Source organism: Choloepus didactylus (assembly GCF_015220235.1).
Source record: "Choloepus didactylus isolate mChoDid1 chromosome 25 unlocalized genomic scaffold, mChoDid1.pri SUPER_25_unloc2, whole genome shotgun sequence".
Classification (NCBI taxonomy): Eukaryota; Metazoa; Chordata; class Mammalia; order Pilosa; family Megalonychidae; genus Choloepus; species Choloepus didactylus.
Genome location: NW_023637607.1, coordinates 2,882,795 through 2,954,883, shown reverse-complemented (window position 1 = coordinate 2,954,883; position 72,089 = coordinate 2,882,795). Strand labels below are relative to the sequence as shown.

The window sequence follows — 72,089 nt, the reverse complement described above, 5'->3', positions numbered from 1 at the left end:
ATTTTTTTCCCATTGAATTGGCTGCCTCTTCACCTTTTTGACAAATTCCTTTGAAGTACAGAAACTTCTAAGCTTGAGGAGTTCCCATTTATCTATTTTTTTCTTTTGTTGCTTGGGCTTTGGGTGTAAAGTCTAGGAAGTGGCGACCTAATACAATGTCTTGAAGATGTTTCCCTATGTTATCTTCTAGGAGTTTTATGGTACTGTATTTTATATTGAGATCTTTGATCCACTTTGAGTTAATTTTTGTGTAGGGTGTGATGTAGGGGTCCTCTTTCATTCCTTTGGATATGTATATCCAGCTCTCCCAGCCCCGTTTGTTGAAAAGACTGTTATGTCCCAGTTCAGTGACTTTGGGAACCTTATCAAAGATCAGTAGGCCATAGATCTGGGGGCCTATCTCCAAATTTTCAATTTGATTCCATTGATCAATGTGTCTATCTTTGTGCCAGTATCATGCTGTTTTGACTACTGTGGCTTTATAATAAGCTTCAAAGTCAGGCAGTGTAAGTCCTCTCACTTTGTTTTTCTTTTTTAGAGTGTCTTTAGAAATTTGAGGCATCTTCCCTTTACAAATAAATTTGATAACTAGATTTTCAATGTCTGTAAAGTAGATTGCTGGAATTTTGATTAGGATTGCATTGAATCTGTAGAGGAGTTTGGGTAGAATTGACATCTTAAGAACATTTAGCCTTCCTATCCATGAACATGGAATACTTTTCCATCTTTTAAAGTCCTCTTCTATTTCTTTAATAGAGTTATGTAGTTTTTTTGTATAGGTCTTTACATCTTTGGTGAAGTTTATTCCTAGGTAGTTGATTTTTTTTAGTTGCTATTGAAATTGGTATCTTTTTCTTGAGTGTATCTTCAATTTGTTCATTCCTAGCATATAGAAACATTACTGACTTTTGTGCATTAATCTTGTATCCTGTTACTTTGCTAAATTTGTTTATTAGCTCTAGTAGCTGTATCATCGATTTCTCAGGGATTTCCAGATATAAGACCATATCATCTGCAAACAATGACAGTTTTACTTCTTCCTTTCTAATTTGGATGCCTTTTATTCCTTTGTCTTGCCAGATTGCCCTGGCTAGCACTTTTAGCACAATGTTGAATAACAGTGGTGTCAGCAGGCATCCTTGTGCTGTTCCTGATCCAAGAGGGAAGGATTTCTGTCTCTCACCATTGAGTACAATGCTGGCTGTGGGTTTTACATATATGGTCTTTATCATATTGAGGAAGTTTCCTTCCATTCCTACCTTTTGAAATGTTTTATCAAAAAGAGATGTTGGATTTTTTTGAATGCTTTTTCAGCATCTATTGAGACGATCATTTGATATTTCTCTTTTAATTTGTTAATGTGTTGTAATACATTGACTGATTTTCTTATGTTGAACCATCCTTGCATACCTGGAATGAACACCACCTGGTCATGGTGTGTGCTTTTCTTTTTTAATGTGTCTTTGGATTCGATTTGCAAGTATTTTGTTGAGAATTTTCACATCTATATTCATTAGGGAGATAGGCCTGTAGTTTTCCTTTTTTGTAACATCTTTGCCAGGTTTTGGTATTATATTGATGTTAGCTTCATAAAATGAGTTAGGTAGTGTTCCATTTTCTTTGATATTTTGAAAGAATTTAAGTAAGATTGATGTCAGTTCTTTTTGGAAAGTTTGGTAGAATTCCCCTGTGCAGCCATCTGGCTCTGGGCACTTATTTGTAGGAAGCTTTTTGAAGACTGATAGAATCTCTTTGCTTGTGATTGCTTGGTTAAGGTCTTCTGTTTCTTCTCTGGTCAGTCTAGGTTGTTCATATATTTCCAGGAAAATATCCATTTTCTCTACATCATCCAGTTTGTTGGCATACAGTTTTTCATAGTATCCTCTTATACTTTTTTAGATTTCTTCAGAATCTTCAGTAATGTCACCTTTTTCTCATTCATTATTTTGTTTATATGGGTCTTCTCTCTTTTTGATTTTGTCAGTCTAGCTAGGAGCTTGTCAATCTTGTTGATTGTCTCAAAGAACCAACTTTTGGTGTTATTTATCCTCTCTATTGTTTTTTTGTTCTCTATGTCATTTATTTTGGCTTTAATCCTTGTTATTTCTTTTCTTCTACTTGGTTTAGGATTGGTTTGCTGTTCATTTTCTAGCTTCTTCAGTTGATCCATTAGTTCTTTGATTTTGGCTCTTTCTTCCTTTTTAATATATGTGTTTAGTGCTATAAATTTCCCTCTCAGTACTGCTTTTGCTACATCCCATAGGTTTTGGTATGTTGTGTTCTCATTTTCATTCATCTCTATATATTTAGCAATTTCTCTTGTTATTTCTTCTTTAACCCACTGACTGTTTAGTAGCATGTTGTTTAACATCCAGGTATTTGTGAATTTTCTAAGCCTCTGATAGTTATTGACTTCTAATTTTATTCCATTGTGGTCAGAGACTGTGCTTTGGATAATTTCATTTTTTTTTTTAATTCATTGAAGCTTGTTTTATGTCCCAGCATATGATCTATTCAGGAGAAAGTTCTGTGAGTACTGGAGAAGAATGTGTATCCTGGTGATTTGGGATGTAATGCTCTATATAAGTCTGTTAAATCCAATTCATTTATCAGATTGTTTAGGTTTCAATTTCCTTATTGGTCTTCTGTCTGGTTGATCTATCTATAGGAGAGAGTGACATGTTGAAGTCTCCCACAATTATTGTGGAAACATCCATTGCTTCCTTTAGTTTTGCCAGTGTTTCTCTCATGTATTTTGTGGCACCATATCCTCTAATACTTTCTTTGTGGTTACCACGGGGCTTAAATTTAACATCCTAAATCTGTAACAATCCTGTTTTCTTTGATACCAACTTAACTTCATTAGGACACATAAACTATGTTCCTGTAATCCTCTTTTCCTCCACCTTTATATAGTCCTTGTCAAAGATTACATATTTTACATTGAGTCCAAAACCACTGATTTATCATTACGCTTTATGTATTTTAAATCCTGTAGGAAGTACATAGTGGTGTTACAAATAAAAAATACAGTAGTATTGGTATTTATATTTACTATGTGATCTTTACTGGAAATCTTTATTTCTTCATGTGGTTTCAGTCAATTGTTTAGTGTCCCTTCTTTTCAACCTGCACAATTCCCTTTAGCATTTCTTATAGGACTGATCTCCTGGTGATGAATTCCCTCAGCTTTGGATTATCTGGGAATGTTTTCATCTGCCCCCTCATTTTTAACCTCCATGTGTTTGTGAATTTTCTAAGTCTCTGATGGTTATTGACTTCTATTTGCATTCCATTGTGGTCAGACAATGTGCTTTGAATAATTTCAATTTTTTAAAATTTATTGAGGCTTGTTTTATGTCCCAGTGTATTATCTATTCTGGAGAAAGTTCCATGATCACTAGAGAAGAATTGTATCCTGGTCATTTGGGTTGTAATGTTCTATATATGTCTGTTAAATCAAATTCATTTACCTGATTGTTTAGGTTTTCAATTTCCTCACTGGTCTTCTGTCTGGTTGATCTATCTATAGGAGAGAGTAATGTGTTGAAGTCTCCCACAATTATCATGAAAACATCAATTTCTTCCTGTAGTTTTGCTAGTGTTTGTCTCATGTATTTTGTGGCACCATGGTTGGGTGCATAAACATTTATGATTATTATTTCTTCATGTTGAAATGTCCCTTTGATTAGTATGTAGTGTCCTTCATTGTCTCTCATAACATGCTTGCCTTTAAAGTCTATTTTATATGAGATTAATTTTGCTACTCCTGCTTTCTTTTGGCTGTAGCTTGCATGGAATATTTTTTTTCCATCTTTTCACTTTCAATTTCTTTGTGTCCCTGTGTCTAACATGAGTCTCTTGTATGCAACATACTGATGTTTTTTTTTTTTTTTTTTAAATCCATTCTGCCAATCTATGTCTTTTAAATGGAGAGTTTAATCCATTTACATTCAATGTTATTACTGTGATGGCTTTTCTTGAATCAGCCATCTTATCCTTTGGTTTATGCTTGTCAGATACATTTTTCCCTGTCTCTCTTTGTTTATTTTAATACATCCATACTGAATCTCTTTAGTCCTGAACCTTTCTCCATATATTTCTCTCCTTTCTTTGTTTGTTTGTTGGAAGGGCTCTCTTTAGTATTTCAAGTAGGGCAGGTCTCTTGTTAGCAAATTCTTTCAGCATTTATTTTTCTGTGAAAAAATTAAGCTCTCCTTCAAATTTGAAGGAAAGCTTTGCTGGATATAGAATTCTTGGTTGACAATTATTCTCTCTCAGAATTTTAAATATGTCATGCCACTGCCTTCTCACCTCCATGGTCGCTGCTGAGTAGTCACTACTTAGTCTTATGCTGTTTCCTTTGTATGTGGTGAATTGCTTTTCTCTTGCTGCTTTCAGAACTTGCTCCTTCTCTTCAGTATTTGACACTGTGATCAGAAAATGTCTCAGAGTGGGTTTATTTGGTTTTATTCTATTTGGAGTTTGCTGGGCACTTAAGATTTGTGTATTTATGGTGTTTAAAAATTTGGGAAGTTTTCCCAACAATTTCTTTGAATACTCTTCCTAGACCTTTACCCTTCTCTTCCCCTTTTGGAACACCAGCGAGTCTTATTTTTGGATGTTTTATATTATCTATCATATCCCTGAGGTCCATTTCAATGTTTTTAATTTTTTTCCTATTCTTTCTTTGGTTGTTTCATTTTCCATTCTGTCATCCTTCTCTTTTTACTAATTTGCTGTTCAGTTTCCTCTAGTCTTGTACTATGAGTATCCAGAATCTTTTTATTTTGGTCAACTGTTTCTTTTATTTCCAGAAGATTGTCTATTATTTTTATTTACTCTTGCAATTTCTTCTTTATGCTCTTCTAGTGTCTTATTCATGTCCTTTATGTCCTGTGCCATGCTCTTCTTCAATTCCTTTATATCCTGTGCTATGATCTCATTGTTATTCTTTAGTTCTTTGATTAATTGTTCCAAATACTGTGTCTCCTCTGATCTTTTGATTTGGATGTTTGGGCTTGGGTTATCCATATCATCTGGTTTCTTCATATGCTTTAAAATTTTCTGTTGTTTTTGGTCTCTTGGCATTTCCTTAACTTGATAGGGTTCTTTTAGGATTTACAGACTGATTCAAACCCTTATCTCTAATTTGTCAGATCTACAGCTTCATGGAGTACACTTTAACCAGTAGATGGCATCTGTGAGCCACCTATTCCCCTCAAGCCAGTTCTCCCCAACTTTGTCTTTGTGGTGAGTGGGGGTGTGAGTCTTGTGGGGTCCAATTGGTGCACCAAGCTTGTGTGTGTAGTTGCTGTTGCCAGCCCTGCACATGGAGTTTGTGTCTGAGTGGTTAGGGAAGTGGTGCAGCTTTAATAATAAAATCTCCCAGGTGTTCCTGGAGATTTAAAGCTGTTGCAATAGTCTAATCTTTCAGATCAGTCTTGCCACAGTTTGTCTCTGCCACTGATGCACAAGTCCTTGGTATTGGTGTATGTTCCCTAGGACTTGTGAGTGGGTCCCTCTTCCAAGCCATTCACTCCTAGGTCCTCTGCTAAGGATGACTGTGCTATATTATAGGTGAGCACCATCTCCCAGGGGAAGTTCTGGGCTTTAGGGCTGTGTAGGGACATTCCCAGTCTGTTGAAAAGATGGCAGAATAGGGCATGTTAATTTCCCCCTTTTCACACAGCTCTGCCTTCTCAGCTCCAGGAAAATTTGCTGAGGGTGGGGAAAGGCTATTGCCCATGCCCAATATTGTGGTGTGTGCATGTGTTTTTGGAAACACTTCCTGTCATACTGGGTTGTTTGGGGCAGCTCTGGGCTTGGTGCCCAGCAGGAGCATTCCCAGTCCACCAGAAGATGGCTGTAAGGGGATGCCCCCTTTTCTTGGGAAGTTGTGGTGTTTAGTGAATTTTTTCCACTTCTGGACTTATTGCCTTGTGTCTCAGAGCTCTCTTAGCTGTGCTCTTGTCTGGGCCCAAATTGCAAGTCTTTGAGGCTTTCTATAATGGGCTTCCTAGAGTAATTGTTTTAGAAAAAGAGAAAAAGATAAAAAGAAAAAAGAAAAAAGGGCCCTCCTTGCATATATAATGGGCTATTTAAATGCTAAGAGACAAGTAGATTAGGGCCATTAAAGAAAAGTAAAGGAAGCAGAGAGACTGGCTCTTCAGAGAAGGAAACTCACCTATTGGATTTGCCTATGAACCTGACTCTGTTTGAGCCCTGTCCTTCTCCATTCTATGTTCACCAGAACTCCAAAAAGTCTCTGTTTTTATTTTTGGGTGGTTTTTCTTTTGCTGTTTTTGCTAGCCTTATCTCCTCTCTGCCATGCTGATTGCTCCTGGATCCTCTGGTGTCTGGTCTCAGTCTATGTATGTTTGGAGTTTGAATCAGCAGAGGTTTCAATAACAGCCACAAATTCAGTTCTAACCCTTCATTCCCAGCACTGACAGCCCCTCCTCCCATGGGACTGAGCCTAGCAGGGAGGGGCACAGGTCACCTGGCCCTGAGAACTTACAGATTTCACTGATCTCAGCTGTTCCATGCATTCATGAGTGTTGTATGAAGTATGCCCAAAGACATATTGCTCTCTGGTATATGTTCCATGCAGTTCATGGCTTTCTACCTACTGCTCTGGAGGAGTAACTAAAACCTACACCTCAGCACTCTGCCATCTTCTCTCCCTCTCTTCTGAAGGTCCACTTTGCAGGATAGAGAATTCCTGACTGGCAATTTTTCTCTTTCAGTATCTTAAATATATTGTACAACTGACTTCTTGCCTCCATGATGTCTGATAAGAAATCAGTACTTAGTTTTATTAGGCTTTCCTTGTATGTGGTGAATTGCTTTTTTCTTGCTATTTTCAGAATTTTATACTTCTTTTTATCATTTGACAGTCTAATTACTATGTGTCTTAGACTGGGTCTATTGGGATCTATTCTGGAGTACACTGTGCTTCTTGTATTTATATATTTATGCCATTTATAATAGTTGAGGCATTTTTAGCCATTATTTCTTCAAATATTCTTTCTGGCCCTTTTCATTGCTTTTCTCCTTCTGGGACACCCATGATGTGCATGTTTGTGTGGTTTGTATTGTCAACTAATTCCCTGAGATTCTGCTCAAAATTTTCCATTTTCCTCCATTTCTTCTTTTGTCTGTTCAAATTTAGTTGATCTGTCTTCCAGCTCACTGATTCTTTCTTCTCTTAAAATCTGCTATTGTGTGTCTCCAGTATATTTTAAATTTCATTTACAGTGTATTTTATTTCCATAATATCTGTTATTATGTATGCTTTCAAATTCTTGTTTATGCTCTTCTAGTGTCTTCTTAATATTCTTGATCTCTTTATACACATTTCCCTACATTTCTTTGAATTGATACAGAAGATTTGTTTGCACATCTTTGATTAGTTGTTCCAGATTCTGTGACTTCTCCAGTTTTTGATTTGTTCCTTTGACTGGGCCATTTCTTCTTGAGTTTTATTATGCCTTGTGATTTTTTTGCTGATATCTAGTCATCCATGTTGATGGGTCAATTTTGAAGGTTGATTTCCCTCTCTTGTCTAGAATTTAGTTGGTGCCTGGGTTTGTATTAGGGCACTGGTTTGACAGTCAGGTCATCAGTATTTCTTAGTCAAAACAGGACTGGGTACCCATGCAGGGGCTGCATACCAGCTCCATTGAGCCTGGGATAAAATCTGGAGAGACTGGAAAACCCTGTAAATTTCTCTTGCACTTTGGCATGCCCAGCAGGTGGTGCTCTTCAGTGACTTAATCATCTTCAGAAGTTTTTATTTCCTGAAACCCCACAGCATCTGACTGTGTGGGGCTGAAATTTCAGAGATCCTGTGCTCTCACTTTGCTGGTCCAAATCTGGCTTAGTGGGGATCTCTGTCCCCCACTGTTCTTGTGACCAAGGGTACCCACAGCCTCCCCAGTCTACAGCCATCCCCCAGGCAAGGATCAGGCTTCCCACCACTTTCTTCCTCATGGGTGGGGGATGGGCACCAGGTATTACAGTCTCTGGCCATGTGTTCTCACAGTCTTCATCCCTCACTGACCTGGGCCTTGAAATGTCATCCACTGTCTGCTGGGTCCCCAAACAGTTGATTTAGGCATTTTCTCCCTGACTACTTGTTGCTTTGGGGAAAGAGTCTTTATTTCCCTCCCAGTTCCTCAATTTCAGAAATTCCACCTTGTCCTTTTATATTCCACCCTACCAGTTGTTTAAGTCCTCCCTGTGAGCTTGGGTCTCCATATTTGGATATAGGTGGACATCTGTCTCACTGATGTGAGATGTTTTATAGTCTCTGTTCCCAGTGGAAGGTAGGAGAGATCCTAACTTCTGCCTCTGGTCACTTCCAAAGTTGCATGGGACCAAGTAAGAGGGAGGGGTGAAGACCATCCATTCCAGGACCTGATATATTTCTCTTTCTTCAGTTCAGCATTTGTGGGTCATTCGCCAGTCTTTATTTTCCTCCAGAGATCTTAACAAGTAAGAATTGTTCCTTTTTTCACTGAATCTCTGGGAGAGGTTCAGTAGCTGTTTATGTTGCCTTGATGAGGTCACTCCAGTTCTTTTAAAGCCCTCATCTGATTGGATGAGATTTCTCTCATTGTTGAAAACAATCTCCTCAGGTGATTGAAGTATAAGTACCCATAGATACAATCAATTTATTGATGATTTGTGGCATGAAATAGTCTCATAGTAACATCAACACAGTGCTTGCTTTACCAAAAAACTGGACACCATAACCTGGCCAAGTTGACACATGAAGTTAACCCTCACAGTGCACCCCTTGTGAATTTCACAACCACACACAACTCAAACCACACCTAATCTCTAAATAAAAACAATAAGTCATATTTTCACCTAACAATTCTCAGAAGTCCTGTGTACATTTGGAAATGCACTAACTCTCCCCAGGATAGAGTGTAAGTCTTTGGATAATAGTCACTCTTAAACTTGATATCCTATAACTTATACATTAATACATGAAGTTAATACAAATTATGTTATATGATAAGGAGATAAGATATGTAAGAAAACAAAAATAATGCTTCATGTATATATACAAACATACTTCTAATAAAACAAGGAAGAAATATTAATAACCATGACAGTCCTCATTTCTGGAGCTGGTCACATGATCATAGCTCATATTTATAACTACCTTCCTCCACTATCCATTTCATATTCCCTTTGCCCTTAGCAAGAAATTCAACTCCCATGGTTCTTTGCCTGGTGGGTTGACACAAAGCATCATTCCTTTAGTTTCTGGGCCTTTGAGAGTATTGCCTGGATTGGGACATTTCATGTTTCTACTGATTTAAGTCACAGGGTATGGTAGTACTAACATATGTTCTAGGAGATGTCCCATAATCCAGGAAAATTCTTTAGCTCCATTGTGTAGCTTCAGTGCTATTTACTCATGATATGATCAACATCCCAGGCAGTATAGTAATTCCCTTCTTTGCTTGCCTGTCAATTCAGAGGCATGAAGGGCCCAAATTGGCTAGGTGGAAATCCTATCTTTCAGTTCAATGGAATCATTATTGTGTCTCTGTGGAAGCATTCTGCCTTTTGGAACTAAGGTCTTAGTCAAGCAGAGCTTAAGGTTGCAGAGACAGGAAGCAATTTTTTTTTCTAGCAGATAACTAAGGATGATAATGAGTGGTGTTATTCCATTCCCACACATTGATTCCTGGACCCAGGAATCCTGGTTACAGAAGGAAGAACACCATAGACTGGATGCTGATTAAGAGAACATGCAGCCTCTTGGAGAACATTGCCACAGCCCTGCAAGTTATTGCTACCTAATTGGCACCATAATTGAGTCCTCAAAAGGCCATTCTGGAAGAATGGTGCAACCCATCTGGAGGACAGTGTGGTAGTTCCACAGGAGGCTAAGTATAAGGTTGCCGTATGATATAGCAACCCCATTATTAGGTATATACTTGGATTAATGGAAAGCAGGGACACAAATGGACATTTGTATACCAGTGTTTATGGTGTCAGTATTCATGATTCAAAATGGATGGAGGTGGCCTTGGGGTACATTGACTGATGAACAGAAGGATGAACTCTGGTGTATGCAGACAATGGAATATTGAGTGAATGAAAGAAGGAATGAAGTAATGAGGTTTGCAACTAGATGAATGAAAATTGAGAACCATGGAGTTGAGTGAAATAAGCCAGAAATGAAAAGACTAATATAATACCTCACCAATATGGACTAAATACAATGTGCAAACTCTGAGAGTTGAATTTGAGACAATAGGTTATCAGGAGAAGGCTTACAGTAAGTATTCCTAGATTGTAAACTCTTACAGCAGTCACATGTATTCATAGGTTGTAATGGTTATCTCTAAATTCTGATATACTGAGCTGTTTGTGTATAGCCTGGTCAGTCTCTGGAACTTCCAGTGTCTGTGTGACACCTGAACCAGAAAGCCAGAGTTTGGCAGTTAATAAAGTCAGTATTACTCCATTCAGCATATGTTGAAGCTGAAAAAGTGATCAGACTTCAATTACAAATATGAACAAAATGGACTTGATTAGAACTAAAGTAAACCAGACTAATGGAAAAGGATGATATAGATGGTGTTCTCAAACCTCAACTTCTGTGTGAGACCAAAAGAAGAGATGTTTATTTGGTGAAAAATACATATTTTCTGTAGCATCCTATATAATTTAAATTGTATGGTCAGTTTATTCAAATAGCATAATTACATGGAAACTTGAATAAGAAGTGAGATCTAGTTGGTTTGTAAAGGTTAGTGTGATGTCCTGATACACCCCAGAGTAATTTGAGCATAGAATAAAAAATATTTAAAAAGCATCCTTGAGGGACTGGGGAAAATGTGGAAATATTAAACTTCCCAACCTGGGGAAATCCTGATATTCTCACAAGCATTGGGGACTACCAATTTAATAGGCCAAGCTCTTAATCTTGGAGTTTGCCTTTCTCTTAAAATGTATTCCTGCAAAGGAGAAATGAAGCCTGCTAATAATTATCCCTGAGTCACCCCAAAAGAACCAAATTTTTTGCTCAGCTTTGGCCTCTTTCTCTAAGCCAACTCTGCATTTAAACTCACTGCCCTCCCCCCTACATGGGGCATAAGTCCCAGTGGCATAAGTCTCCCTGGAAACATGGGTCATGACTCCCAAGGATGAGTCTGGCTCTAACATCATAGATTGAGAAAACCTTCTTGAACCAAAAGGGGGAAGAGAAATGAAAGAAAATAAAGTTTCAGTGACTGACAGATTTCAAATAGAGTCAAGAGGTAGTTCTGGAGGTTATTTTTATGCATTATATAGATATCCCTTTTTAGTTTTTAGTGTATTGGAATAGCTAGAAGGAAATACCTGAAACTGTTGAACTGCAACCCAATTACCTTGGTTCTTGAAGGTGATTGTATAACTATATAGCTCTTAAGGTGTGACTGTGTAATTGCAAAAACTTGCAACTGACACTCCCTTTATCTAGTGTGTGGACAGATGAGTAAGAAAACAAAGACAATAAATAAATAAATAAATAAATAAATAAATAAATAAATAAATAAGGGGTATAAGGGGTATGGGTTGTTTTGGGTGTTCCCTTTTGTATTTTTATTCATGTTTTTCTGTTTGTTGGAGTAATGAAAATTTTCAAAAATAGATTTTGGTGATGAATGCATAACTATATGATGATACTGTGAACAATTACTGTACACTTTGGGAGACTCTGGTATGTGAACATATCTTAATAAAATTGCATTTTTAAAATGGGTCAGTCTACCATTCTATCAATCCAGCTGCTTCAGGATAATGGAGAACATGGTAAGACCAGTGAATTCCATGAGCATGTGCCCATTCCCACACTTCATTTGCTAAAAAGTGGGTTCCTTGATCAGAAGTAATTCTATATGGAATACCATGACAGAGGATAAGGCATTCTGTAAATTCATGGATGGTAGTTTTAGCAGAAGCATTGCATGCAGGAAAGCCAACCCATATCCAGATATGTGTCTATTCCAGTTGGAACAAAATACTGTCCCTTCCATGATGAAGTGGTACAATGTAATCAACCTGCCACTAGTTAGCAGGCTGATCACCTTGGGCAATTGTGTTATATCAGGGACTATGTGTTGATCTCTACTGCTGGCATATTTTGCATTCAGCAGTGGCTGTTGCCAGGTCAGCCTTCATGAATGGAAGTCCATGTTTCTGAGCCCATGCATAACCTCCATCTCTACCACTGTGGCTGCTTTGTTCATGAATCCATTTGGAAAAGACAGGAGTGGCTGTGGAAAGAGGCTGACTGATATCCACAGAATTGTCTTCCTATCCATTTGATTAAAATCCTCCTTTTCTGAAATCATTCCTGGTGAACATTCACATGGGACACTAATCTCTTCATGTTTTTTGCCCATTCAGAAAAGCCTAGAAAGAAAACTCTACCCACATACCTCCTCCCCATTCCCCTCTGTGACCAATTTTCTAATCATGCTCCTTTCAAGTCCCTAACCATCTAGCCAAGCCATTGGCAACAGCCCATGAATCAGTATACAAATGCACCACTGGTCATTTCTCCTTCCAAGCAAAATGAACAATCAGATGCACTGCCTGAAGTTCTGCCTACTGGGAGGATTTTCCTTCACCTCTGTCCTTCAGGGATATCCCAGAAGGGGCTGTAATGCTACAGCTGTCCAATTTCAGGTGGTATATCTATATTGTGCAGAACTATCTGTAAACCAAGCCCAAGTTTTCTCTTTATTAGTTAACTAATTGTAAGGAACTCCCCAAAAGGCTATATCTGTGGGTTGAGAAAGAGAAGGAGATGTGGCAGGAGTAGAGGCCATGACATTTGGGCCACTTCTTCATGCAATTTGTGTCTGTCTTAAAGTTCTGTTTGAGCCTTATCTTGTATATACCACTTCCATTTTATGATGGAGTTCTGTTGTGCATGCCCAACTCTATGCCTTGGAGGGTCAGACAAATACCCAATTGATGATAGGCAATTCATTATAGGCAATTCATGTCTCACAGAAACTTGGTGGCCATGGTTAAGGGTTCAGTTTTACTATAGCCCAATAAGAGGCCAAATCTATTTATCAAAAGGAGAGTAGTTATTTGCAAAGGATGGTAACAATTTGTTACAAAATCCTAAGGGTTTGGATGAATTGTGATTCTTCAGTAGAGGCCTGCCAAAAGCTCTTAATGGTAATTCTCTTTGCAACTAACACTTCCAGCACAACTGGATCTGCTGGATCATATGGCCCAAGTGTGGAGCTGCTTGCACTGTAGCCTGGACATTTGCAGAGTCTCCTCTTGTTCCAGTCCCTACCCAAAACTTGCAGCTTAGCTTTCCAAATCACTTGGCAAATGGACCAGAATAGCACATCCAAATGAGGAATATGTTGTCTCCAAAATCCAGTGGTCAATTAGGAATTGTGCCCCTTTCTATGGATGTAGGAGGGGCAGATGCAACAGTTTATCCTTCACCTTAGAAGTGATAGCTCAACTTGCTCCATGTCACTGGGAACCTAGAAATTTCTCTTAGGTGGAAGGCCCCTGAATATTTTTGGATTTATCTCCCACCATCTGACATACAAATGTCTTATGGATAAGTCTAAAGTAGTTGCTACTTCTTGCTCACTAGATGCAATCAACATGATATCATCAACATGATGGACCAGTGTGGTATCCTGTGGGAGGGAGAGAAAGTCAGGTTCCCTGCAGACTAAATCATGACACAGGGCTGAAGATTTGATATACTCCTGAGGTAGGACATTGAAAAGTGTATTACTGGAATTGCCAGGTTAGAGCAAACTTTTTCTGTGGTCTTAACTACAGCAATTGAGAAAAAAGCATTTGCCAGATCTATAGCTGCATACCAGGTACCAAGGGATGTTCAGTTTTTCAAGCAATGATACCATATTTGGAACAGCACCTGCAATTGGAGTCATCACCTGGTTAAGTTCATGATAATCTGTCATCCTCTAAGATCCATCTCGTCTGCATAGCTAAATAGGAGAGTTGACTGGGAATGTGCATGAATCACCACCCCTGCTTCCTTCTTGTCCTTGATCCTTAATTTGCATCTCACTACTAGCTAGTGAAGATGAACACTTATTCATGTGTTTTTTTAGCCATTTGTATTTCTCTTCAGAGAAATGTCTTTTCATATCTTTTGCCCATTTTATAATTGGGTTGTTTGTCCTATTATCGTTGAGTTGTAGGATTTTTTTTATATATGCAAGATATCAGTCTTTAACCAGATACATGGTTTCCAAATATTTTTTCCCATTGAGTTCACCACCTCTTCACCTTTTTGTCAAATTCCTTTGAGATACAGAAGCTTTTAATTTTGAGGAGTTCCCATTTATCTACTTTTTTTTTCATTTCTTGTGCTTTGGGTGTAAGGTCTAAGAAGCATCCTCCTCATACAAGGTCTTGAAGATGCTTCCCTACAGTATCTTCTAGGAGTTTTATGGTCTCATAAATAGAGATTTTTGATCAACTTTGGGCTAATTTTTATGTAGAGTGTGAGGTAGGGGTCCTCTTTCATTCTTTTGGATATGGATATCCAGTTCTCCCAGCCCCATTTATTGAAGAGAATGTTATGTCCCAGTTCAGTGGGTTTGGGGGCCTTATCAATGATCAGTCAACTGTAGATCTGGGGGTCTATCTTCAAATTCTCAATTTGATTCCCTTGATCAATATGTCTATCTTTGTGCCAATGCCATGATGCTTCGGCTACTGTGGATTTATAGTAAGCTTCAAAGTCAGGAATTGTAAGTCCTCCCACTTCATTTTTTTTTTAGAATGTTTTTACCAATTTGAGCCATGTTTCCCTTCCAAATAAATTTGATAACTAGCTTTTCCAAGTCTGCAAAGTAGGTTGTTGGAACTTTGATTGGAATTGCATTGAATCTGTAGGTGAGTTTGGGTAGAATTGACATCTTAATGACATTTAGCCTTCCTATCTATGAAAACAGCATATTTTTCCATCTTTTTAGGTCCCCTTGTATTTCTTTAAGTAAAGTTATGTGATTTTTCTATGTATAGGTCTTTTACATCCTTGGTTAAGTTTATTCATAGGTACTTGATTTGTTTATTTGCTATTGAGAACGGAAACTTTTTCTTGAGTGTCTCCTAAATTAGGTCATTTCTAGTGTATAGGAATATTACTGACCTATGTGCATTAATCTTGTAACCTGCTACTTTGCTAAATTCATTAGCTCAAGTTGCTGTGTCATCAATTTCTCAGGGTTTCCAAATATTAGATCCCATCATCTGCAAATAATAATAGTTTTACTTCTTCCTTTCCAATTTGGACACATTTTATTCCTTTGTCTTGCCAGATTGCTCTGGCTAGATCTTCTAGTACAATTTTGAATAACAGTGGTGATAGTGGACATCCTTCTGCCATTCCTGATCTTAGAGGGAAGGCTTTCAGTCTCTCACCATTGAGTACTATGCTGGCCATGAGTTTTTCATATATGCCCTTTGTCATATTGAGAAAGTTTCCTTTGATGCCTACCTTTTGAAATGTTTTTATTATAAAAAGATTTCAAAAGGTAGGCATCAAAGGAAACTTTCTCAATTTTTTTTTTGGTTTATTTGGTTCTGTCTCATTTTGATTTTGTCAGTCTAGCTAAGTGCTTGTCAATCTTATTGATCTTCTCAAAGAACCAATTTTTAGCTTTATTATTTATTTATTTATTTTTGTTCTCTAGGTCATTTATTTCTGCTTAATCCTTGTTATTTCTTTTCTTCTACTTGGTTTAAGATTAGTTAGCTGATCATTTTCTAACTTCCATTAGAAGTTGTTCCATTAGTACTTTGATTTTAGCTCTTTCTTCCTTTTTAATGCATGCATTCAGAGGTATAGATTTCCTCTCTATACCACCTTCACTTTATCCCATAAATTTTGTTACATTGTGCCCTCATTTTCATTCATCTCTAGATATTTAGCAATTTCTCTTGCTATTTCTTCTTTAACCCACTTGTTGTTTAGGAGTGTGTTTTTTACCCTAGATATTTGTGAATATTCTTAATCTTTGATGGTCATTGACTTCTAGTTGTATTCCATTGTGATCTGAGAATGTGCTTTGAATAATTTCAGTCTTTAAGTTTATTGAGGCTTGTTTCATCATCCAGTATATGATCTATTCTGGAGAAAGCTATGTTAGCACTAGAGAAGAATGTTTATCCTGGTGATTTCGGATGTAATGCTCTATATATGTCTGTTAAGTCAACTTCATTTATCTCATTGTTTAGGTTTTCAGTTTCCTTATTGGTCCTCTGACTGGTTGTCCTTTCTAAACAAGATAGTGATGTATTGAAGTCTCCCACAATTTTTGTGGAAACATTTATTGCTTCCTTCACTTTTCCCAGTGTTTGTTTCATGAACTTTGTGGCACCTTGATTGGGTACATAGACATTTATGATTGTTATTTCTTCTTGTTTAATTGTCCCTTTTATTAGTATATAGTGTCTTTCTTTGTCTCTTATGACTTCCTGGCATTTCAAGTCTATTTTCCCTGAGATTAATATAGCTACCCTGCTTTCATTTGGCTGTAGCTTGCATGGAATATTTTTTTCCATCCTTTCACTTTCAATTTCTTTGTGTCTCTGGGTTTAAGATGAATATCTTATAAGCAAATATTGATGTTCCTATTTCTTAATCCATTCTGCTAATCTATATCTTTTTCCCCATGTTATTCAATTTTATTGAGATATATTCACATAACATGCAATCATTAAAAGTGTACAATCAATTGTTCACATTACCATCATATAGTTGTTTATTCAGCACCCTGATCTAGTTTTTGAATATTTTCCTTGTACCAGAAAAAGTGAAAATAAGAATAAAAAAATAAAAGTAAAAAAAGACTACCCAAATCATCCCCCAACTCCTGCCCTATTTTCCCTTTAGCTTTTTGTCCCCATTTCTCTAGCCATTCATCTATACACTGGATAAAGGGGAGTGTGAGCCACAAGGCTTTCATAATCAAATTGTCACACCTTGTAAGCTACATTGTTATACATGTGTCTTCAAGAGTCAAGTCTACTGGGTTGCAGTTTGATAGTTTCGGTGTTTACTTCTAGCTATCCCAATGCATTAAAACCAAAAAAGGGTTATCTATATAGTGCAGAAGAGTGCCCACCCTACTGACCTCTTAACTCCATTTGTAATCTCTCAGCCACTGAAACTTTATTTCATTTCATTTCACATCCTCCTTTTGGTCAAGATGGTCTCAATCCCATGAAACAGGGTCAAGATTCAACCCCGGGAGTCATGTACCACATTTCCAGGGAGATTTTCACCCCTGGGTATCAGATCCCATGAAGGGGGGAGGGAAGAGATTTCACCCACCAAATTGGCTTAGCTAGAGGGAGAGGGCCATATCTGAGCAACAAAGTGGTATTCAGGGGGAGACTTTTAGGCACAAGAGTTTCTAGCCCCTCATTTCCAATAACAAGCTTCATAAGGACAAATCCCATGATAGAGGGCTTGATACATCAAACTGCTAGTCCTCAATGTTTGTGAGAACATCAGCAACCAGCCAGATGAGGAAGCCTAACACCTCTGCATTTTCCCACAGCTCCTCAGGGGGGCTTTGCATATTTTTTTCATTTATTTAATTAAATTTATCAAAAAATTTTATAAAAGACAATAATAAAGCAACATTTCAAACAAAACCAAAACAAAGGAATAAGAAAAAACAAATAACCTAAAATTACTACATTACTTCCAACATGTTGTTATTCTACCCAAAGAAAATAAGCAGACTATAACCCAGCAATGGAATAAAAAAACAAATAACCTGAAATAACTATATTCCTGTGAACTTGTTCCTCCAATAACTCCAGAAATTAACAAACCATTGTCATTCCTGAGCATTCCAAGAACATTAAGTTTACGCACAATAACTTATCTGTTCTTGTTAGATTATCATTCCCCCTTCACTATTTGCTGTCTATTGCTAAGTCCCCTACATTCTACAATATAAACCATTTATTTTACATTTTACAGTGGTCACATTAGTGGTAATAAACAATAATTCTCTTTTTGTGCCTGGATTATTTTGTTCAGCATTATGTCTTCAAAGTTCATCCAAGTTGTCATAGTTTTATGACCTCATTCCTTCTTACAGCTGTGTAGTATTCCATCACGTGTATATACCACATTTTGTTTATCTGCTCATCTGTTGAAGGACATTTGGGTTGTTTTAATCTTTTCAGAATTGTGAATATTGCTGCTATGAAGGCTGGCATGCACATATCTATTCATGTCACTGCTTTCAGATCTTCTGGGTATATACTGAGAAGTGAAATTGCTGGATCAGAGGGAAACTTCATATCTAGTTTTCTGAGAAACCACCAGACTGCCTTCCAGAGAGGCTGTACCACTTTACAGTCCCACCAACAATGAATAAGAGTTCCAATTTCTCCACTTTCTCTCCAGCATTTTTAGTTTCCTGTTTGTTTAATGACAGACAATCTAATTGGTATGAGATGATATCTCATTGTGGTCTTGATTTGCATCTCCCTAATAGGTAGTGAAACTAAACATCTCATGTGTTTTTTGGCCATTTGTATTTCCTCTTCAGAGAGCTGTCTTTTCATATCTTTTTCCCAATTTATAATGGGCTGTCTGTACTATTGTCATTGAGTTGTAGGATTTCTTTACATATGCAAGATACCAGTCTTGAACCAGATACATGGTTTCCAAATACTTTTTTCCCATTGAGTTGACTACATCTTAACATTTTCAACAAATTCTTTTGAGGTACAGAAACTTTTTTTTAATTCATTTTATTGAGATATATTTGCATACAATGCAGTCATACAAAACAAATCATACATTCAATTGTTCACAGTACCATTACATAGTTGTAGATTCATCACCAAAATCAATCCCTGACACCTGGTACAGATGCTTTTAAGTTTGAGGGGTTCCAATTTATCTATTTTTTTTCTTTTATTACTTGTGCTTTGGATGTAAGGCCTAGGAAGTGACCTCCTAATACAAGCTCCTGAAGACGTTTCCCTACATTATCTTCTAGGAGATTTATGGTACTGTCTCGTATGTTGTGGTCTTTAATACATTTTGAGTTAAATTTTTTGTGTAGGGTGTGAGATAGGGGAACTCTTTCATTTTTTGTATATGGATATCATGCTCTCTAAGCACCATTTGTTGAAAATACTGTTATGTCCCAGTTCAGTGGTTTTGGGGGCTTTATCAAAGATCAGTCAACTGTAGATCTAGGGGTCTATCTGTGAATCTTCAATTTGATTTCATTGATCAATATGTCTATCTTTGTGCCAGTACCATGTTGTTTTGACTACTGTGGCTTTATAATAAGCTTCAAAGTCAGGCAGTGTAAGTCCTCCTGCTTCATTTTTCTTTTTTAGAGTGCTTTTAGCAATTTGAGGCATCTTCCTCTTCCAAATAAATTTGATAACTTGCTTTTCCAAGTCTACAAAGTAAGTTGCTGCACTTTTGATAGGGATTGTATTGAATCTGTGGATGAGTTTGGGTGGAATTGACATCTTAATGACATTTAGCCTTCTTATTCATGAACAATGAATATTTTTCCTTTTTTTTATGTCCATTTCTATTTCTTTTAGTAAAGTTATTTAGTTTTCTATGCATAGGTCTTTTACATCTTTGGTTAAGTTTATCCCTAGGTACTTGATTTTTTAAGTTGCTATTGAGAATGGTAACTTTTTTTTGAGTGTCTCTTCATTTTTGTCATTTCTAGTGTGTAGGAACATTACTGACTTATGTGTGTTAATTTTGTATCCTGCTACTTTGCTAAATTTATTTATTAGTTCAAGTAGCTGTGTCATTGATTTCTCAGAGTTTTTCAGATATAAGGCCATATCATCTGCAAATAATGATAGTTTTACTTCTTCCTTTCCAGTGTGGATGTCTTTTCTTTCTTTCTCTTGCCAGATTGCTCTGGCTGGCACTTCTAGCACAATGTTGAATAAAAGTGGTGACAGTGGGCATCCTTGTCTTCTTCCTGATCTTAGGGGGAAGGCTTTCATTCTCTCACCATTGAGTACTATGCTGACTATAGGTTTTTCATATATGCCCTTTATCATATTGAGGAAGTTTCCTTCAATTCCTACCATTTGAAGTCTTTTTATCAAAAAAAGAATGCTGGATTTTGTCAAATGCTTTTTCAGCATCTATTGAGATGGCCATTTGATTTTTCTCTTTTGATTTGTTAATGTGTTGTATTACATTGATTGACTTTCTTGTGTTGAACCACACTTGCTCACCTGGACTGAACCCTACTTGGTCATGGTGTATGATTTTAATGTGTCTTTGGATTCAATTTGCAAGTAGTTCATCGAGAATTGTTGCATCTATATTCATTTGGGAGATTTGTCTGTAGTTTTTTTTCTTGTAGCATCTCCACCTGGTTTTGGTATTAGATTGATGTTAGCTTCATGAAATGTGTTAGGTAGTGCTCCATTTTCTTCAATGTTTTGAAAGAGTTCAAGTACAATTGGTGTCAGTTCTTTTTGTAAAGTTTGGAAGAATTCCCCTGTGAAGCCATCTGGCCCTGGGCATTTATTTGTGGGAAGCTTTTAGATAACTGCTTGGGTCTCTCTGTTTGTGATTGCTTGGTTAAGTCTTCTATTTCTTCTCTGGTCAGTCTGGGTTGTTCAGGTGCATTCAGGAAATTGTCCATTTCCTCTATATTATCCAGTTTGTTGGCATACAGTTGTTCATAGTATCATCTTATATTGTTTTAATTTCTTCAGGATCCACTGTAGTGTCACCTCTCTCATTCATTATTTTTTTGGGTGTGTCTTCTCTCTTTTTGGTTCTGTCAATCTAGCTAGGGGCTTGTCAATCTTGCTGATCTTCTCAAAGAACCAACTTTTGGTGTTATTTAATCTATCTATCTATTGCTTTTTCTTAGCAAGAGAATCTAAATTTTAATGTCTCTCATGAGTTATGCACTGCATTACAACATAAAATTCTATAAGGCCTATGAAAAGGCACTTTGGCTTTTATCCTTTATTCAGTTAGTTCTTTGTTTTCAAATCTTTCTTGTTTTTCTATGGGATCCATGTTACTACCTCCAGTAGTTGCCTTGGGTCTCATATTATTTGATCATAGTCTTCACTGAATAGTTTTGTTGAAATGATACAAAATGTTATTTTAATTTTTGTTGCTGTTTGCTTCTTGGAATTGGATCATTTTGGGATATGGTTTCTTAACATCAGTTCCACCAATGGTTCTGATGTTTTTGGGGTCATTTCAATCCAAGAGTCCATTACCATAGATTATATAAAAATAATTATTGAGCACTGATCACATGCAAAGCATTATTCTGAGCACTTAGCATGTATTCACTCATTTAGTCCTCTTATCATCCTTATTGTGTAAGTATGATTATTATCTCTCATTTTATAGTTGAGAAACAGAAAAATGGAAAATTTAAGTAATTACATAACACAGGTTACTGGGGGAGCCAGAGTTCAAATCTATAGAGAAGGGAAAATAGTTTTAAAGGCCATTATTGGGATAATTGACAAAATTTGAATATAGACAGTAGATTTAGTAGTATTGTTTTGATAATTTTAACATGGTTATGCCTATGTAAGAAAATGAACTTGTTCTTACACACTGAAGTAATTAAGAGTAAAGGAGTAGACTATCTATAACTTATGCTCAAATGATTCCCCAAAAATATATATGCATAACAAGAGAGACAATGATAAATCATACTGGCAATATGTGAGTAAACAGTGACTCTGGCTTAAGGGAATATGGGAGTTCCTTGTATTTTTCTTTCTTTTTTTCTGTTTGAAATTATAATAAAAGAAAAAGCTAACCAAAAATTAAGAGAGAAAACAGGAAATGAAAAATCTAAGATTTTTTTTTAAGTGAAATGAAGGATTGTTTCTTGTGCTTTGATTTTTTTCTTTCTTTTTAGGAGTTGGGGGAAGGAACTTGAAACAAAAGAAAAGTCTTGTCAAAAATAGGTTGGCTCTCTCAGATTTCAAAAATTTAGCCATTGCTAGCTCCCCAACTCTCCAACCATCCAAAAAACAGGCACAGTATTTCTTCCCCCTTTTTTAATGGGTTGGTGTAAGGGGGGATAAAAACATTAGTGCCTCCAAGAGATAAAAAAAATAAAGATCATCCTACTTTTAGTGATAATGAAAGTTAAATAGGGTTGGTTATATCAATACCTTGCCTAAGATCCTTCAGTGGCAAACTGTTTTTTTATTAAGATTTATTCACATACCATACAATCATCCAAAGTATACAATCCATTGATCACATTAACATCACATAGTTGTTCATTCATCACCCAATGTATTTTTCAAACATTCTCCTTGTACGAGAAAAAGTGAAAGCAAGAATTAAAAAAACAAGAGTAAAAACAGAGCACCCAAATTGTCAGCCACATTTTTCCTTTAGTATTTTTTTGGGGGGGCCCTGTTTTTTTACTCATCCATGCATACACTGAACAAAGTAGCATGTGATTCACACGGCTTTCCCAATCACATTGTCACCCCTCATAAGCTACATTGTTGTACAATTGTCTTCAAGATTCGGGAGTTCCAGGTTGCAGTTTGATAGTTTCATGTATTTACTGCTAGCTATTCCAATTCATTAAAACTGAAAAAAGGTTATCTATATTGCACATAAGAGTGCCCACGAGAGTGATCTCTCAGCTCTTTTTGGAATCTCTCAGCCACTGAAACATATTTCATTTCATTTCACATCCCCCTTTTGGTCAAGAAGATGTTCTCCATACCACAATGCTGGGTCTAGACTCCTCCTCAGGAGCCATATTCCATGTTGCCAGGGAGATTTATACCCCTAGGTGTCAGATTCCATGTAGGGGAGAGGGCAGTGATTTCACTCCCCAAGATACAGACCTCCACCCACCATAGAAACAAAGTTGGGGAGAACTGGCTTGAGGGCAATGGTGGCTTGCAGATGCAACATGCTTGTTTGTTAGAGAAAGTGTATGCCACCAAGCTGTAGACCTGACAAATTAGACATAAGTGTTTGAATATTTTAAATAAAATATTGTTTAGCCATACAATGGAATATTATTCAGTCATAGAAAGAAAAGTATTTATTCATTCTAAAACATGTATGAACCTTGAAGCCATTATGCTAAGTAAAAGAAACCTGTAACATAAGTCCACATATTCTATGATTCCATTCATATGAAATGTTTAGAACAGGAAAATATATGGAAAAAGAAATAGACTGGTGGTTGTTTAGGGTTGTGGGAACTGGTTTTGATAACTAAATGATACAGGATTTCTTTTAAGGTAATAAAAATTTTCTTAAATTGTCTGTGGTGATGGTTGCACACATTGATGAATATTTTGAAAACTCATAAGTGGGTGAATTATATGGTATGTGAATTATATCTTAATAAAGCTGTTAGAATAAATATTTGTGGTGATGGAAATTAACATCAGGAACTGATAATGGGAAACAAGATGGTTCAATCACTTAGGAAATCTCTTTGGAATAACCCCAAGCCAAATAGGCACTCCCCTATTCCCCCAAACTAGCACATTTAAGTATCTACCCAGGAGAAACCATTGCTCCTTTCCACCATGTTCCAGTCTGTACATTTAACCCTGAAACAAAGCATAAAAATCATGTGAAATAGAAAAAAGACCACAAGGCACCAAATTAGGGGACTAGATGGTGAATAAAATGATGCTAGCCAGATTTCTTTACATTTACTGTATGCAATTCATTGTGCCAAGTGATTTTCCAATAGTAATTACACTCTATATCAGTGTCAAGGTGTAATACTTAGCACATCCACATCATCATCACCTATGGGATTGTTCAGAATTCACACCTATGGGCACCCTCAACACTCTTAAACAAGTCTCTGAGGATGGGACCATGGAGCTTATGGTTTAACAAGCTCTCTGGTTCTAATGCAATTTCAGTTTGAGAAGCACTGTGCTAGATGGCTAGTCTAATCTACTCATTCCCTTTACCAGGGATTAGAATAAGAAGGGGTGTAGGTCACAATTATTGTCTATGTGATGTGAAAGGATGAATTCTGAATGGTCCCTTGGAAAAGTTACCTTTACATTTAAAAAACCCAAGGCAGACGTAGATTTCTGGAACTAAGCATCATGTGAGGATACAGCATCTGCAATTGATGAAGCATCTGGTGACCTTGCAGGAACCAGCTCTTGAATTAGGTCATCTCATGGAGGAGTGGATGGAGCTGCAGTGTTCTTTGCTGTACACCCTATAACTCAAATTTATTAAAGATAACTTGTTTTAGAGTAAGCAGGTAGAAAATTTATTAGGTACACATGTGAGAGGAACATGTGGGAACTCTCACAAAGACAGAGATGAGAAAGGTGAGAAGCCAAAGATAGCCGTTTTAATTTATTTAAGGTAATATCAGCGACAGAATTTTTCATTTTTATAGCTGGAGACAACCTCATTGATTGAGTTAAAATACATCATAATTTTATCAATCCTGAACAAAATATCTATATTAATTTTATGGATGAAAAAGCCAAGTATTGTGGGTGTTGTTGGTGCTTTACAGAGAGAATATTTATTAGCTACTACCTCCATCCCCAGCTGCTGTCATATTTGACTGAAAATAATCCATGGTTGCTCACTTCACTGGAGAATTATCTCCACCAAACAGAGCATGATATTGCTTCATCTGGCAGGAAAAATCCTTGACTCCACCCCTATGACCCACCATACGCAGTCACTTGTGACATTAATTTAAATGGTGAGCCTACAGATCTTCAGACAGGAATTACTCTGGGAACAATATACATGGCACTATTGATGGAGTATTTCTAGCTATAATGATACCTTTCTTAGCACCTTACCCTGGTTCATCTTCCTTCTCTCATTAATGCTCTTCAGTGAGTTTTACCATCAAAATCACTATAGCAACTGTCCCTTATTCAAGCACTGCTTCTATGGAGCCTGACTGTGATGGTATGGAGCTGTGTATCCCAGAAATAAATGTAATCTCAATCCATTCCTGTGAGTGTGAAATCATTGCAAATATTACCTTTTGATGAGTTTACTTCAGTTATGGTGTGGACCAACTGAATTAGTGTGGGTCTTAATCCTATCACTGAAGGTCTTATAAGGAAGACCAGGAGAAAGAAGATGGAGGGAGCAGCTAGAAGTTGGAAGTTAATGGAACCAAGAAAAACCAGGAGAGGCCACCACAGACATTTCCATGTGACAGAATAGCCAAGGATCAAGGATCACCAGCAGAAAGCCCCAGAATTCCAAATAATTATTGGAGAAAGCATTATCTTGATGCCTTGATTTTGGACTTCTAGTCTCAAAACCATGAGCCAGTAATTCCCCATTGTTTAAGCCAACTCATTACATAGTATTTGTTTTAGCAGCTGGGAAACTGAAACACTGACCAAATGAATCAAGCTCAGAGACTTCATACAAATTTTCAGAAATCACAAATTTCAGAAGAGGAAAGTCAATTTTCAAATCTAAGTTGAATTGATGTTAGTCATTATGGTTTCTAAGCATTTTAGCACAAAAACTTGGTGAGGAAGAGTCAGACATTGTGGCTTACCCAATATTCTTTTTATTTTCACTTATTCTAGAAGCCCAAATCCAAGTCAGATGGACAAAAATGAAAATGGTGTTTTTGAGATGAGATTCCTCAAAGCCCCTTTAATATCTTTGTTCCTCAAGCTGTAGACAAATGGGTTCATCATTGAAGGGACCACAGTGTACATCACTGAAGCTACTGCAGTTTTCTTGTAAGAGTGAGTAACTGCAGAACTAATGTATACCCCAAAAGCTGTTCCAAAAAATAAGGAAACAATTGAAAGGTGAGATCCACAGGTTGAAAAAGCTTTATACTTTCCTCTAGCTGATGGCATTCTCAGAATTGAGGAGACAATTTGAATGTAAGAGAAAATGATCCCAAAGAGGGATACACCACCCAATATGCTAGTCACTAAATATTCCAGGATAGTATTGATGAGGGTATTAGAACAGGCAAGCTTGATGATCTGAACAAGTTCACAGAAGAAGTGGTGGATTTCCAGGTCTGTGCAGAATGACAGCTGCAAAACCATCAGACTGTGGAGCAGGGCATCCATAATGCTAATGAACAAGGAGAGTAGGATCAGCAGGCCACAGAAGCAGGAGTTCATGATTACTGTGTACCTCAGTGGATGACAGATAGCCACATAGCGATCATAAGCCATTGCAGCAAGGAGAAAATTTTCCATACCAGCAAAAATCAGAACAAACCCAGCCTGGGTGAGGCAACCTTTGTAACCAATAGATTTGCTTTGTGTTTGGATGTTCCCCAGCATCTTGGGGACTGTAGTGGTGCTAAAACAGATATCAATGAAGGACAGGTTGAAAAGGAAGAAGTACATTGGGTTGTGGAGGTGGGAGTCACAGCTGATGACAAGAATGATGAGCATATTTCCCAATATGGTGACAAGGTACATGGTCAAAAACAATCCCAGAAGGAGGAGCTGCTGTTTTGGATCCTCTGAGAGACCCAAGAGGAAGAATTCTGCTACACCTGTTAGGTTTTCTGATTTCATGTTGTTGATGAGTCTGATGGAAATACTAGAAGGGATAGAAGAGAGAACAAATGTACTAGGATTCATTATTTTTAGAGAAACTCTCAAATATACATTGTGAAATGAAGTGATTGTTACAAATCTTTCCCTCTGTCCCTCTCTTTCCTCTCCCCTTTCTACCTCTACCTCACTCTCTCCCTTTCTTCTTTCTCTATTCTCTCCCCTCCTGTACCCATCCCCAAATATTATTTTTCAATATCTACTCTTTTTCCATATTGTGCCAACTAATAGGAATAAAGTAGGAAAAAATATATGGCATTTCCTTGAAAATTTCTCCAAGGCTTCAATTTAGCAGGACCCCAAATCATAAAGTATTTAAATCTGTTTTAGAGCAGTGGGTGTCAAACTTTTCCTTGCATCAGAATCAGCTGGAGGGATTTTTAAAACACAGATTGCTGGACTCCACCCTCAAGATATCTGATTCAGAAAATTGGGCACTAGGGCATAAAAATTGGCCTCATCTGGGTCCACACTATACTAAAATATAGATGTTTTGGGTTGTGAGTAATCAACTCTTATATAGGTTGAATCAGATTCATCTCACTTCCTGAGGAGTTGATGGCCTGGCTCCTTAGTGTTCTCCAGAGTGGGCTGCCCAGGAGTTCAAGCCCATGGCTCCACTAAGCCTCTTCATTTTCAGTGAAACAACAAATCTACCCTTTTTACTCTCCATTTCCATTTTAATATCCCATCAAATGGGTTCTTATCCCTTGCAATAATTTTTCTAATTAATAGTAGTATTAGCAGAAATCACAATAATAAATGTAATAATTATTATAAACTGCTACCACTACCACCACTAATACTTATAGAACTTCAATTATTGTCAGGAACAGTTCTCAGAACTTTACCTATAGTAACTAATTTTATTCTCTCAATAGACCTATGAGTTAGCTGCTTTTATCATCCTGTATTTTACCTATGACTTTACCTGAAGATAAAAATGAAGTGAAGTTTTGTATACAAAGTACATGGCACTCTGGTAAGAGGTGGTGAAAGGACTTGAACTCAGGCTCCCAGACCTTGAAGCTGACCTCATACCACCATATGGTGTGATATCTGAATCATATATGATTACAAATCCTAAAGGATCACATTCCTTCAATTCCTTTTGAAAACTTCCATTTGAATGAGTTAAATTTTTTCTCTGGTGTTGAAGTCTTAAAAACTCCCTGAATGCATAGGTATTATCTAGCTGATAATAGCATCAAAGAAAATTTCACACTCAGAAACTTAAGTAAAGTCTAGGATATTTCACCTGAAACCATGAGATACTATGGCTGTTGTGAATACACAATTACCATGATAATTTGTTGATAATGAAAACTGATTTTTAAAATTCCTTACTTTCCACAACTCCATCCAAGTACTATATGAAATAAACTGCCATCACAATTTTATGTGAAAAGCAATGTAAAGTGATGCCATACCATTTCTAATTTTAATATGTGTTATAATTAATCTCCATTAATAGGTTATTACTTCTGGAATTATCTTCCCTATTTTTTACTCCTGTAATTGGTAGTCACAGAGTTCTGTCCCTTGATTTGTTTCCACCTTTTAATGGAAACCTATGGAAATAATTAATTCCTCACTACACAGTAGACTGATATTTCCTTATTCTTTTTTTGTTTGTTTTGATATCTGTACCAGTTGTGTAATTAGCAGATAATGTTAGGAAAATAAATGTTAAAATAAATTATGGTGGATCAGATAGATCCTCTTTCCTTCTTTTTCTTTTTGGGAACTCAAACAGCCTGGGTCATTCAGCATTGGGTACAGGAATCCTATTTCCTGTGTACCCCTATTTCCTGTGTTAAGATGAGATCCCCAATAAGATGGCCACTGTATACCTCTGAAACATGCAAGAGTTTTTTTGGCAAAGTTCTGGGTGCATTAATGTATTTTGCCATCATTCTTATGAACAAATGATTTAGGAAAAGTCCTAAAAGTATCTTAAGTGTAAACAACTCACTAGGATCCTTATGTTTAGTGTTGAGTGGCACTAGATAAAGTTTTGCTTATGAGAAAAATTAGACCCTAAATACAGATTTGTGACAACAAGCAATCATAATAGTGTGAGTCATTGGCTAGAAATTGGGTCTCAGACACACCTGAGTTTTATTCAGCCTCCAGTTGCTTTGTGAACAAGGATATTATATAAGTTTTAAGAAAATTTCATCGCCTCATTTGCTCATGAAAACCATAATAAAGCCTTATAAGGATGTTGAAAGAATGGAAATAAATAGGCAAAATCACAAAGTTTGGTGCTCAACATAGGAGAACCTCTCAACATTTCCTGTTGTGATTTGTTTCTGCCATGGACATGACCTGACTATCTGCCATGGATCATTATATAGAGGAAGTAATGGGTAGAGCAAGATGAAATGGGAAAAGAGAGAGTAAGCACATCCCTACCATGATAAATACAGATTTCAGCAAAGAATGGATGTGCTGAAACTACCATTCTGACCTTAGGAGTTAGAGAAGCAGAGGAAAAGAGCAACCCAAATGAACATTAATGATATCAGTGCTCACTTGGCATGGACATATGGTGAAATGTATCTCAAATAAAATCAATAAATTAGATGTAGATAACACGATGCATGTAATGAACATTCAAAAGAGAAAGGTTATTTGTCTAACATGGTATCTATAGTATGAGATATTTTAAACATTTTTAAATTGCACAGATATTTAAATTTTCATTTCTATTATTTAACATTTCAAGTATACTAAAAATACAGAGAAAAAATAAATCTGGTTGCCCACCAGTCAGCATCATCGAATTAAAATATATTCCAATACTTGCATCAAATATTTTATAACAACAAAATAATACATGTTTATTTGAAACTCTCCCATTTATTTTTCTACATTCTCAAGCTTTGTTCAGTACCCCAGAGAAATTACTACACTGAACTCAAGTTGCATTATTTCCCTGTATTTTCAGTACACTTATGATTCTATCTATATTCAATGTTTTTGCATTATGATTTAAAATTTTATGCACTGTAATGTCATATTACAATTGGTTTTTAAAATAATACACTTAACATCAGTCTTGGTACATTTACTTTACATTTATTAACTTAACTAACTTACTATATCCTACTGCCTTTTTACATCACAATATATTTATCCCTTCTCCAACTGATAAGCATTTACACTGTGGCACACACAAACCCATATACATGAAAAATAGTATAAAATGATGCTTAAAGACCAACCCAATTACAGGGTGTGTTTTTCTATCGGAATGGAAAAAAAGGAAAGGAGAGGAAAATGTTATCTTTATAGATACTATTTTGTTACATTACACAGAAAATTCTAATGCCAATATGTCTTTATTCTCAAAACATAGACATATAAGTATTTATCCTACTTCTCTGTACTATTTTCTCTTGTGGAATATTTCATAGGTTAATAAAATAAAAGAGATAGTCTGGGGTTTTTGTCAGCTGGTTCTGTATGGTTCTATAGCTCCTCCCCAGTGTTTTCATAGGCAGGTAACAGGGCCAAGACAAAAGGCAACCCTATAGAGGGATATCAAGAAACAGAATGCTAAGGAGATGGTGACAATGCACCCCTACCACCAGAAAAAGTTATTAAAGAAAATTTTAGAGCATTATAAAACATTCATCAAATTGAGTAAGGGCAGAATTATGTTGATAATGGAAACATCCTTGAAACCTGAGGGCCAGAATCAGATCAGCATAATGAGACTGTTCAAGTATGGGTACAAATGTACAATAAATCATGTCAAAAATATGGTGGGCAATTAGGCAGGTGCTTCATAGATTACTTAGTTGTATTCTTCTTCTCCATGTACTCACCAGAAAGCTATCTCTAGATGGGATGGTAGACCAAGATATCACCTATTTGCAAAATATAAACTAGGAGACTTCATGTACCTGGATGCCAAAACTAAGGGATGACATTCAGTTCTGCCCTGGATGTTGAAGGATAAAAATGGAATCTCCACACTTATGCAACACAGAAAGATACAGTAAAGCTCTGGCTTCTGTGCAGAAATGATGGTCCCTGGGATGAAACTCAGGTGTTCTGCCTACTGACCTGGACAGGAATGTTGAATTGGGTGGTCACAGGCAGATTATTTGCATTCACTGTGGCCTTTGGGGATTCAATTTCCAAAGCTCCTCATTATTCAAACTATTTTGCTGTCATTTTGATCTCATGGCAGGAAAATCCTTAAGGAGCAAGTATCAGAAAAGGAAGAACATTGCATTGACTAATTCCTTCACTCTAAGGGATCAGGAGTATTCCATACTCCATTCTCCACCTCATTCTGCTCATATCCTATTTAGTTAACTTACATAAATGGGCACACCTTCTTTCAGCAACTTAATGCCAATACTTTGTCTTCCAGTACATTCAAAGGCATCCATATCCTAAGAATATCATTGTTCTAGTTTGCTAATGCTGCCAGGATGCAAAAGACCAGAAATGGATTGGCTTTTATAAAATGGGGTTTACTTGGTTACACAGTTACAGTCTTAAGCCCATAAAATGTCCAAGCTAATACGTCAGCAATCAGGTAACTTAACTGAAGGATGAGCAATGGTGTCTGGAAAACCTCTGTTAGCTGGGAAGGCATGTGGCTGGTGTCTGTTCCAAAGTTCTGGTTTCAAAATGGCTTTCTCCCAGATGTTCCTCTCTAGGCTGCAGTTGCTCAAAAATCTCACTCTTAGTTGCTCTTAGCTATGTAGACTCTTAGCTTCTCCAGAGCAAGAGTCTACTTTCAGCAGCCATCTTCAAACTGTCTCTCATCTGCAGCTACTCTCTCAGCTTCTGCGCATTCTTCAAAGTGTCTCTCTTGGCTGTAGCAAGCTTGCTCCTTCTGTCTGAGCTTATATGGTGTTCCAGCAAACTAATCAAGGCCCATGCTGAATGGGCAGGGCCACACCTCCATGGAAATTATCCAATGAAAGATCTCACCCTCAACTGAGTGAACACATCTCCATAGAAACATCCAATCAAAAGTCTCCAACCTGATCAAAACCAATATGTTTCTTGCCCACACAAGACTGTATCAATGATAATGGCATTTTGTGAGACATAATACATCCAAACCAGCACAATCATGAAGACTGATAACATATTTAGTTTCAAAAATATAATTTATTTAGGTGACTATATATATATATATAAAATGATAAATACAAATGATAATATAGCAAATTTATCCTTAAAAAATTAAAACTAATGGTTAATTCTATGTATGCCTCATTAAATGTTAATATTGAAGCTGCATATTATATTCATCAGTTTTTAACAAATTTTCCTTCATTTATATTGACTGTGAATGTAATAGACATCTTAATCTGATTTTAGAATTTCACTACCAACATTTCCACGTTTCAAAGCAGTAGCTTCAACATACATATTTTTTCATATTACAGGACATGGATTGAAATAACATCTTGATTTCCAATAGTATTGCTGTAGATTGCAAATTATGAATGAAGCAGTAAACCTGTGATACCATGTAACTTTGTGGCTTGAGTATCACTTGTTATGACAACAAACTTTTATTAGAGATCTAGTATGATACAATAATTAAAATATATGGTACTCATGCAGTTGTAGATACTGTAAACATATTTAGCAGAAGATAGAGACCAGAAAAAGACCAACATGTTGTTTGTTTATTGAAGTGGCATTACAGTGAATGGATGGATTATTTAATAAGAGTGCTTGGCCTAAAAATGAATTTGGATTCCTGGATCACATCAAAAGCAAAAATAAATTCCACATGGGTTCATACATCCAGTGTAAAAGGAAACAATATAAATCCTTTAGATGGAGGTAGTTAAATGTTTCTAAACAAGGTGAATTGAGCACAAACCATTAAGAAAAATATTGACAAATTCAACTATATTAAAGCTAAGCACTTGTGTTCATTCAAAAAATATGAAAGTAGTATGCCATACAAGCCACACACCTAATCAAAAAATTTGCGATGCTTATGACTGACAATTTATAAGAATATCTCTTATGAATTCATAAGAAAAAATAGCTCAGTAGGAATACCATAATTATTTCAAAAAATAGGAAAAAATAGAACATAATATAAAAATATTTTATAATATATAAAAATATACAAAATCCCTCAACCTCATAATGAGAAATGTACATTAATAAATAATATTTTATACCAATTTTGTTGTCAGAGTAAATGAAATTATTATGTGATCATATGGAATACCAGGGACTTCTAATGTGAGTGTAAATTCATTAAACCTCTTATAATACCCTTTGAAACTACCCAAAAGAGATAAGTCTCTCCCCTGTACACTATAACTTCAAGCGTAAAATTTTTCATGTTTCTACCAGGAAACACATATGAGCATACTCAAAAAGTTTCATAAAAGCAGAAAATTAGTTAGCAAAATTTCCATCAGCATCAGAAAGGATAAGTTTTGTGATATTATGCATAATGTAAAAAATACCACATTGAAAATAAATGAATTAGCACTACATCTCTATAAGAAGTGTGAATCAAAAAGCACAATGATAGAAAATAAGCAAGACAAAAATCCATATATTAACATTAATCAAAAAGAGGCACATTTATCTAATAAATTGTATGAAAACATGACAGAGATGACTAAGAAATGAGGTTGAATCCTACAAAAATGCCAGTTTTGTAGATTGGGAATGATGAAATGCCTGCAATTTTGTAGGATTCAACCTGATTAAAAAAACAACAAAGATAACAATAAATACAGAGTTGAGGATAGTGGATAACAGAGAAAGAGGATAGTGATGTGACTGGAACATCCTTCAAATGTATTCTGTTGTGATACTAATCATTTATTTCATAACTGATTGATAGGAATATGAGTTTTCATTATATTACTACTATTTTAGAATTGCTGATACATTTTAAACTCTATTTTGTAATATTTTAACAAGTAAAATCTAGTGAAGGTTTTTCACATCCCAGAGTGTAAGTCTATTATCCCTTTTTCTCCTAATAATAAGTCATGATTCTCTGATTTCAGTGTGCATCAGAATCTCACAAAGTGCTTATCAAAATGCTAACCCTTCAGACCTCTCCAAAGAGATTCAAAGAGAGTAGTTTCTCAGTGAAGTCCAAGAGCATGTAGTATGAACAAGGGTCTCAGGTGATTTGTCTCTGTAGGCATTCTGTTGGCATCAATAGGAGATGCTTGCAATAGAATACAACAAAGGTACAAATCAGGTAACTGCCCTAAATTTTGGTGATGAGTGAAAGCATGCTCATCCACCAAAACTGTGATGGCCAAAAGGAGTATCTCCAGAAACTCCATTGATTCTTCTATGAGAACTGTACAATTTTTACCACACAAACCACAGGGTTGATTCTGACTGATGTTGTCACTTTTGCATGCTTCTGGTAAAAGAGATCCACTAAACCTACTATTATATTTATTTCCTATCTTGTTTTGCACTCAACACCACCTCCTTGAAGTAAAATCTTCTCCTAAGAAAAAATATTTTCCAGTATACAACAATATAAAAAGCATTGCATCTTATGGCTGACCAAGGTGATAGTGAAAGATGCTCCATGATTCCATCCTGCCCAAAATCTTTGGACAATTAACAAAAAACTGGAAAAGCCATCTACCTCAGAGCTCCAGAAAACAGAGATTTTTGAGTAACTTGGAGACTACTGAAGCAAGAAAATGCAACTTAAAATTTGGTAGAAGGAATGGTTGGGGCAAGATAGCAGTGTAGGGAGATGTTAAATTCAGTTAGTCCTCTAGAGAAGCTGCTCAATAGTCAGGAACTGTTTTCAACCATGGTTTGGGGGGCATCAGTGACTGAACACACATTGTACACAAGTCTGGAATGGGTGGAAGGGCCAAGATCACATCCATGAACTGTAAGCAAACTCCCCAAACTTTGGAGGCTTGTGCCCAACCATCATGGCAGGCTGAGTTGGAACACTTCAGTCTCTACTAGGAGCAAGGAAAGCTAACTCAACCAAACTCCAATTGCAATTTTAATTAACAAATTTGTACTACTGAATACAAGCTGTGAGCACAAATAAACATGGAGCAAGCAGGAAAGGAGCCCTGAGATCTGTCCCAGCAGAGAGGAGATGGGGCTGACAGAAAATATATACAATAAAAAAATAAAAACAGAGGTTATAGAGTCAGTAGAACTCACAGTACTGGTAAAGGTCTGTGCCCCCCAAAAGGAGCACATAGAGCCAGTACCAACCCTGGCTCTGGACTAGTGAAACTTGGGGGCTAGTGACCAGCTCTGGAAAGGGGATTTCTTATTTTTTTTTAAACTATTCTAAGTAGCTCATTAGAGAAAGCCTCAGACATTTTCAAATGTCAGGGCTAACCCAGGCAAGAGCGGAATTAAGATAGGTCTGAGAGACAAAGTAAGGAGACAAGTGAAGGAGATAATTCCCTAAAGGGCATATCTTCCCCAAGTAAAGAGGGGGCAAGGCCCAGCTCAAATGGTGGCCCTTCTTCAGAGAATTCAGACTTCAGGGGTTGGAAGGAAAATAGAAACAGCTCAACTTATGCTTGTTTCTACCACAACATCTGTCTCAACTGTGCCCATGGCAAGGACAAGGACTGCTGAGAATTAAAGGCAAAGCACTTCTTTATGTCAGTGGGGAGCTGTTGGCTGACAAGCATCACCTGCTGGAAAGGATAGGAAAAGCAGATTCTAGAGGCCTCACCAAAAATCTGACAACATGCTGAAAACCAGATGCCTAGACACCAACAAAATTTACAATTCACAATAGGAAAAATGAAGATAAGGCCCATGCAAAGGAACAGACATATCAAATGAGATAAAGGAGTTGAAACAACTAATTAAAGATGTTCAAACATGCTAAATTAATTCAAAAATGAAATAAATGTGTTGAGGGAAGATATGGAAAAAGATATGAGGATATAAAGAAAACATTGGGTAAACCAAGAAAGAATAAGAAAATTTGAAAAAAAAATGGCCAAACTTATGGGAATAAAAGGCACAACAGAAGAGATGAAAAACACAGTGGAGACTTACAACAGTGGATTTGAAGAGGCAGAAAAAAGGATTAGTCTAGAGAATCACACATCTGAAATTGTACACACAAAAGAACAGATAGGGAAAAGAATGGAAAAACATGAGCAGGGTCTCAGGCAATTGAATGACAACATGAAGTGCATTAATATAGGTGCCATGAGTGTTCCAGAAGTAAAAGAGAAGGGGGAAGAAGCAGAAAGAATAATGGGGGAAATAATCACTGAAAATTTACCATCTCTTAAGAAAGACATAAAATTACAGATCCAAGAAGGACAGCATACCCCAAAAGAACATATCCACATAAACCTACAAGACACTAATCAGATTGACAAATGTCAAGGTCAAGGAGTGAATTCTGAAAGAAGCAGGGAAAAAAATCCATCACAAAAAATACTTAAGTAAGCAATACAGGCAAATGGGAAAAGACAGGAGAGAAAGGTTTGGAGAAAAGTATAGAAATGAAGACTATCAGTAAGGGTAAAGAGAGAGAGAGAAAATAAAAAACCAAAAGGCAAAACAGTGGACTACAGTAACGCCTTTAGGATAATAACATTAAATTTTAATGAAACAAACTCTCCAAACAAAATACAAAGATTGGTAAAATGGATTATAAAACAGGACCCATCTAAATACTGTCTACAAGAGACTCACTTTATACCCAAAGACAAAAATAGTAGAAAGTCAAAGGTTGGAAAAAGATATAGCATGCAAACAACAATGAGAAAAGAGCCAGGGTAGTATATTAATATCAGAAAAATTAGACTTCAAATGTAAAACAATTAAAAGAGACACAGAATGCCACTATATATTAATGAAAGGGGAAACTCATCAAGAAGACACAGCAAACATAAATATTTATGCAAAGAGCCACTGTCCCCAAATACATAAAGCCACAGTGAAAAAACTGAAGGGAGAAGTAGACAACTTGAGAAAAATTGTTGCACTTTGCTTCACCACTCTCATCAATAGATAGAATATCTAGACAGAGAATCAGTAAGGAAGCAGAGATTTTGAAGAGTACACTTAACAGGCATTTGCAGAACATTAAAACCTGTAATAGTAGGATACACATTTTTCTCAAATGTGCATGTATCATTCTCCAGGATAGACCACATGTTGGGTCACAAAGAAAGTCTCAATAAATTTAAAAAGATTGAAATTATATAAAACACTTTCTCAGATCATAATTGATTGAAATCAGAAATCAATAACAAGGAGTGACTGGAAAATTCACAAATACATGGAAGTTAAACAACACACTATAAATATCAATGGGTCAATGTTAAAAGAGAAATCAGTAAATATCTTGAGGCATATGAGAATGAAAACACAATATATCAAAACTTATGGAATGCAGCAATAGCAGTGCTGACAGGGAAATTTATTGCCCTAAATTGGTATATAAAAAATGAAGAAAGAGCAAAAATCAAGGAATTAACTAGTCTCCTGGAGGAACTAGAGAAAGAACAGAAAACTCACCCCAAAGGAGACAAAGTGAAAGAAATAACAATGATTAAAGCAGAAATAAATTAAATTGAGAGCAAAACAATAGAGAGAATTTAAAAAATGGAAATTTTTTTCTTTGTGAAAAACCATAATATAGCTGAACCCTTATCAAGACTGACAAAAAAGGGAGAGGATGCAAATAAAATGAGAAATGGGAGAAGGGACATAAGTAACTGACCCCACAGAAATAAAGAAGATAATTAGAGGATACTATGAGCAACTATATGCTAATGAACTATACAATGTAGATGAAATGGACACCTTCCCAGAAAAGCATGAACAACCAACACTGATTCAAGAAGAAACAGATGACCTCAGCAAACCAATCACAAGTAAAGAGATTTGAGTCAGTCATCAAAAGCCCCAAAAAAGAAAATTCAAGGACAAGATGTCTTCACTTGTGAACTCTACCAAGCATTCAAGAAAGAAATAGTACCAATCCTGCTCAAACTCTTCAAAAAATTTGAAGAGGAGGGAAAGCTCCCTAATTCATTCTATGAAGACAATGTCATCCTAATATCAAATCCAGACAAAGATACTACAAGAAAATAAAACACAGACCAATCTCCTTAATGAATATAGATGCAAAATTCCTCAACAAAATGCCTGTCGATAAAATCCAGGAGCACATTGAAAGAATTATACACCACAACCAGGCGGGATTGGTACCAGGTACACAAGTGTGTTTCAAAACAAGAAAATCAATTGATATTATACACCACATCAGTAAATCAAAGAGAAATACATGATCATCTCAATTAATGCAGAAAAGGCATTTGACAAAATTCAACATCCCTCCTTGATGAAAACACTACAAAGGATAGGAAAGAAGGAAACTTCCTCAACCTGATAAAGGAAATATATGAAAAACCCACAGCTAGCATCCTGTTAAATGAGAGAGACTGAAATCTTTCCCTCTATGATCAGGAAAAAGAAAAGGATGCTCATTGTCACCATGTTAATCAACACTGTGCTGGAAGTTCTAGCTAGAGCAATTAGGCAAGAAAAAATAAAAGGCATCCAAATTGCAAAGGAAGAAGTAAAGCTTTCACTGTTTGCAGATGGCATGATACTATATGTAGAAAATTGAAAAACTTCTACAGCAAATCTACTGGAACTAATAAATGAGTAAAGCAAATTTGCAGGGTATAAGATCAACACACAAAAGTCAATAGTGTTTCTGTACACTAGCCAGGAGCAATCTGAGGAGGAATTTAAAAAAAACCCATTTACAATAGCTGCCAAAAGAATCAAATATTTAGGAATAAATTTAAAAAAGGATACAAAAGAGCTATAGATAGAAAACCACAAAAAGTACAAAAATAAATCAAAGACCTAAATAAATGGAAGGCACACTGTGTTCATAGATTGGAAGACTAAATATGGTTATGATGTCAATTCTGCCAAAATTGATTTTAGATTAAATGCAATACCAATTAAAATCACAACTTATTTGGAAGAAATAAAAAAAGCAATAATGAAGTTTATTTGGAAGGGCAGGTGGCCAAATGGCTTAAAATATTTTTTGAAAGAGGAATGAAGTGGGAGGTCTCACACTACCTGACTTTAAAGCTTATCACAAAGCTACAGTGGTCAAAACAGCTGGGTATTGCCATAAAGATAGGTATAATGACCAATGGAATAAAATTGAGTGTTCAGAAATAGACCCTCTCATCTATGGACAATTGATTTTTGATAACTGGTCAAGTCAACTCAACTGGGACAGAGCACCTCTTCAACAAATGGTGCTTGGAAAGCTGGATATTCATATATGTAGAATGAAAAATGACCGCTATCTCACACCTTACAGAAAAACTACAAATTGATCAAAGACCTAAACATTAGAACTAAGATCATAAAAAGAAAATGTAGGAGACTATCTTAAAGACCTTGTGACAGTAGGTGGTTTCTAGACCTAATACCCAAAGCATGAACAATGAGCAATAGATATATGGAATCTCTTCAAAAGTGAACACATTGTGCATCAAAGGACTTTGTTATAAAAGGCAGAAGGCAGCCTACTCATTGGGGAAAATATTTGGAAATCACATATCAGATAAGGGTGTAATATCCAGAATATATAAAGAGACCATACAACACAACAACAAAAAGACAAAGAACCCAATTTAAAAATGGGCAAAAGACATGGAGAGACACTTTTCTGAAGAGAAAATACAAATTGCTCAAAAGCATATGAAAAGATGCTCAATTCACTGGCCATTAGGGAAATTCAAATCAAAACCAAAATGAGTTATCATCTCACACCTACAAGAATGACCATTACCTAAAAAAGCAGAAAATTACAAATGCTAGAGAGGATGTGGAGAAAGATGGACTCTTATTCACTATTGGTAGGAATGTGGAATGGTGCAACCACTCTGGAAGGCAGTGTGGTGATTACTCAGAAGCTAATTATAGAATTGACATATGATCCAGCAATCCCATAGATTTGGAGGAACTGAAGGCACTGTCACAGAAGGACATTTGCACACTGATATTTATAGTGGTGTTGCAGTTTGCTGAAGCTATCAATATGTAATATGCCAAAAATGGATTAACTTTCTCCATGAGGATTTACTAGGTTGTAAATTTGCACTTCTAAGTCCATGAAAATGTCCAAATTAAGGCTACAAGTTGTAGACACCTTCACTGAGGAAAGACCAATGAAATCTGAGGTTCATTTGCCACGTGGGAAGGCACACTGATGGCTCTGCTGAATCTTCCAGGGTTTTGTTTCTGGTTTCAGTGGCTTTCTCCAAAATGCCCCTGGGCTTCTGTATCAGTTTCTGGGGGTCCCTGCTTGCTTTACCCAGGGGCAAACTCTGGATTTTATGTCTTGGCATCTCTCCAAAATGTCTATCTCAGCTTCTCTGAGCTCTCTTTCTCTGTGAGCTTTCTTAAAGGACTCCATTAAAGGACTAAGACCCAACTTGAATTGGCAGGGTCACATCTCCATGGAAATACTCCAATCAAAGTGTATCACTCAACAATAGGTATTCCCCCACAGATTGGATTAAAAGAACATGATCTTTAATGGGGTAAAAACAGATTCAAAGCAGCACCTGAAAAAGATATGTTCTTTCCATATGTAAAATACATTCATTACATCATTGTGCCACTTTGGATATATTATGTCACCCAAGAAAAAGCCATGATCTTTTTTTTATATTCATTTTATTGAGATATATTCACATACCATGCAGTCATGCAAAACAAATCGTACATTTGATTGTTCACAGTACCATTACATAGTAGTGCATTCATCACCAAAATCAATCCCTGACACTTTCATTACCACACACACACAAATAACAAGAATAATAATTGAAGTGAAAAAGAGCAATTAAAGTACAAAAGAACACTTGGGTGTCTATGTTTGTTTGTTTCCTTCCCCCATTTTTCTACTCATCCAACCATAAAATAGACAAAGGGGAGTGTGGTCCTTATGGCTTTCCCAATCCCATTGTCACCCCTCATAAGCTACATATTTATACAATCATCTTCAAGATTCATGGGTTCTGTGTTGCAGTTTGATAGTTTCAGGTATCTACCACCAGCTACCCCAATTCATTAGAACCTAAAATGGGTTGTCTATATTGTGCATAAAGTGCCCACCAGAGTGACCTCTCAGCTCCTTTTGGAATCTCTCTACCACTGAAGCTTATTTCATTTCCTTTCATTTCCCCCTGTTGGTCAAGAAGATGTTCTTCATCCCATGATGCTGGGTCTACATTCCTCCCCAGGAGACATATTCCACGTTGCCAGGGAGATTCACTCACCTGGGTGTTTGATCCCATGTAGGAGGAAGAGCAGTTGGCTTAGCTAGAAAGAGAGGGTTTCATCTGAGCAACAAAGAGGCATTCAGGAGGAGGCTCTTAGGCACAATTTATAGGGAGGCCTAGCTTCTTCTTTGCAGCAACAGCCTTCTCAAGGGCAAGTCCTGTGGTAGAGGGCTCAGCCCATCAAACAGCTTGTCCCCTATGTCTGTGAGCACATTAGCAACCATCGAGGTGGGGCAGGCCAATACTCCTGCATTCTCCACCAGCTCCTCAAGGGGGCTCTACATATTTTTTCCTTGTTTTTATTTTAAATTAACTTTTTTTAAATCAACTGTGTAAAAAGTAAAAAATAAAAATTTTTTTAAAAACCTACAATAAAAGACCATTTCAAACAGGCCATAAAAAGGGAGCAAGAAAAAGACAACTAACCTAAGATAACTACTTTACGTACAATATGTTCCTACAATACCCCAAGAAAGTAACCTAATATAGCAACATTTCTGTGAACTTGTTCCTACTATACCCATCAGAAATTAACAGACCATAGACATTCCTGGGCATTCCCAGAATGTTAAATTTACCCACGATAGCTTATCTGTTCTTATTGGATTATCATTCCCCCTTCCTTAATTGCTCTCTATCGCTAGTTCCCCTACATTCTACATTATAAACCATTTGTTTTATATTTTTCAAAGTTCACATTGGTGGTAGCATGTATTTCTCTTTTTCTACCTGGCTTATTTTGCTCAGCAAAAGGTTCATTCATGTCATATGTATCACAATATCGTTCCTTCTTACCGCTGCGTAGTATTCCATCATGTGTATATACCACATTTTATTTACCCACTCATCTGTTGAAGGACTTTTGGGTTGTTTCCATCTCTTGGTAATTGTGAATAATGCTGTTATGAACACTGGCATGCAGATATCTGCTTGTGTCACTGCTTTCAGATCTTCCAGGTATATACCGAGAAGGGCAATTGCTGGATCAAAGGGTAACTCTATACCTAGTTTTCTAAGGAACTGCCAGACTGACTTCCAGAGTGGCTGAACCATTATACAGTCCCACCAGCAATGAATAAGAGTTCCAATTTCTCCACATCCCCTCCAGCATTTGTAGTTTCCTGTTTGTTTAATGGCAGCCACTCTAATTGGTATGAGATGGTATCTCATTGTGGTCTTAATTTGCATCTCTCTAATAGCTAGTGAAGCTGAACATTTTTTCATGTGTTTCTTGGCCATTTGTATTTTCTCTTCAGAGAACTATCTTTACATATATTTTGCCCATTTTATAATTGGGCAGAATGTACTATCATTATTGAGTTGTAGGATTTCTTCATATATGCAAGATATCAGTCTTTTTTCAGATGCATGGTTTCCAAAATTTTTTCCCATTGAGTTGGCTGCCTCTTTACCTTTGTGATAAATTCCTTTAAGGTACAGAAACTTCTAAGCTTGAGGAGTTCCCATTTATCTATTTTTTCTTTTTCTGCTTGTGTTTTGGGTGTAAAGTCTAGGAAGTGGCTGCCCAAATACAAGGTCTTGAAGATGTTTCCCTACCTTGTCTTCTAGGGGTGTTATGGTACTGTCTTTTATATTGAGATCTTTGATCCATTTTGAGTTAATTCTTGTGTAGGGTGTGAGGTAGGGTCTTCTTTCATTGTTTTGGATATGGATATACAACTCTCCCAGCCTCATTTGTTGAAAAGACCATTATGACCTAGTTCAGTGACTTTGAGGGCCTTATCAAAGATCAGTTGGCTATAGATCTGGGGGTCAATCTCCAAATTCTCAATTCAATTCCATTGATCAATATGTCTATCTTTGTGCCAGTACCATGCTGTTTTGACAACTGTGGCTTTATAATAAGCTTCAAAGTCAGGGAGTGTAAGTCCTCCCACTTCGTTTTTCTTTTTTAGAGTGTTTTTAGCAATTTGAGTCATCTTCCCTTTCCAAATAAATTTGATTGCTAACTTTTCCAAGTCTGCAAAGTAGTTGTTGGAATTTTGATTGTTATTTCATTGAATCTGTAGATGAGTTTGGGTAGAATTGACATCTTAATGACGTTTACCCTTCCCATCCACAAATATGGAATATTTTTCCATCTTTTAAGGTCCCCTTCTATTTCTTTTAGTAGAGTTATGTAGTTTTCTTTGTATAGGTCTTTTACATATTTGGTTTTTATTCTGAGGTACTTGATTTTTTTAGTTGCTATTGAAAATGGTATCTTTTTCTTGCGTGTCTCTTCAATTTGTTTGTTTCTAGCATATAGAAACATTACTGACATATGCATTAATCTTGTATCCCGCTACTTTGCTAAATTTGTTTATTAGCTCTAATAGCTATGTCATTGATTTCTCAGGGTTTTCCAGATATAAAATCATATCATCTGTGAAGAATGACAGTTTTACTTCTTCCTTTCTGATTTGGATGCCTTTTATTTCTTTGTCTTTCTTCATTGCCCTGGCTAGCACTTCCAGCACAATGTTGAATAACAGTGGTGACAGTGGGCATCCTTGTCTTGTTCCTGATCTTAGAGGGAAGGCTTTCAGTCTCTCACTATTGAGTACTGTGGGTTTTTCACATATGTCCTTTATCATACTGACGAAGTTTCCTTCATTTCCTACCTTTTGAAGTGTTTTTATCAAAAGTGATGTTGGATTTTGTCAAATGCTTTCACAGCATCTGTTGAGATGATCATTTGATTTTTCCCTTTTGATTTGTTAATGTGTTGTAATACATTGATTTTCTTATGTTGAACCATCCTTGCATGCCTGGAATGAACCCCTCTTGGTCATGGTGCATGATTTTTTTAATGTGCCTTTGGATTCAATTTGAAAGTATTTTGTTGAGAATTTTTGCATCTATATTCATTAGGGAGATTGACCGGTAGTTTTCCTTTTTTGTAGCATCTTTGCCTGGTTTTGGTATTAGATTGATGTTAGCTTCATAAAATGAGTTAGGTAGTGTTCCATTTTCTTCAATGTTTTGAAAAAGTTTAAATAAGATTGGTGTCAGTTCTTTTCTGAAACTTTGGTAGAATTCCTCTGTGAAGCCATCTGGCCCTGAGCATTTATTTGTGGGAAGTTTTTTATTTTCTATATTCATTTTATTGAGATATATTCACATACCATGCAGTCATACAAAATAAATCATACATTCAATTGTTCACAGTATCATATTACATAGTTGTAGATTCATCACCAAAATCAATCCCTGACACCGTTACCACACACACACAAATAACAAGAATAATAATTAAAGTGAAAAAGAGCAATTAAAGTAAAAAAGAGCACTGGGTGCCTTTGTTTCGTCCCCCATTTTTCTACACATCTATTCATAAACTAGAGACAGAGGAGTGTGGTCCTTATGGCTTTCTCAATCCCAGTGTCACCCCTCATAAACTACATATTTATACAATCATTTTCAAGATTCATGGGTTCTGTGTTGTAGTTTGATAGTTTCAGGTATCTACCACCAGCTACCCCAATGCATTAGAACCTAAAAAGGGTTATCTATATTGTGCATGAAGTGCCCACCAGAGTGACCTCTCAGCTCCTTTTGGAATCTCTCTGCCACTGAAACTTATTTCATTTCCTTTCATTTCCCCCTTTTGGTCAAGAAGATGTTCTCTATCCCATGATGCCGGGTCTGCATTCCTCCCTGGGAATTATATTCCATGTTCCCAGGGAGATTCACTCTTCTGGGTGTCTGATCCCATGTGGGGGGAGAGCAGTGATTTCACCTTTCAAGTTGGCTTAGCTAGAGAGAGTGGGTCACATCTGAGCAAGAAAGAGGCATTCAGGAGGAGACTCAGGCACAATTATAGGGAGGCCTAGTCTCTCCTTTGCAGCAACAGTCTTCTGTGGGAAGCTTTTTGATGACTGATTGGATCTCTTTGCTTGTGATTGGTTGGTTGAGGTCTGTTTCTTCTCTGGTCAGTCTAGGTTGTTCATATGTTTCCAGGAAATTGTTCATTTTCTCTACATTTTCCAGTTTGTTGGCATACAGTTGTTCATAATATCCTGTTATAATCATTTAAATTTCTTCAAGATCCATAGTAATGTTACTTTTCTCATTCATTATTTTGTTTATATGGGTCTTCTCTCTTTTTGATTTTGTCAGTCTAGCTAGGGGCTTGTCAATCTTGTTGATCTTCTCAAAGAACCAACTTTTGGTGTTATTTATCCTCTCTATTGTTTTCTTGTTCTCTATGTGATATATTCCTGCTTTAATCCTTGTTATTTCTTTTCTTCTACTTGGTTTAGGATTAGTTTGCTATTCATTTTCTAGCTTCTTCAGTTGATCCATTAGTTGTTTGATTTTGGCTCTTTCTTCCTCTTTAATATATGTGTTTAGTGCTATAAATTTCCCCTTCAGTACTGCTTTTGCTGCATCCCATATGTTTTGGTATGTTGTGTTCTCATTTTCTTTTGTCTATATATTTAAAAATTTCTCTTTCTATTTCTTCTTTAACCCACTGACTGTTTAGTAGCATGTTGTTTAACCTCCAGGTATTTGTGAATTTTCTAAGTCTCTGATGGTTATTGACTTCTAATTTTATTCCATTGTGGTCAGAGAATGTTCTTTGAATAATTTCAATTTTTTTAAATTTATTGAAGCTTGTTTTATGTCCCAGCATATGATCTATTCTGGAGCAAGTTCTGTGAGTACTAGAGAAGAATGTGTATCCTGGTGATTTGGGATGCAATGTTCTATATATGTCTGTTAAATCCAATTCATTTATCAGATTGTTTAGGTTTTCAATTTCCTTATTGGTCTTCTGTCTGGTTGATCTATCTATAGGAGAGAGTGATGTGTTGAAGTCTCCCAAAATTATTGTGGAAACATCCATTGCTTCCTTTAGTTTTGCCTGTGGTTCTCTCATGTATTTTGTGTCACCTTGATTGGGTGCATAAACATTTATGATTGTTATTTCTTCTTGTTGAATTGCCCCTTTTATTAGTATGTACTGGCCTTCTTTGTCTCTCATAACATCCTTGCATTTAGTCTTTTCCATCTGAGATTAATATTGCTACATCTGCTTTCTTTTGACTATAGCTTGTATGAAATATTTTTCCCATCCTTTCACTTTCAATTTCTTTGTGTCCCTGTGTCTAAGATTAGCCTCTTGTATGCAACATATTGATGTTTCATTTTTTTGATCCATTATGTGAATCTATGTTTTTTAATTGAGTAGTTTAATCCATTTACATTCAATATTATAACCATGAAGGCATTTCTTCAATCAGCCATCTTATCCTTTGGTTGATGTTTGTCATGTATATTTGTCCCTCTCTCTATTAATATCCTTTAATGCACCCATACTGAATCTCTTTAGTACTGGACCTTTCTCCATGTCTCTCTCTCCTTTCTTTGTTTCTCTGTCTTTATGTCTCCCTTTAGTATCTCCAGTAGGGCAGGTCTCTTGTTAGCAAATTCTCTCAGCAATTTGTTTGTCTGTGAAAAATTTAAGCTTTCCCTCAAATTTGAAGGAAAGCTTTGCGGGATAGAATATTCTTGGTTGGAAATTTTTCTCAGAATTTTAAATATGTCATGCCACTGCCTTCTTGCCTCCATGGTGGCTGCTGAGTAATCGTTATTTAGTCTTATGTTGTTTCCTTTGTATGTGGTGAATTGCTTTTCTCTTGCTGCTTTCAGAACTTGCTCCTTCTCTTCCATATTTGACAGTGTGTTCAAAATATGACTTAGAGTGGGTTTATTTGGATTTATTCTATTTGGATTTCGCTGGGCATTTATGTTTTGTGTATTTATGGTGTTTAAAAGATTTGGGAAGTTTTCCCCAACAATTTCTTTGAATACTTTTCCTAGAACTTTACCCTTCTTGTTTTGTTCTGGAACATCAATGAGTCTTATATTTGGACATTTTGTATTCTCTATCATATCCCTAAGGCCCATTTTGATTTTTTTGATTTTTCCATCATTCTTTCTTTTGTTCTTTCATTTTCCATTCTGTCATCTTCCAGGTCACTGATTTGTTGTTCAACTTCCTCTAGTTTTGTACTATGAGTATCCATAATCTTTTTAATTTGATCAACTGTTTCTTTAATTTCCATAAGATTATTATTTTTTATTTACTCTTGTAATGTCTTCTTTATGCTCTTCTAGGGTCTTCTTGATGTCCTTTATATCATGTGCCATGCTCTTCTTCATGTCCTTTAGGTCTTGTGCCATGGTCTCATTGCTCATCTTTAGTTCTTTGATTAATTGCTCCAAGTACTGTGTCTCCTCTGATCTTTTGATTTGGGTGCTTGGACTTGAGTTATCCATATCATCTGATTTTTTCATATGCTTTAAAATTTTCTGTTGTTTTTGGCCTCTTGGCATTTGCTTAACTTAATAGGGTTATTTTAGGATTTGTAGACCTATTGAAATCCTTATCTCTAATTTGTCAGATCTACAGCTTTGTGGAGTCCACTTTCTCTAACTAACCAGCAGGTTGTGTCCATGAGCCACCTGTTCCCCTCAAGCCAGTTCTCCCTTGCTTTGTCTTTGTGATGAGTGAGGGAGTGAGTCTTGTGGGGTCCAATTTGTGTACCAAGCTTTTGTGTGTAGTTGGTGTTGCCCACCCTGTATATGGGGTGTGTTTCTGAGCAGTCAGGGAGTGGGTCATCTCTAACAATCAAATCTCCCTGGTGTTCCTGGAGTTTTAAAGCTGCTGCAATAATCTAATCCTTCAGTTCAATCCTGCCACAGTTTGTCTCTGCTGTTGACCCACAAGTCCTTGGTATTGGCATATGGCCCCTGAGACTTGTGAGTGGGTCCCTCTTCCAGGCTTTTCACCCCCAGGTCCTCTATTGAGGGATGACTGTGCTGTATCACAGGCAAGTGCCATCCCCCAGGGCAGTTCTGGGCTGCAGGGCTGTGTGGGGAGGCTCCCAGTCTGCTGAAAGGATGGCTGAATGGGGCATGTTAATTCACACTGCTCTGCCTTCCCAACTCTGGGACAACCAGCTGAGGGTGCAGGGAAAGCTAATGTCCACACCTGATTTTGTGATGTGTGCATGTGTTATTGGAAGCACTTCTGTCACACTGGGTTGTCTGGGACAGCTCTGGGCTATGGGGCCAGCAACAGGCAGGAGTGTTCCCAGTCCACCAGGATGATGGCTGTGAGAGGACACCCCGCTTGTCTTGGGAAGTTGTGGTGTTTAGTGAATTTTCTCAGCCACTGGATTATTGCCTTTTGTCTCAGAGGTCTCTTAGTTCTACTCTTGTCTTGACCTGCCCAAATTGCAAGTCTTTGAGTCTTTCTGTATTGGGCTTCTTAGAGTGATTGTTTTAGAAAAATAGAAAAAGATTTAAAAAAAAAAAGGCCCTCCTCACAGATCTAATGCGTTATTGAAATGCTAAGAGACAAAGCAATTAGGGCCATTAAGGAAAGGTTCAGGGGGCAGAGAAACCAGTTTTCTTCTGGATGTGCATATGACCCTGATTCTGTCTGAGATCTTCCCTTCCCCTTTCTATGTTCAGCAGAACTCCAAAAAGCCTCTACTTTTATTTTTGGGTTTCTCTTGTTGTTTTTTGTTATCCCTATCTCCTCTCTGTTGGGCTGGCTGCTCCCAGATTTTCTGGTGTCTTGTCTCAGTCTATCTATGATTGGAGTTTGGATCAGTAGAATGAGTTTCTGATAAGAGCCACAACTGCAGTTCTCCCTCCTCATTCCCAGCACTGATGGCCCCTCCTCCCACGGGAATGAACCTGACAGGGAGGGGTGCAGTTCCCCTGGCTGCAAAAACTTACAGATTTTGATGATCTCAGCAGTTCCACACATTCATGGGTGTTGCATGAAGTATGTCCAAAGTGAAATTGCTCTGTGGTGCCCGGTCCATGCAGTTCCTGGCTTTCTACCTACTTCCCTGGAGGAGTAACTAAAACGTACACCTCACCACTCTGCCATCTTGCCCCCTTGTATCACCAAAGCCATATTTTAATCCAATCTCATGGGATATTGGGATTAGGTTGTTTACATGAAGATGTTACTCACCCAACTGCAGGTGAAACTTTTGATTAGATTATTTCCATGGAGGCATGGTCCCATCCATTCAGCATGAGTCTTGATTAGTTTACTGGAGTACTTTCAAAAGGCTGGCACAGACCCAGATGCTTGCTGGATTAGCTGAGAGATGCTTGGAGTTGCAGACCCCTGACATTGGCTGATGCTTAGACATTTTGGAGAATGTCATTTTGAAATGCAATCTGAGAACAAGCAGATGCTAGCCATGTGACTTCCCAGCTAACAGAAGTTTTCTGAATGCCAATAACCCTTCTTCAGTGAAAGTATACTCATGTTAATGCCTTGATTTGAACACTTTTATGGGTGTAGAGCTGTACATTTGTAACTTGATAAATCCCCTTTATAAAAGCCAATCCATTTCTGGTATTTTACATAATGGCAGCATTAACAAACTGGTATAGATTTTATATCAGAGAAGTGGGGCTCTGCTGAGTTTACAAATACCAAACATGTTGGAATAGCAATTTAAATGGATAAGGAGAAGATTCTGGAAGAATCATGAGGAGTTTGTTAGCAATGGCCTAGAATTTTTTGAATAGACTGTGGCTAGAAATATGGATTCTAAAGATAGCTCTGATGATCCCTTGAACAGAAATGTTGAATATGTCATTGAAAATGGGAAGAAGGGTTATCCTTGTTTTAAAGTGGCAGAGAATTTGGAAAAATTGAGTCCCAGTGTTGGATGGGAGGCAGAATTTGAAAACAATCAGCTGGGATATTTAGCTGAAGAGATTTTGACACCAAATATCAAAACTGTGGCCTGGCTTCTCCTTGAAGCTTATAGTAAAATGTGAGAGGAGAGGGATAAGCTGAGAATTGAACTCTTGGGTACAAAGAAACCAGAAGCTGATAGTTTGGAAAATTCCAGGCTTTCAGAAAGTGAGACCACAGAGCCTACAGCCCCATGTGGGGATTTAACCAAACATGGAACCTGACCACCATTTTAGTACAAGGCAGGATTGGAGATAGTGTTATCCAGAAAAGATTTGTATAATGTTCTATTGTCTGATGGTTTTGACCCCTCTAAACTGCATGCTAAGCCTACAAAATTTTTGCAAGAGCTGTACAGTGAAAAACAGTGCTGGTCTGGACTGGAGGGGACAGAGAAGGGGAAAATTGAAGGAAAATTTTCCTTAGACAGAACCATGGAAATTGAGGTCTGGAGTCAAGAAATCTTAGACGAGAAGAGCAGAGCAACCCATACACATGGAAAGGGTGAATTTGCCCTGGAGACAGAGGGCTGGCCTTATGCCTGGTTGCTCAGGAAGAATGCTGCCACCCTAGGCCTCAGAGACAGTGAAGCACATTTCCCAGGGATTGGGGAGAGTCTGGCCACAACCCCAGAGTCTGGAGAGGGGACAGTCTTTGCCCCATAGGGGCAGAGTCTGGGTGGTGCCCAAGGCTTGATAAGGGTGGGGCTGAGATAAAGGTGGTCTCCCCAATGTGTAGGTATGTTGGAGCACTCACCCCAGCATTTGGAGAGAAAAAGGCAGCCATGTAAGCCTTTAGAAAGGGTAGCACAGCCACTCTCCCAAGCCTTGATAAGAAATCATTGTATACATGACTCTCAGACTTAGAAAACTAAGGGAGTTTGCCCTGTGGGTTTTAGGAAATATTTTGGTCCTGTGAACCCTGGTCCTTTCAGTTTCTACTTATGACAATGGGAATGTTTATCCTATGACTGTCCCTTTTTTGTGTATTGGCCACAGATAACTTGCTCTGAGTTTCACAGGTCCACAGCCAGAGGAAAATTTTGCCTTAAGACAGAACACGCCTATAACTGATTTTGATGAGATCTTGTATTTACTTATTGTTACTGAAATAATTTAAGTCTCTGTGATATTGTGAATGGATGAATGTATTTTGTTTATGGAAAGATCATGTTTTTCTGGGGTCCAAGTGGTACAATGTGCCAGTTTGGATATATTATGTCCCCCAAGAACAAGCCAAAATCTTTCAATCCAATCTCATGCGATATTGGGATTAGGTTGTTTACATGGAGATGTGACTCAGCCAAATGCAGGTGAAAATTTCAATTAGATTATTTCCATGGAAATGTGGCCTTCCCCATTAAGTGTGGGTCTTGATTAGTTTACTGAAGTTCTTTCAAAATGCTGGCACAGACCCAGATGCTTGCTGGCTTAGCTCAGTGATGCTTGGAGTTGCAGACCCCTGATGTTGGCTGATGCTTAGACATTTTAGAGAATACCATTTTGAAATGCAAGCTGGGAGCAAGCAGACACCAGCTACATGACTTCCCAGCTAACAGAGTTTTTCCAGATGCCAACAGCCTTTCTCCAGTGAAGGTACACTCACATTTGTGCCTTGGTTTGGACACTTTTATGAGTATAGAACAGTAAATTTGTAACTTAATAAATCTCCTTTATAAAAGCCAATCCATTTCTGGTATTTTTCCGTAATGGCAGCATTAGCAAACCAGAATAATCACCATATAACAAAATCCTTGTCATTTCAGTCAACATTATTAGGTACAAAGTCTTGTCAAAATCATTTACAGGCATGGCTTGTCCTAAGGCAAAATTCTTTTGTGGCTGTGGACCTGTGAAACTTGGAACAAGTTATCTGCTTCCAATATCTAAAGTAGGGTCAGTCATAGAATAAGGTTCTCATTGTCATAGGGAAAAATTGTAAGAAAAACAGGGGTCACAGGACATAAGCTCTTCTTAAAACTAGCAGGATAAATTCCATTAGATTTCTAAATCTGAGAGTCATTTACAGAAAGACATTTTATCCTCAGAGCTTGAGAGTGTGGGAGTCCCACCCTTTTCAAGAGCTCTCATATCAGCCCTGTTCTCTTCAAATACTGGACTGGTTGCTTAAGCATACCCAAGTATCTGGGAGACCAATATTTTTCAATTGCATCCTCTTTAAGAATGGGGGCACCACCCAGACTATCTGCCATCTCCAGGAATAAGACTCTCTCCTCTCCAAACAGTGGGGTGGTAGCCAGGCTCTTCCCAATCCCCAGGTAATTTGTTCTGCCTTCTTTGAACTACAGAGCAAATTCATCTTCTCCATATGCATTGGTGGGTCCACTCTTGTTCTAGTTTGTTAATGTTGCCAGAATGCAAAACACCAGAGATGGATTTGCTTTTATAAAAGGGGGTTTATTTGGTTACACAGTTACAGTCTTAAGGCCATAAAGTGTCCAAGGTAACACATCAGCAATCCTTTCTTCTCCAAGTTCTGGTTTCAAAATGGCTTTCTCCTAAGACATTCCTCTCTAGGCTGCAGTTCCTCCAAAATGTCACTCTTAGTTGCACTTGGGGTGTTTGTCCTTTCTTAGCTTCTCCAGAGCAAGAGTCTGCTTTCAATGGCCATCTTCAAACTGTCTCTCATCTGCAGCTCCTATGCTTTCTTCAAAGTGTCCCTCTTGACTGTAGCTCCTCGTCAAAATGTCACTCACAGCTGCACTGAGTTCATTCTGTTTGTCAGCTCATTTGTATGGCTCCACTGATCAAAGCCCACCCTGAATGGGTGGGGCCATGCCTCCAAGGAAATATCTCATCAGAGTTATCACCTACAGTTGGGTGGGGCATAGTTCCATGCAAACAACCAAATCCAAATGTTCCAATTTAATCCCCACTAATATGTCTGCCCCACAAGATTGCATCAAAGAATATGGCTTATTCTGGGGGACATAATACATTCAAACCTGCACATACCACCCCCTGGACCCCAGAAAAACATGGTCTTTCCAAATATGAAATACATTCATCCCATCACAATATCACAAAAACTTAAATCATTTCAGTAACAATAGCTAAGTACAAGATCCCATTAAATCAGTGACAGGTGTGGTCTGTCCAAAAGCAAAATTCCCCTCTGACTGTGGAACTGTAAACTTAGAACAAGTTATGTACTTTCAATATACAAAGGAGGGACATTTATAGGATAAACATTCCCATTGCCATAAGGACAACCTGAAAGGAAAGCAGGGTTCACAGGACCAAAACAGTTCCTAAAACCTGCAAGACAAACTCCATTAGATTTCAAAGTCTGAGAGTCATTAACAGAACAATGTTGCATCCTTGGAGCTTGAGAGAGTGGGAGTCTAATCCTTCCAAAGGGCATTGTGGTGGCCCTTTCCTCTTCAAATTCTAGGGTGAGTTCTCCAACATATCCACACATTGGGGAGACCACCTTCTCTGCCCCAATATCCTCAAACATAGGGGCAGCACCTGGATTCCCTTCCTTCTCTGGGGCACATACTCAACCTCTTCAGAACAGTGGGGTGGCAGCCAGGCTCTCCCCACTTCCATGGGAATGAGCTCCAAACTTTTTGGGGCTTGGGGTGGTAAAAATGTTCCAGAGCATTGAGGAGGAATGCCCACCCTCAACTTGTGGGGCAAACTCACCCTTTCCAGGCATGAGGGCCACTCCACTCTCCCAGGCCATGTCCTCTTGACTCCAGACCTCAACCTCCATGGCTCTGTCTTTGAAGAAAGTTTTCCTTCAATTTGTTCCTTGTCTGTCTCCTCCAGTCCAGACCCGCAATGGCTCTGTTTATAAAAATCTCACAAAAATTCTGTTGGCTTCACATGAAGCACACAGGGGTCAAAGCCATCAAACAATAGGACTTTCGACAAATCCTTTCTGCTTAACTCCTTTTCCAATCTTGGCTTGTACTGAAATGGCAGCTGGGTTCCATGTTTGGTTACATCCTCATGTTGGGCTGTAGCTTCTGGGATTCCACCCCCTGAAAGCCTGTAATTTTCCAAGCCATCAGCTTCTGGTTTCTGTAGTTCAGTTCTAAGTTTATCTCTCTCTGCTTGCATTGTACTATAAGCTGCAAGGAGAAGCCAGGGTACATCCTCCACATGCAGTCTGGAAATCTCCTCAGTTAAGTATTCCAGGTCATCACTTTCAAATTCTTCCTTCCATCTGACACCAGGACTCAATTTTGCCAAATTCTCTGCCACTTTAAACCAACGATCACCTTTCTTCCAGTTCGCAACAACACATTCATTGTTTCTGTTCGAGTCCTCATCAGAAGTACCTTTAGAGTCCATATTTCCACAAACAGTCTCTTCAAAGCAGTTTAGGTCTTTCCTATCAAGCTCCTCACAATTCTTCCAGAATCTTCCCCTTATCCATTTAAAAAGCCATCCCAACATGTTTGGTATTTGCAAATTCAGCAGCAAAAGCATCCCATTCCTGACACCAAAATCTGTTCTAGTTTGCTAATGCTGCCAGAATGCAAAACACCAGAGATGGATTGGCTTTTATAAAAGGGGGTTTATTTGATTACACAGTTACAGTCTTAAGGCCAAAAAGTGTTCAAGGTAACACATCAGCAATCCTTTCCTCTCCAAGTTCTGGTTTCAAAATGGCTTTCCCCCAAGACATTACTCTCTAGGCTGCAGTTCCTCCAAAATGTCACTCTTAGCTTCACTTGGGGTGTTTGTCCTTTCTTTGGTTCTCCAGAGCAAGAGTCTGCTTTCAATGGCCATCTTCAAACTCTCATCTGCAGCTCCTGTGCTTTCTTCAGTGTCCCACTTGGCTGTAGCTCCTCTTCAAAGTGTCACTCACAGCTGCACTGAGTTCCTTCTGTTTGTCAGCTCATTTATATGGCTCCACTGATCAAGGCCCACCCTGAATGGGTGGAGCCACACCTCCAAGGAAATATCTCATCAGAGTTATCACCTACAGTTGGGTGGGGCACATTTCCATGTAAAAAACCCAATCTAAACATTCCAACTTAATCCCCACTAATATGTCTGCCCCACAAGATTGCATCAAAGAATATGGCTTTTTCTGGGGGACATAATACCTCCAAACCAGCACAACTCTCCTAGTCTGAGGTGCCTCAGCTCCAGACCATGGCTTTCATGGTTCTCCCTTTGAATAACTCTTTTCTTCAATCTGTCATTTTTCTGTCCATTTTAGTACAGATTGGCAGTGGTTCTGTTTATACAGATCCCAGAAAAAAATTGGCTTCATATGCAGCACACAGGGATCCCAACAATCAGATGATAGGACTTTCCACAAACCCCTCCTGGATAACTCCATCTCCAATCCTGGCTTGTATTGAAATGACTGGCTGATTCCATGTTTTATTAAATCCTTACATGGGCACTAACATCTGGATCTCATTTTTTGAAAGCCCAGAATTTTCCAGATCAACTATTTCTGTTTTATTTTTAAAATGTATTTCTGCTTTAATGTTTGTTATCTCTTTTCTTCTACTTGCTTTATGTTTAGTTTGCTGATCATTCTCTAGCCTCTTCAGTTGTTCAGTTAGGTTTTTGGTTTTAGTTCTTTCTTGCTTTTTGATATATTGCTTTTTGACATACTCATTTAGAGCTATAAAATTCCCTCTCAGCAGCAACTTCACTGCATCCCATAGGTTTTGATGTATTGTGGTCTTATTTTCATTTGTCTCTAGGTATGTACCTATTTCTCTGTATTTAGATTTTTTAAAAATTCAGTTTTATTGAGATATATTCACATACCATGCAATCATCCATGGTGCAAAATTAACTTTTCAGAGCTCCATGATACAGCCATACATTCATCACCACAAACTCCAAACATCTTTCCCACACCAAAAATAAAAACAATAAAAAATAAAAGTAAGAAAAAGAACACCCAAATCATTCTATCCCTCTTCTCACCCTACTTTTCATCTCGTTTTTGTCCCCATTTTTCCACCTATCCATCCATACACATACCTTGTGAGCCACAAGGTACCCACAATCAAACAGCCACACAATCATACTCAAGGATCAAGGCTACTGGGTCACAGCTTGATAGTTTCAGGCATTCCCTTCCAGCCACTCCAACACATCAAAATTTACCCATTTCTCTTGTAATTTCTTGTTTGACCCACTGGTTGTATAGGAGTGTGTTGTTTAATGTCTTTATATCTGTGAAAGATTTGGTTCTTTGGTGGATATTCATTTCTAGTTGCATTTCATTATGATCAGAGAATGGGCTTTGAATAATTTCAACATTTTTAAATTTATTAAAACTTGTTATGTGACCAGAATATGATCTATCCTGGAGAACATTCCATGGGTGCTAGAGAAGAATGTGTGTCCTTTTACTTTGGGATGTAATGCTCTCTATATATGTCTGCTAAGTATAATCCATTTATCATATTGTTTAGGTTCTCAATTTCCTTATTGATCTTCTGTCTAGTTGTTCTATCTATAGAAAACAGTGGTGTATTGAAGTGTCTCACTACTATTGTAGATGTGTCTATTGCTCCCTTCAGTTTAACCAATGTTTGATTCATGTATTTTGGAGTTCCTTGATTGGGTGTGTAAACATTTATGATTGTTATTTCTTCTTGAATTGTCCCTTTTATTAATATACAGTGTTCTTTGTCTCTTGTGATATCTTTGCATTTAAAGTCTATTTTGTCCATTATTAGTTTAGCTACACCTGCTTTCTTTTGGTTGTAGCTTACATAGAATTTTTTCCCCCTACTTTCACTATCAGTCTCTTTGTGTTGCAGCATGTAATATGAGTCTCTTGTAAACAGCATATCAGTGGTTCATACATTTTAATCCATTCTACCAATCTGTACATTTTATTTGGAGAGTTTGATCCTTTCACTTTCAAAGTTATTCTTATGAAGGGGGTTCTCTTTAACCAGACAACTATCCTTTGCTTTTTTTTAATTTTAATTTTTATTGAGATTGTTCACATACCATACAATTTTCCAAAGATCTAAGTGTACAATCAATTGCCCCAGTACCCTCATACAGCTGTGCATCCATCACCACAATTAATTTTTGTTCAATTTTTAGAACATTTTCATTACTCCAGACAAGAATCAAAGACAAAGAAGAGAAAAAAAAGAAGAAAAGGAAACTCATATCGTCCCATATCCCTAACCACCCCCCTCCATTGTTGACTCATATTATTGGCATAGTACATTTGTTACTGTTTATGAAAGAATGGTGAAATACTACTAAGTGTAGTATATAGTTTGCAATAGGTATATATATTTTTCCCTATATGCCTCTCTATTATTAACTTCTAGTTGTATTGTCATACATTTGTTCTGGTTCCTAGAAGAAATCTCTAATATTTGTACAGTTAATCATGGACATTGCCCACCATGGGATTCAGTTTTATACATTCCCATCTTTTGACCTCCAACTTTCCTTCTGGTGACATACATGACTCTGAGCTTCCCCTTTCCACCACATTCATTCACCATTCAGCACTGTTATTTTCACAAAGTGCTACTATCACCTCTGTTCATTTCCAAATGTTTAAGTTCATCTTTGTTGAATCTGCTCATACTAAGCAACTGCTCCCCATTCTTTAGTCTCATTGTATATCTTTGTAACTTATATTTCAGGTCTATGAGTTTGTAAATTATAATTAGTTCCTATCAGTGAGACACTGCAGTATTTGTCCTTATGTATCTGGCTTATTTCACTCAGTATACTGCCCTCAAGGTTTCATCAACCCATTTTTTTTAAGATGGTTTTGTTCACATGCCATACAGTCTATCCTAAGTAAACATTTGATGGTTCCCTGTATAGTCACATATTTATGTGTTCACAACCCTTACCTCTATCTATATAAAGGCATCTACTTTTCTTCCACAAAACAGGAAGAAAAGTCAAAGAAGCTAGAAAGGCAAAAGAAAAAAAGTGGAAAAGAAAAAAAAGACAAAGAAAAAAACATGACAGTTAGGAAGCAACAAAAGGAAAGAACCTTAAATCAAAGTAGAATAAAGAATCAGCCAACAAGACCAATGCCAAGTGCGTCACACCCCTCCCCTATTACCCCCTCTTATGTGCATTTAATTTTATATATCACCTTTGTCACATTACAGGAAACATAATACAATTCTGTTAATTATAGTCTCTAGTTTACATTGATTGTATTTTCCCCCAATGCCTCCCTATTTTTAACACCTTGCAAGGTTGACATTGGTTTGTTCTCCCTCATGAACAAAACATATTTACATTTTATCACAATTGTTGAACACTCTAGGTTTCACTGAGTTACACAGTCTCAGACTTTATCTTTCCTCTTTTCTTCTGCTGTCCCACATGCTCCTAACCCTCCTCTTTCAACCATATTCATAGTTATCTTTGTTCAGTGTACTTACATTGCTGTGCTACCATCTCCCAAAATTGCATTCCAAACCTCTCACTTCTGTCTTCTCCTATCAGTCTGTAGTACTCCCTTTAGTATTTCCTGTAGGGCAGATGTCTTGTTCACAAAATCTCTCATTGTCTGTCAGAGAATATTTTGAACTCTCCCTCCTATTTGAAGGAAAGTTTTGCTCGATATAGGATTCTTGGTTGGTGGTTTTTCTCTTTCAGTATGTTAAATGTATCACACCACTTCCTTCTTGCCTCCATGGTTTCTGCTGAGAGATCCACACATAGTCTTATTAAGCTTCCTTTGTATGTGATGGGGATCACTTTCCTCTTGCTGCTTTCAGGATTCTTTCTTTGTCTTTGACATTTGATAATCTGATTACTAAGTGTCTTGGCATAGGCCTACTCAGATCTATTCTGTTTGGAATATGCCACACTTCTTGGATCTGTAATTTTATGTCTTTCATAAGAGATGGGAAATTTTCATTGATTATTTCCCCTATTATTGCTTCTGCCCCCTTTCCCTTCTCTTCTCCTTCTGGGACACCAATGATATGTACATTCTTGTATTTCATTTTGTCCTTAAGTTCCCAGAGACATTGCTCACATTTTTCCATTCTTTTCTGTATCTGCTCTTTTGTGCATAAGCCTTCGGGTGTTTTCTTCTGCAGTTCCTGAGTGTTTTCTTCTGCCTCTTGAGATATGCTGTTGTATGTTTCCATGATGTCTTTCATCTCTTTTGTTGTGCCTTTCATTTCCATAGATTCTGCCATTTGTTTTTTTGAACTTTCAATTTCTACCTTATGTAAACCCAGTGTTTTCATTAAACAGTTCAGTTCTTTTGCCATATCTTCCCTAAACTTTTTGAACTGACTTATTAGTTGTTTAAATTCCTGTATCTCAGTTGAAGTGTAAGTTTGTTCCTTTGACTGAGCCATAACTTCATTCTTATTAGTGTAGGTTGTAGTTTTCTGACATCTAGGTATCTGACCTTCCAGGCCACCCCAATCAGGTTTTCCCAAATGAGTACAAGCTCAGGTCATTGAAGGAAGAAATATTTAGTATCCTGTTTACCTGATGTTGTGTCTTAAAGGATTGACACACCCTGTGCTTTTCGGTCCAGCAGGTGGCACCTGTCAGCCTGTCACAGGCTAGCATAAGGGGGTGTGGCCAGTGGCTCTCCTCTCCCAGACTCTGGGGCCTGGTTCTGAATGTAAGGCAGGTAGTAGAGCTTGTACCCCCTCTTTCTTCTTGGGAAGGTATGTCCCCTACAGAAAGGTTATTTGCATATAGATAGATTCTTTGTTTCTCTGACTCTGCTATCTCCACCCTTGTCTGGTTTAGAGTGCTGCAATTTTAAAATGTTTGAGGCTTTCTGTACTGCAAAGCACTGCAAGCTGAAAATGGTTGAGGCTTTCTTCACTGAGCCACCCAGGCTGACAGAGAGAGAAAGGGACAGAAAGCCCCCAGATTCACCCATTGGCCAGAGATAGCACCTGATCCTTTAGGCTCCCTGCCCTGAGATAGATATGTCCCCTGACTCTCCCAAGGTTGGTCATCACCAAAAGCCTCTGTTTGTTGGGGATTTGCTGTCTATATTGAGTAGTTAACATTATAACCCCAGCTGGAGCTGAGCTGAGGTATATTCACTTGTTCAGAGAGTGCTGCTCTCTAGCACCATGAGGCTTCCATGAGTGAGGGGCTCTCAGCTCTTGGTGCAGGTCAACAGTTTTTACTTACAGATTTTATGCTGCAATCTCAGGCATTCCTCTCAAATCAGGTTGGTGTGTGACGAGTGGACAGTCACATTTGTCTCCCCACATTTATTCCAGGTTATATAAAATGTTCCAGGGGACTAACTGACTTCCACTCCTCTCTATGCTTCCACCTTAGCTCTATCCTTTGGTTTTTAATTGTCAGATCTATTTTTCCCTCTGTATTTTTTCTTTAAGTTATCTTACAAATACTCTTCAGTTCTGTGCCCTTCTCCAGACCTCTCTATCCTTTTTTTTTCTCAGCCAGTAGAACTCCCTTTAACATTTCTCACAGGGCAGGTCTTTTGTTAGCAAATTCTCTCAGCATTTGTTTGTGAAAAGTTTAAACTCTTCCTCAATTTTCTGTTTTAATCCTTGTTATTTCATTTCTTCTACTTTGTTTAGGATTAGTTTGCTGTTCATTTTCAGGCTTCTTCAGTTGCTCCATTAGTTCTTTGATTTTAGCTTTTTCTTCCTTTTTGATATATGTATTTAGCACTATAAATTTCCCCCCACAGTACCACTTTTGCTGCATCCCATAAGTTTTGGTATGTTGTGGTCTCATTTTTATTTATCTGTATATATTTAGCAATTTCTCATGGTATTTCCTCTTTAACCTACTCATAGTTTAGGAGTGTGTTGTTTAACCTCTAGGTATTTGTGAATTTTCTAAGTGTCTGATGATTATTGACTTCTAATTGGATTCCATTGTGGTCAGAGGAGGTGCTTTGAAAAATTTCAATTTTTAAAAGTTTGTTGAGGCTTGTTTTATGTCCCAGCATATGATCTATTCTGGAGAAAGTTCTGTGAGCACTACAGAAGAATGTGTATCCTGATCATTTGGGATATAATTTTCTATACATGTCCATTAAATAAATTCATTTATCAGACTGTTTAGGTTTTCAATTTGCTTATTGGTCTTCTGTCTCATTGATCTACCTATAGAAGAGAGTGATGTGTTGAAGTCTCCCACAATTATTGTGGAAACATTAATTCCTTCCTTTAATTTTGCCAGTGTTTGTCTCACATGTTTTGGGGCACCTTGTTTGGGTGCATAAACATTTATGATTACTTCCTCTTGTTGAATTGCACCTTTTATTAGTATGTGGTGGCCTTCTTTGTGTCCCATAATATCCTTGCATTTAAAGTGTATTTTATCAGAAATTAATATTGCTACTCCTGCTTTCTTTTGGCTGTAGCTTGCATGAAATAAGTTCTCCATCCTGTTACTTTCAATTTCTTTGTGTCCCTGTGTGTAGGATGAGTCTCTTGTATACAACATATTGATGGTTCATATTTTTTGATCCATTCTGCCAATCTATTTCTTTTAATTGGGGATTTTAATTCATTTACGTTCAGCATTATTACTGTGAAGGCATTTCTTGAATCAGGCATTCTATCCTTAGGTTTATGTTTATCAGCTATATATTTTCCCCCTCTCTCTTAATGTCCTTTAATGTATCCATATCGAATCTCTTTAGTACTGAACCTTTCTCCATCTCTCTCTCTCATTTCTTTGTTTCTCTGTCATTAGTGCTCTCTTTAGTATCTGAAATAGGGAAGGTCTTTTTTTAGCAAATTCTCTCATCATTTATTGGTCTATGAAAAATCTATGCTCTCCCTCATATTTGAAGGAGAACTTTGCTGGATAAAGAATTCTTGGTTGGCAATTTTTCTCTCTCAGAGTTTTAAATATGTTATGCCACTGCCTTCTCATCTCCATCATTGCTGCTGAGTGGTCACTACTGAGTTGTATGCTGTTTCCTTTGTTAGTGGTGAATTGCTTTTCTCTTGCTGCTTTCAGAACTTGCTCCTCCTCTTTCATATTTGACAATCTGATCAGAATATGTCTTGGAGTGGGTTTATTTGGATTTATTCTATTTGGAGTTCACTGGGCATTTATGATTTGTGTATATGTGTTGTTGATAAGGTTTGGGAAATTTTCCCTAACAATTTCTTTGAATACTCTTCCTAGACATTTACCCTTCTCTTCCCCATCTGGGACTCCAATGAGTCTTATGTTTGGATGTTTTATATTATCTATCATATCCCTGAAGTCCATTTCAATTTTTTCAATTTTTTCCCTATTCTTTCTTTTGTTCTTTCACTTTCTATTCTGTCTTCTTTGAGGTCTCTTGATTCTCTGCTCAGCTTCTTCTAGTCTTGCACTGTGAGTATCCAGAATCTTTTTAATTTGGTCAACAGTTTCTTTTATTTCCATAAGATGATCTATTTTTTTATTTCCTCTTGCAATTTATTCTTTATGCTCTTCTAGGGTCTTCTTCATGTCATTTACATCCTGTGCCTTGCTCTTATTGTTTGACTTTAGTTCTTTAATTAATTACTCCAATACCTTGTCTCCTCTGATCTTTGATTTTGGTGTTGTGTTTCATTTATCCATATCATCTGGTTTCTTCCTATGCTTTAAATTTTCTGCTGTTTTTAGCCTCTTGCATTTGCTTAACTTGTTACTGTTTTTTTTAGGATATGTAGACTTACTCAAACACTTGTCTCTAATTTGTTAGATATATAGCTTGGTGGCATACACTTTCTCTAAATAACCAGCATGTGGCTTCTGCAAGTCACCTATTCCCCTCAAGCCAATAATCCCCAACTTTGTCTTTGTGGTGAGTGCATGTGTATTTGTTGCTGCCCACCCTGAATGTGGGAACTGTGTCTGAGTGGTTAGTAAGGGTGAGTGGCTTTAATAATCAAATCTCCAGGTGGTCCTTGAGATTTAAAGCTGTTGGAAGCATCTAAACCTTCAGTTCAGTCTTGCCACATTTCATCTCTGCCACTGACCCACAAGTCCTTGGTATTGGTGTATGGTCTCTGGGACATCTGAGGGGGTCTCTCTCCCAAGCCATGCCTCCTAGAGCCTCTGCTGAGGGAAGGTTGTGCTACATCACAAGTGAGCACCATCCCCCAAAGAAAGTTCTGTGCCACAGGACCATGTAGGGGCCATGTATGGGCATTCCCAGCCTGCTGAAAGGATTGCTGTATGGGACATGTTAATTTCCCCCTTTTCACACACCTCCATCTTCATAGCTCTGGGATAATTAGCTGTGAGTGTGTGAAAGGCTATTGTCCACACCAGATATTGTGGCATGTGCACATGTTGTTTAAACACTTCCCATCATGCTAGGTTTTTTTGGCACAGCTCTGGCCTGTTGCACTGGCACTGGGTGGGAGCTTTTCCAACCCACTGGGAAGATGGCTCTTTGGGGTGTGGTTATTTCCCCTTTTTACTGACCTCTGCCTTCCTAGCTCCAAGACAATTAGCAGCAGGTGCATTAAAGTCTATTGTCCATGCCAGATTGCCAGATATTGAGGCATGCCCACAGGTTGTGGGGATGCAGTTCCCACTGTGCTTCCCTGTGTGATTCTCACTGCTGTATCCACAGCTGCTTTTGGGTTTTTAAAACTAGTCCAACTCCAAATACCAACCCCTGGTTTCCCCAGACCACAGCATGGCTGCCAGTTATTCATCAGGCTCACTCACTTGTTTCAGAATGCAGACTGCCAGTTTCACCAAGTGCACAGTCCCTGTGGATTTACCAGACCTTGTCCAGCTGGTGCATCACTGGAATTGTTCTTCTGGGTCTCTTTCTGTCTTTTATCTAGTATTTTCCATGGAGATTTTTTTTTTTGCCCTGTCTCTCCTAACTGCCATCTTCCAGAAGCCCCCAGACCATTGAGAGTTATAGTTGATAACTCAGGTTTTCAGGAGAAGAAAGAGGGTAGAGATTGGGTATTTTATGCTGAAGGATTGCAGCATGTGCAACAGGATTGTAAAGATCCAGAAATGCAAAGCACAATATTATGTGATAGTAGCACAATATTGTAAGTGCACTGAAAAATTCTGAGTGTGGGTATGGTTGAAAGAGGAAGGCCAGGGTCTGGTATGACACCAGAAGAAAAGATTGAAGTAAAGGGCTGGAACTGTATATCATAGCAAAACATAGAATTGTCAATGATAGTGATTAAATGTACAAACATGAATGCTTTTACATGAAGGAAAACAAGTGAAAGTCAGCATTGCAAGGAGTTAAAAATGTGAAGGTATATGAAAAATACAATCAATGCAAATTAAAGTATATCATTAACAGTAACATTGTAATATAAGTCCATTCAATAGTACAAAGGCAATATACACAAGTTATATAAAAGGAAGTGGTATGTGATTTTTGTTGTTCTTGCTGTTTCTCCTATATTTATTTTATTTTTAATTTTTAATTTTTTATTCTTCATTATTTTCCCTCTTCTTTCTTTGTGGAAGAAATGGAAATGTCCTCATATAGACTTTGGTGGTGAATGCATAACTACGTGATTACACCAGGAACCATTGTTTGTTTACTTAGGATGGATTGTATTGTATGTGAATGAACCTGTTAAAAAATAAACTGAAAGATACAAATGCTGGAGAAAAAGTGGAGAGGAGAATGTACCCATTCACTCTTGGTGGGGAAGTAGAATGGTACAGCCCCTCTGGATAGCACTGTAGTGGTTGCACAGGAGGCCAAGTATAGGGTTGTCATATGATCCTGCAACATCATTATTAGGTATATTCTTGGAAGAACTGAAGGCAGGGACATGAATGGACATTTGTACACTGGGTCTTATTGTGGAAGTATTAATGACTTCCAATGGATGGAGGTGGCCTAAAGTTGCATTGACTAAGGAACTGAAGGACAAAATGTGGTGTATACATACAATGGAATATTGAGGGACTGCAAGAAGGAATGAAGTTGTGAGGCATGCAACAATGTGAATGAAACTTGAGGACAGTATTTTGAGTGAAAAGAGCCAGGAACAAAAATACAGATATTTTAGTGCCTCACTAACGTGGATTAAATGTAATGTTCAAACCCTGAGAATTGAATTTGAGAGCACAAGTTATCATGGGAAGGCTTTTTGTAAAGTTTCTAGATTGTAAGCTCTTACAGCAGTCATATTACATCCTGGGATGTAATTGTTATTTTTAAATTCTTAGATGCTAAGCTCATTGTGCATAACCTGTTCAGTTCCTGGAAATTCAGGTGTGTGTGTGACACCTAAGTCTCAGAGCCAGAGTTCAGCAGCTATGAATATCAACATTACCACACACAGCCACTGTAAGGAAGCTGAAAAAGAGATCAGATTTCAAAGGCTAAGCTTACTTAAAATTGTGCCTAGAAATCACCCCCAAGGACACTTTTTTGTTGCTCAAATGTGGCCTCTTTCTGTAAGCCAACTTGGCAGGTTAACTCACTGCCTTCCCTCCTACATGGGACATGAAACACAGGGGAGTAAATTTCCCTAAGACATGGGACATGACTATGGGGGATGAGACTGGACCTGGTGTTATGGGATTGAGAAAGCCTTCTTGACAGAAAGGGGGAAGAGAAATGAAAGAAAATAAAGTTATGGTAGCTGAGAGATTTCAGATGCATTAAAGATGTCATTCTGGAGGTTATTCTTATGAATTATATAGATATCCCTCTTTTGTTTTTAATGTATTAGAATAACTATAGGGAAATACCTGAAACTGTTGAAATGTAACCCAGTAGCTTTGATTCTTGAAGATAATTGTATGACTATATAGCTTACACTGTGTGACTGTATGAATGTGAAAACCTTGTGGTTCACATTCACTTTATCCAGTGAATGGAAAGATGAGTAGAAAATGGGAACAAAAATTAAATGAATAATGGGGGTGGGGCACGGGATGTACTGGTTGTTCATTTTATTTTTGTTCTTAATTTTATGGAGTAATGTAAATGTTCAAAAATTGATTGTGGTGATGAAAGAAAAATTATGATGGTACTGTGAACAATTGATTGTACACTTTGTATGATTGTATGGTATGTGTGCCAGTTTGAATATATTATGTCCCCCAAATGCCATTGTCTTTGATGTAATCTTGTGTGGGCAGACGTTATCAGTGTTGATTAGATTGCAGTTCTTTGAGTGTTTCTTTGGAGATGTGCCCCACCCAGCTGTGGGTGATGACTATGATTGGATAATTTCCATGGAGGTGTTGCTCTGCCCATTTGGGGTGGGTCTAAGTTGAGTCACTGAAGACATATAAATGAGCTGATGGACAGAGGGAACTCAGTGCAGCTGTGAGTGACATTTTGAAAAGGAACTGCAGCCAAGAGGGACACTTTGAAGAATGCACTGGAACTGAGTGACGAGCTTCAGCTTACAGAGACATTTTGGAGATGGACTTTGAATGTCGACTTTTGCTCCAGAGAAGCTGAGTGAGGATGATTATCCCAAGTGCAACTAAGAGTGACATTTTTGAGGAACTGCAGCCTAGAGAAGAACGTTCTGGGAGAAAGCCATTTTGAAACCAGAACTTTGGAGCAGATGACAGCCATGTGCCTTCCCAGCTAACAGAAATTTTCTGGACACCATTGGCCATCCTCCAGTGAATGTTCTCAGTTGCTGATGTGTTACCTCGGACAACTTATGGCCTTAATACTGTAACTGTGTAACCAAATAAACCCCCTTTATAAAAGTAAGTCCATTTCTGGTGTTTTGCATTCTGGCAGCATTAGCAAACTAGAACAGTATGTGAATATATTTCAAGAGAATTGAATTAAAGAAACATATGAATAGATGCTCAAATTCACTCACTATTAGGGACATGCAAATCAAAATCACAATTAAATACTTTCTCACACCTACTTGAATGGTCATTATAAAAAAACTGACAATTTCAAGTGCTGGGGAGGATGTGGAAAAAGAGGCACACATTCACTGTTGATGGTATTGTAGAATTGAGCAAGCACTCTGTAAGGCAGTTTGGTGGATCCTCAGGAAGATAAGTATAGAATTGCTGATGATCTGTCAATCCCATTACTAGGTATACACATGGAAGAACTGTATACATGGACACAAATGGACATTTGCACACCAATGGCTACAGTGGCATTAATCACAATTGCCAAGTGATGGAAACAACTCCAATGTCCATGAACAGGCAAGTTGATAAGTCAGCTCTGGTATATACATAAAATGGAATATGACACAGCAGTAAAACAAAATAAAGCCAGGAAGCATGCTGTGCTGGTTTGAATGTATTATGTCCCCCAGAAAAAGCCATATTCTTTGATGCAATCTTGTGGGGTAGACATATTAGTGGAGATTAAGTTGGAATGTTTGGATTAGGTTGTTTGCATGGAAATGTGCCCCACCCAACTGTAGGTGATAACTCTGATGAGATATTTCCATGGAGGCATGGACCCACCCATTCAGGGTGGGTCTTGATCAGTGGAGCCATATAAATGAGCTGACAAACAGAAGGAACTCAGTGCAGCTGCAGCTGAGAGTGACATTTTGAAGAGTAGCTACAGCCAAGTGGGACACTTTGAAGAATGCACAGAAGCTAAGAGAGGACAAACACCCCAAGAGCAACTAAGACTGACATTTTTGAGAAGCTGCAGCCAAGACAGGAGCATCCTGGGAAAAAGCCATTTTGAAACCAGGACTTTGGAGCAGATGCCAGCCATATGCCTTCCCAGCTAATGGAGGTTTTCCGGACACTATTGGCCATCCTCCAGTGAAGGTACCCGATTTTTGATGACTCACCTTGGACACTTTATGGCCTTATGACTGTAACTGTGTAACCAAATAAACCCCCTTTTTAAAAACCAATCCATTTCTGGTGTTTTGCATTCTGGCAGCATTAGCAGACTTGAACATGTGCAAAAATGTGAATGAGCCTAAGGACATTTTGTTGAGTGAAATTAGCCAGAACAAAATAGGACAAATACTATATAGTCACACTAATATGAACTAAAATTAATTAGTGAACTTTGAGAGTTAGATTTGAGAACACAGGTGATGAGAAAGAAAGAAGGTAGAATTGCGGCATTTGATAGTGAAGGAGTACAGAATGTTCAACAGGATTGATTGTATAAATACAGAAATAGAAAGTATAGTACTGTGTGATGGTAGCACAATATTCTAAGTACACTGAACAAAGTTGGTTGCATGTAAGTTTGAAGGCTAGGGGCATGTATAACACCAGAAGGAAAGACAGAAAATAAAAACTGGGACTGTATAACTTAGGAAATCCTAGAGTGGTCAATGATGTGTTTAAAAGTATAAATACAAGAATGTTTTCACATGAGGGAGAAGAAATAAATGTCAACATCAAGAAGTGTTGGAAATGGGATGATATAGGGAAAAATGCAATCAATGGAAACTAGAGTCTATAGGTAACATTAAGATTATAATATGCTTCCATCAATTTTAGCAAAGGCAAAATACCAAAGTTAAATGTCAGAAAGAGGGGGATATAAGGGAGGAATACAAGATACTTAGTACTTTATTTTATATTTCATTCTTTTTTAATTTTTTATTCATTTATTTTTCTCCTCTTCCTCTCTCTTTGAGGAAGAAATGGAAATACTCTCATATAGATTGTTCTGATGAATGCATAATTATTATTATACCAGGAAAATTGATTGTTTAATTAGGATTGATTCTATGGTGTGTGAACAAAATTTAAAAAAAGAACAAAGGGATACAAGCTGCTGGGAAGAAATGCAGATAGAGATGTACTTATTCACTGTCGGTGGGGAAGTATAAAGGTGCAGACTATCTGGAGGGCATTGTGGTGGTTCCACAGAAAGCTAAGTATGGGGTTGCTGTATGGTCTTGCAACCACATTATTGGGTATATACTGGAAGAACTGTGAGCAGGGGCATGAATGGACATTTGCATACTGGTGTTTATGGTGGCAGTGTTCATGACTTTCAGTGGATGGATGTGGCCTAAGGTACATTGCTGAATGGAATGGTGAGCTTGGTGCATGCATACAATTCACTCTCTAGTGGCTGCTGAAAGGAAGGAAGCTGTGAGACGTACAACTATGTGAATGGACCTTGAGGATAGTATGTTGAGTGAAATAAGCCAGAATGGAAAAGACAAACATAATGCCTCATTAATATGGACTAACAATAATGGGCAAAATTTGGGAATTGAATCTGAGAGCATAGGTTATCAGGGGAAGGCTTATTGTAAAGTTTCTTACACTGCAAGCTCTTACAACAGACACATGTATTCCTGAGTTGTAATGGTTATTTCTAAATTCTGAGATACTGACTTCTTTGTGCATAACCTTTTCAGTCCCTGGAAATTTGAGAATCTGTGTGACATCAGAGACTCAGAGCCAGAGTTTGGCATCTATGAATGTCAGCATTACCCCATACAGCAACTGCTACAGAAGCTCAAAAAGGAATCAGACTTCAGTTAGTGATATGAATGAAATGGCTTTGTGTGGACAAAGGAAAATCAGACTAAAGGGAAAATGATATTAACTATGTTTTAAAACTTCAACTTTTTTTTGTGAGACCAAAGGAAGGATGTTTATTTGGTACAAAATCTATATTTTATGTAGCACACTATGTAATTTATTTTGTATGGTCAGTTTATTCAAACACCATTATTATAGGGAACCTTGATTGGGAGTAAGATCTTGTTTCTTACAGGTTAGTGTTAAGCCCTGATACATCCCAGAGTAATTTGGGCAGAGAATAAAATGTATTTTCAAAACTCCCTTGTGGTACTTGGGAAAAATGTGTAATTATTAAGCTTCCCCACTTGGGAATTCCTAATAGTCTCACAAGTACTGGGGACTGCCAGTTTAGAAGGCCTAGCTCTTGATCTTGGTGCTTCCCCTTATGAAGGTTGCTACTGAACAGGAGAGGCTAACCCTACTTTTATTGTGCCTGAGTCACTCCCATGGAAACTCTTTTGTTTCTCAGATGTAGTCTCTTAATCTAAACTAACTCAGCAGGTGGACATGCTTCCCCCTGCTTACATGGGACATGACTCCCTGGGGTGTAAACCTCCCTGGCATCATGGAAAATGATTCCCAGGGATGAGCCTGAACCTGGAATCATGGGATTGGAAAAGATTTCTTGACCAAAAAGGCAAAGATGAAACAAAATAAAGTTTCATTAGCTGAGAAATTTCAAATGGATTTGAGAGGTCATTATGGAGTTCAATCTTATGCATTATATAGCTATCCCATTTAAGTCTTTAGTGTATTGGAATACCTAGAAGGAAATATCAGAAGCAGTTGAACTGCAACCCAGTTACCTTGATTCTTGTATATGATTGCATAACTGTATAGGTTACATGGTGTGCCTGTGTTATTGTGAAAACCTTCTGGTTCACACTCCCTTTATCCAGTGTATGGACAGATGATTAGTAAAATAGGGACAAATATAAATGTATACTAGGGTGGGATAGTGGGTATGGTATATTTGAGTGTTCTTTTTACTTTTACTTTTATTTTTATTCTTAGTTTTTTTGGAGGAGTACAGAAAATGTTCAAAAATTGTGGTGATGCTATGAACAATTGTTTGTACATATATGATGATTGCATGGTATGTGAATATAGCTCAATGTAATTGCATAAGAGAGACTGGTCTCAGAAGCTCAAAAAGAGGCTACTTTATAATTTGTAAGGATACATATATAGATGTGTTAAATAAAATGGCCACCTCTGTTGTGATTTGGCAAGTGCAACCTCCTTTCTGAGAAATGGGAGTGACTTCAGAAAATAAAAACTGACCAATGAGAAAACCTGAGAAAGTAGAGCATACCTTATAAAGTTTCAATGAAAGTAACACTTCTTGACAAGATGGCCTCAGTCAAATTGTAAATACTTTCCACTAAGTTTTCTAATATTAAAATCATGGTTCTCAGGCTTCTAAGTGCATTGGAATCTACAAAGTACTTATTTAAAATGTTCCTACTTTGCACCTCTCCCAGAAATTCAGTCAGTAGTATCTGGTGTGTTTTAGGACAAGGGCCTCAGATGACTCATTTCTATAGGTTACCTTTGGACATCAGTTGAGGAAGCTCTGCACAAGAAAATTCCTTTTGTGCCAAACAGAGATTTTTCCTCCAATTGTGGTGCTGAGCATAATGCTCTTCCTCAAAGTATGACCAGAATAGAAGGTTCTCTGGGAACTCCCTTTATTCTCTGGCAAGTTATACATTGATGTCACCCTCACATGCACAAAGATGACTCTGAATGATGACCAAACTTTTCTGTACTTATGATAAAAATGATCCCCCTAATCTAGCATACTTCCCTTTTCACTTGTCATGTTTTACAGTCCATACCTCCTTCTCATAGTAAAGGCTTTCTCCATAAAAAAGAATCATCACAAGAATGCAAGTAAAAGTCAGGGAATTTTATTACAATCATATTTGAAAAGGGGCAGATTTCAACACAGGATGTAAAGAGTTCCTACTATGGCAAAGAAGGAAAAGGGGAATGGTAAAAAGAGAGCTGTGGGAGTATTGCAGCAAATTTGCATAGGAATATGTCAAGAAGATAACAGACATTAGGCAAGAATCCTTGGGTGACTTGGTTGGAGTTATTTTATGCAAATACTCTCCTCACTGCTTCTCCTAAATGAAACTGTAGAAAAAGTCCAGCCATAATTTTCAAGACATTACATAAAGGACTTTGTTACCTGACTAGCTTCACTGAGGAATCATTCTTGAAATCTCCTCTAGAGGTTAAAGGTCTGTCCTCAGGAAAGGTAGAGAGACTGAGTGAGGGAGAGGGCTACTGGGCAAGAGGGATCATCTCTAGGAAGATGATCAGGTGTGCTGATTCCTACCTTGCAAAGTCTTTAACTGTGTTCCTATATCCCTGGGGACCCAAATCCATAACTCCTCATTAGCCAAATAATTTTATTGTTATTATGATTCCAGGGCATGAGTAATTTTTAAAGAACAAGACTATAGGAGAGAGGAATTCAAGACGGCTGATTCCCTGATGGAAAGGCCAGTGACAAACTATTCACTTCTTTCCACATTTTTTTGCTTATGTACATTTCATGAACTTTGCACACATGGATACACTATCCTTTACTAGTTGCATTGGAGTCCTTTCTTTTTGTTACAAACAAAGAAATTTCTATCAAATTAATGGTATCAGGAAGCCACATTACAAATTAAGGTGTATAATATTGTTTACATAAACTACTTTATAAGTGTAATTACTATTAAAATGCAAATACTCAGTGATGTGTTCTTATAGTAATGTTTCCTGACTCTTGTCTTCACTCCATGTATTTTATATAGCAGTTTACAATATTTTCTTTGTGATTTCTTCTGACTGCTATCAATATTGAGAGGCCTGTTACATCCTTTTAAGCATTTTGTAGCCGTCTGTTCTAATTTTCTCTCAATAGCCTCAATGTAAATATTTCATCACATTGGGGAACTT

At 37.4% G+C, this 72,089-nt stretch overlaps 1 protein-coding gene across 1 annotated transcript; it reads right to left on the bottom strand.

Annotated features, from left to right (window-relative positions):
- Nucleotides 1-25,647: 25,647 nt before the first annotated feature.
- LOC119525538 (olfactory receptor 7G1-like) lies at nucleotides 25,648-33,062 on the bottom strand. The gene is made up of 2 exons (XM_037824315.1): nucleotides 33,026-33,062; nucleotides 25,648-26,618 (listed from the first exon to the last, which is right to left on the bottom strand). Exons 1-2 carry the CDS (start codon nucleotides 33,060-33,062, stop codon nucleotides 25,648-25,650), a joined length of 1,008 nt encoding a protein of 335 aa, XP_037680243.1.
- Between the last annotated feature and the right edge of the window lie 39,027 nt (nucleotides 33,063-72,089).

Bases quoted from the DNA above. Each gene is read 5' to 3' on its own strand.
- LOC119525538 (XM_037824315.1), bottom strand. From the start codon at position 33,062: ATGCTGATGGAAATTTTGCTAACTAATTTTCTGCTTT. The intron at 26,619-33,025 runs TATGAAACTTTT...TCCCTTCTAGTA, and splicing joins GCTAACTAATTTTCTGCTTT to TTTCCATCAGACTCATCAAC.